This window comes from Panthera tigris, chromosome B4, assembly GCF_018350195.1.
Source record: "Panthera tigris isolate Pti1 chromosome B4, P.tigris_Pti1_mat1.1, whole genome shotgun sequence".
NCBI classification, from domain to species: domain Eukaryota; kingdom Metazoa; phylum Chordata; class Mammalia; order Carnivora; family Felidae; genus Panthera; species Panthera tigris.
Window position 1 is genome coordinate 79,406,152 of NC_056666.1, and position 68,134 is coordinate 79,474,285.

Sequence of the window (68,134 nt, forward strand, 5' to 3'; positions counted from 1 at the left end):
GGGCAAGGATTGCATCTATTTTGCAACCATTTGTCTGATTTAAGCCCTCAAACTACTATTTACTCCACGGACTTTAAGACAAAGAGCTCCGTGTCACAAACTGGGTCTTGAGGGGCAAGAAATGGAGAGAATTATCTGGATAATACAATGCGGGTGGAAATAATTCTGCTGCTGTGTATTTGTAAGCTTATATCATCCAAATGAGCTGTGTATTTGGCCCTGGCTATCCACCCAGTTCTGCTCCACTCTGACCTGCATAGACACAGCTAGGGTATTTAAGGCAGCTATTGAGCGAGCGGGCGGGAGATGGGCCAGGCAGCCCGGGTCCCGTGGATAGTAATGCAGCCGGAAACCGGGCGCGCGATCGATGGCTCAGACCCAGAGCAGAGCAGGGACCTCCAGCTCGATCTACGAACAAAGCAAACCCCCGGGACCTTGGGTTCCGGACAGGCCGGAGCCCCCGCCCATCCTCCCCGCCATTACCAGGAAAGCAGGAGCGGTTCTTAGGCCCCGGGCCCGCGCGGGAAACGCACCCCGGAGCCCCCAGCCCTCTCCGCGCGGCGGGCACATGGAGGCGCCGAAGGGTCCGGTGTAATTCAGAGCGAGGTGGGCTGCAGGAGGCGGATCCTGCAGCCGCGCGGATGCCGAGCCTTAGACCCCCGCGGCCGCCTTCCGGCTGCTGCCTCCGTCGAGACGGAGTTGCGGGTTTTCCGTGGAGAAGCGTGCTGCCGGCACCCGCCGACCCGAACGCCGCGCACCGCTTGCAGCCCGGCGCCGAGCTCGCGGTCGCGGCTCTCGGGGACGCTCCGAGACAAAGGCGCGGCGGCCGCTGGTGGATGACGCGGGCGCCTGGAGCTCCTAGTGGCCCGGCCCGGTGGAGAGGGCTCTGGGAAGTAGGTCCACTTCGCCGGCCGGCCGGGCCCCGGCGCCGGATCCGCTGCAGGGTCCCGGGGAGAGGGGACCCGGCGCGCCTCTCAGCCCCTGCTGCCCCGCGCAGCTCGCCGCCCAACAGCGCCGGCAGCTCTGGTCGGCGCCCGAGGGCCGCCGGGCCCCCGCAAAGGACGGGATGACCCCTGCTGGCGGGAGCGGTGGAGGCCGCCGAGCCCCGCCCCGCCCGGCTGCCCAGCCCCGAGCACCCTAGGCCTGGGGGCGCCCCGCGAGTTTGTGGGAGACCTGGAAGGACAGCCCGAGTCGAGGCGCTGCCGGGCTGTGGGAACCAGGCCTCTCTGCTAAGTGCCCTCCCTCTGCTGGGCACGCGGCGTCCCCACAGCGGCGGCCCGCCCTCCCGCTGGGCTTCTCACTGCCAGCGGCGGAGATTCCCGAAGCCGGTGGCTCCTAAAGGAGCCGGGGAACTGGGCTTGGATGAGACCAAACACAGCCGGACCTTTAGTCAGGGTGACCCAGCCGGCCGCCGGTAGGTGATCCCTCCTCTCTGAGCCAGAGCCACTTCCTGGAGACTAAGAGACAAGCCCTCACTTTGTCAGTTTCCATATCCCAGAGTGGAGGACTTCCTTCCAAGGACAGGTCTGCGCGGACGGAACTCGCCGGTAGTTCCTGCTAGGAGAGCTCCCTGTGAAAGATGCAGAGTCCGTATACGGGGCGCGAGAGAGATGTTTCTGCCAACATAACCGATATATTGAAACAGTCTCGAACGCACAGATATCCATGTTATATGTACACCCTGGGCATGGAAAATATATTTCTGTAGAAAATGTACATACAGAGGCACTTTTATTTACATGGGAAAGCAACCTTCTGGGAAAAGGTTACACATAGCATGGATAAACACCACATGTAAAGATTCATTTACATAAACAGTACACTCGCATATCCATCCCACACCGGGAATACACAGTCCCGCATCTCTTGAGCTACATAGATGTATACACTCCGTAGGACGTATAAAATCATGCATGGAAAATGCATCCCGATATTAATGTATCCACATAAAAAGTACATGGAAAAGGCATCATTATATATACAAATTGAATATCTACCCAATGTATGAAAAATATGTCCTGTAAATTAGTTTGTTTACATGGTGTGCAGGTACCAAATCCAGGGAAGTAAATTCTTTGAGCTCGCATATTATTGTATTTATAATACGCGTTTATTTGGCTGTTTTGCAAACAGTAGCTGGAGGAAGCTCGCGCTTTGGCAATGACAGTCTCCATCAACGGAGCCTCTTTTCTGTTTTTCTGTTTTTCTGTTTTTCTATTATTTCCATCTTTTGAAAACCCCTTCTATGTCTACATGGACTATTTATACAATAATCGCTGGTCGCTGATCTCTATTTCCCTGTTACATCTCTTGAAGTCAGGGTCTATATTTAGAATCCTAAGTCCTGTTTGCAGCAGAGTCTGACTGAATAATCACAGCCTGGTAAAGAATTAACATTATCTAATTAGGTTACTTCCCTTCCCTCCGTGTCTCAGGACTTGTTCTTTTAGACCTAAGGTAAATATATTACAGTTACTCCAGGCTGCCAGTTGGAAAGGGGGGGGGGCGGCGGGAGGGAAATGCAATGGCCTGACAAGGTGTGTAACAGGCAGGTTGGGGTAACAGGCAAGTTTCAGGTGTGCACTGGGCACGCACCGCTCCTGAAAGCCAAAGTCTGTTTACATTTTTTTTTAATTTATTTTTAAAATCTGGAGTCTAGAGAGACAGCCTAAAGCAAAGGCTGGACCTGGTCTTCTACTCTTCTACGACTCTCTCAAACCACAGAGCAGCTCCACTCCCTCTCAGCCAACCAGGGAGAAGATTCTGGCCCACCTAGCCCCTCAGCTCTGACTCCCATCCCTAAGGTTGGCCAGGTCTACACCAGCAGCAGGGAAAAGTTATCGCATGACCCAAGTTTTTCTCAACAAAATCCACTCCTAAACACTTTCGGGGAGGCAGTAACAGCTTAAAGCATTTTCTGACACTGAGCTAACTCTGTCTCGCCCCGGAGAAATGAGTCCCACTTGGGTCTTTCTTTAGTGGCGAAAAATCCGCTACTTGACACACGCCTATGGAAAAATTCTTTGAGAGACAATGCACTCACACCCCGCAGAGATATTGTTTATGGGTTCCGTGTAGACGCTGCCATATTTTACTGTCCAAAGGAATCAATTAATTAGTGCCTCGCTAGTCCCCGCGCCGGCCGATGCTTGGCTGAGCGTGAGCGCTGAGATAGATGTGCGTGGCCAGCTCGCTGGTCTTGTTAACAAGCCTCGTCATAAAGATGGAGATGATAAGGAGAGCGAGGAAGCCCTGGCGGCCGCGAGGGGGGGCTTGGAGGACCCAGCCCTCAGCGTGTGGGGCAGCGGCGAGCGGGAATCCAGGGCCAGGGCCCGGTGCTGTCCCGGCATCCGCGCGCGGTTATTCCGTCTTCTCCCCTTCTGGGGCGTTCATGCTGTGATCTCGGATAATTCCCTCTCCACTCCCCCGAACCTTCCCTTTTCTTCATCGAGCCCCGAATTAAAAAAAAAAAAAAGTTAATACAAATACGTAAACCTCTGTCTGTGAGTGCCTGTCTCGCTCTCGGCCACGTTTGTTCCGAGACCTGCCGCCTCCTCCTCCCCCCCCTTCCCCCCCCCCCCCCCCCGCATTACTTAACCGCGTGGTTCTTTTTCATCGCTGTCTGGAGCTCTCTTCCCTCTCTGGCTTCGTGGTTGCTTTTTCTACCAGGTTGGTGCTGGCTCAGGCCCCAGTGAGCTTGTAAAAAAATAATAATAATACAAATAACCCCTGGTTATCTCGCGGCAGAGTGAACACCCCCAGATAAGCCAGACCCCATGGAAGAAAAAAAAAAAAAAAACCTCTTGGATGTAATTGCTGGTTTGGGTTGCAACACTTAATTCTGTTTATTCTCACCAATGTGCATATTTAACGAAGAGATATTGATATTAAAGGGCAGGGGGAATTAATTTTACTTTTATAGTCATCTATTAAGAGCACAAGATGATCTGAGTCTCCTTTAAAGGGACCAAAACGGGGGGGGGGGAGGGAGAGAGAAAGAAAGGGAGGGGGAAGGGAGAAATATGACTGAAGGAGAACAAAGATCTTTGCCTGAAGAAACAATGTAACACTAGACAGAACTATAAAGTCTGGGAATGTAACAACGCAAGACCCTCTCAACTTCCCCCCTTTGGAATCCTGTCCCCTGCGCTAGGGAGGGAGAGAAGGCATTTCCCTTTTATTGTCTGATCCTCTCTGGTGTCAGCTCAGAGGAGGGGGGTTGGCTAGATGGCATATAGAGGAAAAGGAGGTAGTAGGGTCTCCCAGTGTCACCCTATCACCCACATCATGGTGACTCCTAGACCAAGGAGGTCCTAAGCAGGAGCTTATAGACTCTTAGAGATTTCAAAGGCCCCAGTGATCCAGGTTCATTTTTCCAAGATACTTGTCTGGCTTTACTTTGTCTGTATAGACCTGCCTCATCTAGTATTGTAATTATCACAAGTAAGCGAATAATAGATAATTATAGGGGTGTTGATAATATCATTTATTTTATAGCCACACAAGATATGATTAGAGTTAATGTCAGAAGCTCTGTTGGAGCCTGGTAGGCAGCAAGAGGCAAGGTAGAGAGGCCTGATAGCATTTCTCTTTCTGATTTTTACATGAGTGTGAATCTCCAGAAATCCCTAATTCTCTCAGTTCCCTGTCCAGATGTCTTAAGGGAAATCTCTAAAATTTTAGGGGCTGGGAGCTCAGAGAAGGGCTGAGTACTTAACAATTGGTACTTAAATCTCCCCTTTAGTCTCAGGAGCAGTGGTCTCTGCTCTCCCCATATTTCCCCACAATGAAGGGCTTCGCCCTCAGTTCAAGACTACTAGGGTCACAGAGACTTAGGTTAGGCCAGTGGGAGGAAGACAGGGTCTTACCAAAACCAAGTTCATTGTCATCCCCAAGTGGGCACTGGGTCCAGAGTGAAGCCTCCTTTGATCCCAAATTGCCTTCTTTTCTGCACCTCTTCCCCAGGGACACCTGGGTGGGGGCAGAAGCCAGGCTAGGACTGTGGAGGTTGGTGGGGATGGGGATGGAGAAAAAACTGAAAACATGCTTTATTGTTTCTGGTATGCAGAAAACCAGAAGGCTGGGGTGGGGGGGGGAGTGAGCGAGAGAGAGAGAGAGAGAGAGAGAGAGAGAGAGAGGTTATGATAGAGAGCCAGGCAAGAGGGAGTCAAGGGAAACCATGAAATTGCAAGGCAAGAATAAAAGGAACGAGTGAAAAAAAGAGCAGGAGAAACCTGGGGGGGGGGGGAAGAAAGGAAATAAAAAGGAAAAGGTAAAAAAAGGAAATAAAAAGATGGGAAAGGAGGGACGTTTAAAAAGGAAAGAGAAATTTGGAAGAAAAGGAGAGGAAACAGGGAGGCAGAGGCCAGGGTCTGCAGGGCGCTCGCTGCCTCAGGCTGCCTGCAGCAGTCTGGGTGGGCGGGGGGCGCCATGACAAAGTGAAGGTCAAGTTAGCATCGTACCTTATAAGGAAGGCGTCGGTCCTCCATTTCAGCCTTTCTTTCTGCCGGGACATGGCTGTAGCATTTCTAGTCTTGTAAACACCGGACTCTTTGGGGCCTTAGAAAAAAAAATAAAGACCCCCTTCCTTCCTTTATTGGGGGTGAGCCCTGCTGGCTGGGGGAAGCCGCGGACAGAGAAGTCAACTAATGAAGACTCCAGGAAACTTTTCTCTCCTTTTCTCTCTCTCTCTGGCTCTGCTCCCGCCAGCTGGGGCTCCCTCCCTCCCACCCTTCCTCCCTCCCTTCCTCTCTCTCTCCCTCCCTCTCTCCCTCCTCTCCCCAACCAAACGTCTCTTTTGCTCTCTGTATCTCTCGGTCTTCTGTATCTCTCGCCACAGTCTGTAACTCTGGGCTCCGTCTCCCCACACCCCCGTCCTCTACTGCAGACTTCTAAATCCTTTCCATTCCACCGTGAAAAGCAGCAGGACGTAAGAATTGGAAAGCGAATTAGCCATCTCAGAGAAAAGTTCATTTACAGCCTCTGTTCTATTAAGATTTCCTTCTGAAAACAAGGCGGTTCGCTCGGTAAGGAGGAGGAGAAGTGAGGCAGCGCCAGTGGGGAGGGCTGATGAGGTAGGAGACTTGGATTTATTTATTTCTCAGATCCAGAGGCGGAAAGAAAGGGGGAGAAGCAGGAAAGGAGGGAGAAGCGTTTTACCCCGCTGAATGAAGGAGAGACTGCGGCGGATGGGGTTGGGAGCAAAGCCGCCGGCCAAGGACCCGGTCCTCCCGCAGCGATCATCCAGCATAAGCCGGCTGAGCCTAGGCCTGGGGTGCAGAGAAACAAGTATATCAAATATTTGTTAGCCTGAGAAGGGGGCGGGGGGGGGGCGTAGCAGCAAGGCCGCAGGGAGGCAGGGAGAGACCGAGGCAGGCGGCGGCGCAGCCGGCCAGGGCCAGCCGGAGGAAAGTGAGTTCCGGACCCGCAGCAGCAGTGGCGACCCCGGCTGGCTGGCTGCGGGCCGGGGTCAGCGCGCTGCTCAGCCGAAAACGAGGGGCGCGGGAGAAAGGAACCTGAAGTGGAATCCTCCAGCTTTTCCCTGCAGGGTAGCAGTGGGAGAGAGATAGAGAGAGAGAGAGAGAGAGAGAGAGAGAGAGAGAGAGAGAGAGAGAATATAGCATAGGGGTGTCTGTGAAGGGCTCACCTCCTTTTTCCTGAACCTGACAGCTTGTTTCCTCCTGCTTTGCGCCCACAGAGCCCTTTTTAGGGCTAACCAATGCTTTTTAAATGGGAACTCTAGGGCAAAGGTAGGGAGGGATGCTCAGAAAGCAATGCTGGGGGCCTCTGGTTCAATCTGGTGCTCCACAAGGCCCTCATTTTGTCACCTCTGGCCTCTAGGATCAGTCCCCTCCCACTTTACCTACCTGGTTAAGGTGCTCAAGGGCTACTGGCACCGGAAATAGGGCCTGGGACCCCGGCAGGAGCAGCAAGAAGCACTGGGGTGGTCAGTGGAGCTCCAGGCCTAGTGTTTAGAGCCCTCCCACCCTGCGTTCTGATAATGAAAAACAAAGGGGGGATGATTTGATTATTTCTGGCGGTGTTAAAGGAGCCAGGCTTTCAAAAACAGTCTCTGACCCTGAGATCTAAGGTGATAGGCATCTCTCCCACAGACATTTAATCTGGGCAAATGTCCTACTGGCTGAGCTCAAGAGGAGGTGGCCAGGGTGAGGACATTTGCTGCCAGAAAGCCCCAGGAAGGGAGAAGCAGGCCCACTTTGGTATTATTCAGTGTTGTGTGGAGACTATTTTAAAAGGTCAGAATGAAATGGGGGAGGCCTCTCTGATGTCCCTCTCAGCCCTGGGAAGGGGAACCCCAGGAAGTGAGGGAGTTTATGAGCTGGGATGTTTCCCCCTAGTTTGGGAAAGACAGAGATAGCCAGACCTCATCCTGCAAAAATGTGTTTCTTCCCTGTCCCTGTGACAGAAAATTGGTAGCTGCCTCTGGACTTTCAGGGAGTAGAGCAAAGCCAGAGGCTCTGGGGAAGGCAGAGGCTGAGGTGTGATTTAGGGGAGGTGGGAATCTGAGGGAGCCAGACTAGAAAGGTACCACCTAAATCCATTCCCTTAAGAAAAGCCAAACACGTACACAATGGACCCCAATATTGAAAAACACCAGATGATCTGCTTCGAAGGGACATAAACAGGCCAAGCGGATGCAGGTTCATAAAACCTGCAAAAACCCAGACAGGAACACTTAAAATGCCCCAGAAACAAAGCGCACCGTGACAAATTCTCACCCAACACAAAAGTACATGCACCAGAATGTTCCCAGGCACAGCGAGACCCTCCCCACCCTGAGCCTCCCCACTTGGACACCCAGGTGTACCTGCCCAGCCCCAGGAGCACACACAAATTTGTGCACTTTCCTAAACCTACCCCCCCCCCAAAACCCTTGGGGGCAAAGGGCAAGCGCTCAGCCGCGCACACACACCCCACAGAGCCAGACCCGTGTCTCCTGAGCCTCAATAATGCACGATCCATACCCGGAGATAAAAGTCTAGACAATAGATGGCTGTTTATGACAACGGGGCTCTCCAAGTTTGGAGCCAGGCGATAAATCTCTGGTGAATCTTCCTGTAACTCAACTTCTGGCCGCAGTGACGAGAGAACCACGAAGACCGCAGAGAGGAAAGCAGCAAAATGGGAGAGACTTTTAAATCCTGAGCCGAAGGCGACTTCCCCGCCGGGGCAAGAGAGTGCAGGCGGCCACACTCGCCCCACATGGCGCGTCCACACTGTGGAAGCTTTCGGATCAAGCTTCAGAACACAGGCGAGTCAGGTTTCCTGGCCCCCCGGAAATCGGAGCGAAGCGTGCAGGCAGATGGCGGGGCCAGGAGGCTGGGAGAGACCCACAAACCATTTCTGCTGCAAGCAAGGGGTCTTTTTTTGTTGGTGACCACGATCTTCCTGCTATGTGTCACCTGAATTTTTTCACCCCAGTCCCCTCTTCTCCCTCTCCCTCTCTCTCTCTCTCTCTGTCTCTCCTCTCTTCTCACTCTCCCCTCTCTCTCTCTTTCTCTCTCTCTCTCTCTCTCTTCCTTTTCCTTTTTGGATTGATGGGCTGTTCCCTTTTGCATTTTCGACCCAGGCATCTGATTACAAGTAAAGAGCCACTGAAGTTCATCTCATAAAAATGCCGCGAGCTCACTTTGATCTGTGCGGACTGGGTCCGAGCCTAAGTAGGCGCTAAAGCCAGGGAATGGCGGCTCCGGCCAAGCTGGGCTCAGCGGCGGCCAGGCCAGGGATCCGGGTGGCCCAACAGGGCAAATCCCGCCCAGAAGGGGCATTTCTGTGCTGCTGCGACTGGGTTTGGACACCAAGGTCCAATGGCAGTGGCTCCATTTCAGACTGCTTTTAAGGCATTTCCCTCATTTTAGAGCATTTGGTGAGGGGCCCAGTGAAACTGGCTCGTAAAATGGGACTTTTATGGGGAGAAATGGGGTCGCGTTGCTAGCCTCCTGGGACAATCCCTCAGCAGAGGAAGGTGGGTGGGGCTGCGGGGGCAGAGGAGCTGCCCTTGTCCTGCCCCTATCCCCTCCAGGAGCCCGAGGAACCTCGGAGCAGCAGCGGCAGCCGGCTTGGGTGACCTGTCTTGGGCCCCTGGCCTTGGGGCGATGGCCAAGGCTGAGAAGAGGTGGGGGCCAAGAACCAGCAATCCCACCCCTTTCTAATTCTCTGGCTGGGATTATGAAAGGGATTATGAAATGCCTCAGTATTGCTCTAAGGGAGAAAAATTCGCGCAGAAAGTGCATGCCGATTTCTAACGGGGGCTCACCCTGGCCGGCCAAGCCTCTGGCCCGCTGAGGTTGTTCACCCTCCCGTTGCTTATCTTTTACTGACTCCACGTGGGACTGAAGTTACGGTCCAAACCCACCGGAGCTCTAACGGCCCCTCTTTTCTCCTTCCTGGCTTTCCCTCCCAGGGCTCGGTCCGTGGGATGGGACCCTTTCCCGGTTACCCCAGTCTGCTCTCTAGAATCGGGAGGTGGGCAAGCCGGAAGGCCAGCCAACACCGTGTGTGGGGTGTCCCAGGCGGGAACTGGGAATTCGGGAGCTACCGCCCCCTTCTGAAGCCGCTTCTGGTATCCGTGTGTGGACTGGAACATCCCTGGAGTCTGTCACGGCCCTGGTCAGGGTACCGCATCAGCTGCCCAGACTGAAGCAGCTGCCTGCTAGGGGCCGGGCAGGCAGGCAGGCTGGAGGTGGTGACTGAGGCCCCCAAGAGCTGGTGAGGTAGGCAGGATGGATGGTTCTGCCTTGGAGGATTTCGGGTGAAAGATGGGACTCCAGGATTGTGGAAGGGCCACAGGCACCCGCGAGGTGGGGGAGGGGAAGCCACCTTCGCACCGAGGAGTGAGGCTTGCCAGGGCTCTTAGGGACTGATTTGGGGCCACAACTGAGTCTCATGTTGGGGGAAGCACTCCTGGGGTGCAACCTGGGGCGAACAACTCAGTGTACGCTTTGGAGGGGGCCTGGACCTACGGTTGGGCAGGGAAGGGGCCAGCCCACACCATGGGCATTCTTGCCAATCAATGCCTTGCTGACCCCAGCAACTAGGGCCTTCTTTCCTTGACCCCAGCAGCAACCTCCAGTTGCTAGGATCTTTAAAAAGTCGTTGAAAAATTAAAAGTCAGACCAAAACTGGAAACAAAAAATTGATCTTCATGCCTGACTTTTAGGGGGAAGAATATTAATTCTCAGAAGCCTCTGTGGGGAGACCCTAAGAGTTTCCTGGACATCAACCTCTTTGACATTCTTTCTTGCCTTCGTTTTTGTTTCAAGGAAATAAAGCTGCCTGTGGCTCTTTGCAGCCGCCTTGCTCACTTTTATGGTGGCCCTGGAATAAACTTTGGTGGTCAAATTCAAGTGCTCAGGCCCACAGCTGGCTCCTCACAGGAAGCATACCCCCTCCCTACTGTCGGCCCTGGCAGTACAGAATTTGCCTTGGGGGCTTAGGCCCCACAACACCCCGGAGACCAGGATGGAGAGGGAAGCAGGGCCCTGGGGGGGGGGGGCGGGGAACTGGGGAAAAGCTGAAGCTGAGACTCTGATTCCTTATCCACACCTCTGCAAGGGATAGGGGTACCTCTCACTTCCCTCTTGCTGGTTCCTATCACTGTTTGGGGAACATTTTGCCTCCAATAAACTTGAGTTTAATGAGGTCAGCACGAACCCCATAAAAGCCATAGTCCATAGTTCCCCATCATTATAATTAAAAACGCTAGCCTCAGGTCACCCTATAAAAAGGGGTAGAGGAAGCAGGAAAAGCAACAGGATTTTCTTCTTGCAGCCCCTCCCTGACAGAGAAGTCCTACACTTTAGCAAAGCCCCAGTCCCGGTCCTCTTTGCCCTCATTTAAGATCTGGCCGGGACTAAAGAAGGGCTCAGGAAGAATGGCCCAGCAAATAATGGGTAGAGGGGTGCTGGAGGCCTACCCTTGGGTATCCCAGAGCTAGCTCAACAATGGGACCCACGGCCAAGGTAACTCCACCCTGGGTGATGCTCTAAAGGCTGGTCAAATTTGGGGAGGCAAGAGGGCTGAGAAAGAATGGATTTGGGGAATTATATCTGGGAACAGGATGCAATTTTTTGTGTCTTGTCCATCTTGTTTGGGGGTCGCAGTACCTCACCAAGATCAGAAAGGAAAATAAAATCCAAATAATATTTTTAAAGTGGAAATCAATTTTAGCCAAGGGTTAGGAGTAAAAAAAAAAAGAGAGAGAGAGAGAGAGAGGCGTTGGGCCATTTCTGGCTTTTCTGAGTCCTTGGGGACGGTGATCCTCCCCTCTTACCTGAATGGATCATGCCCTGGCAGCTTCTCCTGGGATCCAAGGGTGCTTTCTGCTTGTAGCGATTGCTCAGGCCCCTTGGATCCAGTCCAGAACCTTTCAATAAAGTGATTCACAGCTGCCTAACTGTGTCCATGGTGCCCAGAGGGATGAGAGGCAGAGGGGGAAAGAACCACTGAGTTCACCTCTTGGGCCACAGCTATCTAGGAGGCTGGCAAATGTGGATGAGGGCAAGGAAAGGCTGAGAAATGGGATAGAGGCACCAAGGCCTGCCTATAGCCCCCTTGGGAGCAGGGCCTGGGGGCCTCCACTAGGGAGTGGCCCCGGCCCTGCCCTGCCCACCCAGGTTCCTCAGCTCCTTTCCACTGCCCTGCTAGTCTGTCCAGTGGACCCACGGCTGGCCCCACTGGCCACCCCCAGCCCCCCAATCACTCAAGGACAGGAGCCCCAAACCCAGTCCCCCATCATGTCCTTCCTGGACCCTGACCCTGGGCTTCTTTTCAGCCCCCAAGCTGAGGCTGAGCCCCAGACCCAAAGGACCTGGGACAGAGAAAATACACAGATCTCATTTCAATCTTTGTCTTTGGGGTTGGAGATTTAAAAAATCCACAGTGGATGTAGCTTTCTGCACATTGATTGACAATAAAGGCAGGCATGAAATATTCACCCAGGGCCACTCTCTCATACTAAATATTTAACACAACATTAGAGAAGGTTTTTCCCAGACTTCGCCAGGCACCGGCTGGGCGGCTGGCGCACTGCTTACCACTCGTTTATGACTAATCTGAGTCCCTAGCCGCCGGCAGCACAGCAAGCCAGACAAAGTTGGGACACTGGCTTGCTGCTGGGCTGCCTCACCTTTGGAAAACTTCATATACTCTTCTGGGGAGTCTCTCCAAAGGGGAAAGGGAGTCTTAACATATAGCCCTGGCCAAGAAAAGAATGGACTTCTTCAAACTCTTGTAAACAGGCAATAGTCCTCTGCGGGTTGGCAGGGTAAGAGTCCCTGAGAGTTGGGGGGAAGGATTCACATCTCTTGTGGGACCAGGCAGTGGGGAAAGAGGTCTTCATTCCCCTCCTCAATCTTGGGCTCATCACCGGGAGGAGGCAAGACCCCCAAACGTGGGAGCCCTCCTCCTTTCCCCAATCCTGGGTGGGGGGGAAGAGCAGCCGCTAGAAAAAAAAAATACAATTACCCCCTCCCAGCCACCGCCCCCGCCCATCCCACCGCCCACCCCACCCCAACCCTCTCTCTCCTCCTTTGCTCGCTCTGTGGAATGGAGAGGAGGGGAGTGACGAGAGAAAAACGAATACAAATCTGCAATTGATTTTCATAATGTTTCTGCGGTGTTTGCAAACCAATCGCCTGAACGTCCCCATCTTACCTAAGAGAGAACCCCTCCTACGTCTGCGAAGTGCTCCGAACTGATATATGACAATATCTACTTTGGATCACGTGCTCGGGGAGAGAGACTAAGACGGATAACGCGTCATCTCGCCTTCCCAAATTTTCCCCCCTCGCTAGATCGGGTCCAAAACCTCCATCTGGAGCCGGCAGGAGAAGAGAACGATGTTTAACTCGGTCAACCTGGGCAACTTCTGCTCGCCGTCGCGCAAGGAGAGGGGCGCTGATTTCGGCGAGCGAGGGAGCTGCGCCTCCAACCTCTATCTGCCCAGTTGCACTTACTACGTGCCCGAGTTCTCCACGGTCTCCTCCTTCCTGCCCCAGGCCCCTCTCGACAGATCTCCTACCCCTACTCAGCCCAAGTGCCCCCGGTCCGGGAGGTCTCCTACGGCCTGGAGCCATCCGGCAAGTGGCACCACCGGAACAGCTACTCCTCCTGCTATGCGGCGGCCGACGAGCTCATGCACCGGGAGTGCCTGCCTCCTTCCACGGTCACCGAGATCCTCATGAAAAACGAAGGCTCCTACGGCGGCCACCACCACCCCAGCGCCCCGCACGCAGCCCCCGCCGGCTTCTACTCCTCAGTCAACAAGAACAGCGTCCTGCCTCAAGCCTTCGACCGTTTCTTCGACAACGCCTACTGCGGCGGCGGCGACGCGCCGGCCGAGCCCCCCTGCCCGGGCAAGGGCGAGGCCAAGGGGGAGCCTGAGGCGCCCCCGGCCTCGGGACTGGCGTCCCGGGCTGAGGCGGGTGCCGAGGCCGAGGCCGAGGAGGAAAACACGAATCCCAGCTCGTCCGGTTCAGCCCACTCGGCGGCCAAGGAGCCGGCCAAGGGAGCCGCCCCCAGTAGGTAGCAGCGGCCGGGATACAGGCGGGCAGCGCGGGAGGGAGCGGGAGAGGGAGGGCGAAAGCAGGGGGGAGGCGAGGGGAGCGGGGACGGCCTCGTGTTTTGGGTCAGTCCGATTTTATGTGGAGTTTTATAAGCATTCAAAGGATTTTATTATAACCTACAAAGCCCTCTCTCCCAACGACTCGACTTTTTACGATGGAGAAGGGGTGGGGAGGGAGGGAAAAGGGCTCTTTGGAAAAGCCGGGTGAACCCCCCTCCCCGTTATCTCCCTCGGTCTGTGAAATTTTTAAAAGCGCCACCATCGCGAGCGATATTAACTTTGATCGTGAACTTAGAAGAGCATTTAAGGAAGGATGGGGAGCCGGGCTGCCGGGGGGTGGGACGGAGGGGAGGGGTGGAGGGGGAGAAAGGGGAGGGCGAGGGAAAGACAGGGAGAAACTCAGAGAGGGGGAGTGGTGGGGGAGAGGCAATGGAGCAGAACCTGAGACCGGAGAGGCCAGCCGGGACTCCTCTGCTTCTTTTAAAAACTATTTTTGAAATGTTCAAACTATGTGTTCTCGGGTCCTTGAGCAGAACCCCAGCCAGCCAGCCGGGGAGCCTGGCGACAGGGGGTGGGGAGAGGCGGCTCAGGGGGCTCCCTAGGCTCCAGGCCTGGGTCTCCGTGTTTCACTGCGGTCCTCGGCCTCAGAGCCGGCCTAGCCCGGTAGCTGGGCAGGCGCGGCCCCGCCGGGCGTCCTGGGGCGCCAGGGCCCCCGGAAGCGGCTCTCGGGTGGCTTTGGTGCCTGCTCGCTCGCTTCCTCCCCGCCTCCCCACTGCTCCCGCCCGATCTCACTTCTTCGCGCCTGTTCTCCGCGGTCCCCCTAGATTTGGGGGGGGGAGGGGTGGTGGGTTCTCAGAGCCACTAGGAGGGCAGCGCAGGAAGGGGCAGAGGACAGCGGCTGGGCAGGCGCCCCCCCCCCCCCACTCCCGGGACGCACTTGGCCCGGCTGGCTTCCTTCTCCCCCAGACTCCGTCAGCCAAGGCTCTCGCCCGAGGGGAGGGGCGCCGACCCTGCGGTGGCCGGGATCGGACGAGCCGGACCTGGCAGGGGGTCCGGGGCTTGCCCCAGCACCGCGGCCCGGGCGAGGAGAGCAGGCCGGCCCGGCGGGAGGGCTGCCTGGCGGTGGGCTGGGAGAAGGGCCGCTGAGCGCTCAGCGGGCTGGGGTCGCCCGGGTCTCACGTGTCTCTCTCCCCTCTCCTCGCACTTGCCCCCTCCCCTCCCCTCCAGACGCCCCCCGCACCCGCAAGAAGCGCTGCCCTTATTCGAAATTCCAGATCCGGGAACTCGAGCGAGAGTTTTTCTTCAACGTGTATATCAACAAAGAGAAGCGGCTGCAGCTGTCCCGGATGCTGAACCTGACGGACCGACAAGTGAAAATTTGGTTTCAGAACAGAAGAATGAAAGAAAAAAAACTAAGCAGAGACCGGCTGCAGTATTTCTCGGGAAACCCTCTGCTGTAACCGCAGACCGGGCCCTTTTGGGGGAGGGGGAGAAAAGGGGGAAATTATTTTATTTTATTTTTATTTTTTATTTTCTAACTCGCCTTCTTTCCGCGGGTGGAAAACTGGACTGTGGCCAGGGCTGGCCCCCACTGCCGTCGCCCGCACTTCTTTCTGGAACCTCCTCCACCTTCCGTCTGACTCTTGCTGTGGGACAGGGACCGAGCCTGGAAAGAGGGTGGAAGGGAAGTGTCCGACCCAAGGCGAGTGGACATAGCTGGCTCCGAGGCCAAGACTCTTTATTTAAAAGAAAACACACCTCGCGACAATGTCTTGCTGCTTGGATTGGGTGGGGGAGGGGCGAGAGTCGTGGGCGCCTGAGAGAACAATCCTTGAACCAAAAGCCTTCCCTTGCCCAAGTGAAAAGATCTGCTAAGACACCGTGTCTGCGAGGGGAGACATCTCGGGCTCCCCGCCCCTATCCCACCTAGCCCCACTGCTAGGGGGCAGCTAAATGTGATCCTGCCTTGCTGTGAAATTTCTGTACCTTCGACCTGGTGTTAGGTGTGCAAAGTCCTTGTCCTACCTCCGTCTGCGCCCAGGCCCCGCCTGAGCCTAGTTGTTCTCCCCGTGAACGTGTAGAGTCCTTTTTTGAAATTTCTTAACTGGTGCATTGAGGTTTCCTAACCTATTTCCAAACGTGCCCCACTCCATGGATTTATAGCTATATAGTCTATGCAGTTGTTACTTCCCTTTTTTTTTTTTTAAGGAAAAAAAAAGATTGGGGTGGAGGAAGCCGTAGGGAGGTGGGATTGGGCGCCTCCCCCATGCTGGGGCCTGAATTTTTGTAAATAAATTTCACAAGCGTTGCTTTCTACCCAGAGGGGACGGGGTGGGGGGGGGGAGGACTCGCCTGGAATGAGATTCCAATCATCTATCTCTCTCCATGTGCGTGAGTGCGCGTGTACGTGTGCAATCCCCACCCTACTCCCGTCCCAGAGGGATTGCTGTGAATTTTTTTTTTTTGGTGGCAAATAAAGATATTTCATTCTGTTCAATATTATGATTTTATTTGACCCTTTTATTAGCCCCTCTCCTCTTAAAATCCTCAGTGCTCCCAAGGCGGAGGAGGAGGAAGGCGGGGAGAGCCCAGCTGGTGAGGACAGGCTGGTGAAGTTGAGGTAGGCCGGAGCTGGTGAGCCTGCACCCTCACTCTGCTGGCTGGGGCAGAGCCTGGCGGTAGCTTCCTCCTGCTCTCAAGCTGAGGACATTACGGTGCTACTCTTAAAGCTCTCCTTTCTCACGTGCAGCCCGAGCCGCGTCCAAACTCCCAGCAACGCTTTCTGTTTAAGTACACGTTTGTTGTGGAGTTAATTGTAACCATCATCGAATTTAAATTTATAGGAATTTTCTTGGCTCCACCGCCCTCCCGCCAGATGTCTCCGTCTGTCGCAGTTAAATGTGCAGGGTTGAGGGTAGGGCTTTCATTTTTTTTTTTTTTCTCCATGAGAAGACTGTATTGGAATTTTTATATACAGTTTTGAAGGAGGGAGGGAAGAGGAGGAGAAACCAGCCCCCTCCCTTTCTTCACCAAGACTGGCCCCTGAGGGTGGAAAGGTAGGGCCGGGCCCCCCTCCCCTCAGGCACAAATGGCCAGGGTCCGTCCTCCAGACACAACTAGATGCTAGATTGGGGCCACCCTGATGTTTATACATTGGGTCTCCCAGAGTAGAAAGCCCCAGAGATTTGTTTTGTAAAGGGTTGGCATGAGGTGGGGTACTGGATATGGAGGTGACCCATGGGGAGATTCACCACACCCATCTATATTTGCTGCTTTTTTTTTTTTTTTTTTGGTATAAAGATAACCACAGTCCTTTCAAGTGCTTTCAGTGGGGGCACTCTGTCAGTCTCTGCTCCAAATTCGTTATTTAGGGGCAAAGATTTGGAACTAATTCTCTCATCTTTTCCCTCTCTTTGGAAACTGTTCTTATATAAGTCAAAGAAAATGTTTTGGTCAGTACACCTCTGTGGAATGAAAGGCAAAACACCTTGAGGGTGGACAATCACATCCAGGCTCCGTCGTTGTTTTTGATGACAGGGATCCATGCAGCTTAAGTATCTGAATCTGTAATGTGTACATGTGAGTCTTCAGATGGAATTTGCAAGCTAAGGTATATAGGCAGCCCCACAATTCCCTTATGTGCCCACACACAAATATTTTAAGTCAGTGTACCTATGGGTGCACATGAGAAGGGATATTATATGTATACTTTTTGCTGTAGGATGGAGTAAACCTGACCACATGCACATTAAGGGCTTGTGTCCTCTGTGGTGTGTAACTGCTGGCAGTGTTTATGAGCATCAGCAATAATGCAACTGAGGGTCCTCTGTGTGTGTATGTATGTGTATGCGCAAGACCCCTCTAGCCATGATATTTATCCCCTAGTCATATGAAGGAATACTGTTGGCCTGCTGGCCATGTTGCCTATAAAATAAGATGGAGATAACTCTATAGAGCAAACCTGTTTATAAGGCAAAATATTAATCTCTGAATGGATAGTGATTTTGGAGAAAAAGATTTAAAACCTACAACTACCACTTTCCTTGCAAGATGCATCCCAGGAAAGATCCCTGGCCCCAGAAGGGATTTCGGAAGGCTGGGGGTGTGGGTGTATGTGTGGGGGGTCATAGCAAAAGAAAAACAAAAGCTTCTGTGACCCGGACCCAGGAACCTGCCAGTCCCTGGCAACCCTCTAAAAAGAGAAAAAAGGGGTCTCTGTCCCCCAAACAAACCCACCTTCTGGCCCCTGGGACGTCCAACCCCCCTCGCCGGTCAGGGGCATTCTGGGCTCAGCCTCTCTGGGTAATCCCCTCCAGCCGAGGCGCTGGCCGGGAACAAAAGATCTTCGTCTAGACGCCGCCATAAAGCACCCCCCCGCGCCTCTAAACCCAGTTTCATTTCGCCCTTAACGACCCAGTCTGGCCTGTGTTAGAAAATGCTTCCGCTCTAAATAGTAAACAAACCCACAGCGGATGGTCTTGGCTCCCCCAACACACCCCAGACCCCCACGCCATTACCCTCTTGCCCCGCATTTTCCCCCTCTTCTCTTCCAGCTTTTCTCAGCTCCCAGCTCCCCACCCCCCCCCCACCCCCCAGTAAATAAACCCGAGGCCGAGTTCAAAGTTTCTCGGAGCTAAGGAGGAATGTTGGTTGTAAAAATCCAAGTTTATAGCGCACGTGGGAGTTTACAAGGGTATTAAGTGGTGTGGGCTGAGAGAGAGCACTCTGGGCCCCTCCCCCTCTCGCTACGGGCTTTAGGGGTGCAGGGGGAACTTTGGGAATTTGCAGGGAGAAATAGGTTGGGGCCAGCCTTGCGCTGGGGTTTCTTTGTCCCTCAGACCCCTGGGTTGCTGAGGAATTGGGATGCCAGGGCCCCTTGAAAGGCAGCTCACACAACCCCACCAAGCACCCCTGAGAGAAAGCCCACACGTTCTAGGTGTCCCGGATGGAGAGGACAGGCAGTTCTGCTTTGGGGAAGCAAGAAAGATGCATACCAGCTGTCTGAAAGGTAAACCGACATGGGCATACCTAGAGCCACTTCTCCACCAGAGGGAGAAAAACTACTTGGGGCTTTTTTCTCGAGTGGACTGAGGGCAGAGAGGGATTTTCTCACCAGAGCAAAGAAGAACTTTGAACTTCAAGGAAGTCAAGGGCGCCACCACCCTTCCCTCTCCCCGCCCCTCTCAGGAATCTGTAGGGCAATTCGTTTCTGGGCCAATATTCCCTCAAGGGGGCAGTCCCAGGGGTTTCCTGGTGCCCCAGGGCGGAATAATGCTGTTTGCTGAACCCTCCCTGCTCCGAGCCCGCCAGAACCGTGTGCACGCGACTACACTCTTTATTATTCATATAAACCTTTGGAAAAGGCAACGCCCGGGAAGTTTTTATAACTTTGTTTGGCATAAAAGTTTTACAAGATTCCTCCTCCCTTTTTAAAAAACTTAAAGTTTTGGTTTCGCCATGGAATGAAATTTCAGGATCTTTGGGAGGTTGTGGGGAGAGAGGTTCTGGGACCCGGGTGGGGGAGGCAGTGGTGTCTGAAGCTGCCCCGCTCTGCCTAAGGCAAAACAAGGCTTAAAGGTTGGAGTCCGCTTTTTCCTGAGGCCCACCTTGAGCCCAGCTTTGGGGGCTACCGGCTAACAGAGGCTGTGGGCCTGCAAGAGTCCCCGCCACTCAGCTCTTGAGACATACCCTCACAGACCCCCAAAGTTTGGACAATGTCAGCAGGCCCAGACATTCCCCATCACACCCTCTTGTTCTCTTGCAGACATCATTTCCCCGCCCCCCCCCCACACACACAGCCCCAAACATTCCCTCAACCCACTGCACAAAGTAGAGACCCATAACCTTGACTCAGACCGCTGATTTGGGAGAGTCTACACACATAGTTTTGCCTCCCTGTTTCTTGCAAGGTCCACACTGGGTTTTGAAGAAAGACAGGATTCAAAACGCCAAGAAATTCCTGCCCAGAGGTTCCAGGGCTTGAGTGGTTGCAAGACTGAAGGAGAAGGAGGGCCAGCAGGCTGCAGTCCGGAAGCTCAGAGAACAAAGGTGCTCATGTGGGAACATGGCTTTGGGCTGCTAAGCCCACCAGTGACCCCTTGGATCTGTCCCCCCCCCACTCGTCTGGGACTGACAGAACCCCACTCCTTCATTTCCCCAGCCTTGGGGATGCCAGTTGGGCTCAAGTCAAGGCTATTTTACTGTTCAGCTCTGGAGATCAGGACAAAGATGGAGCGACTTCTCCAAAGACAGACCTGGTGGACGAGCCTCCTTTGCGGTGATGGAATTGAAGACACCTGAGCCCTCGAACCGGGCCCTTCAGGGAGCCATCGGAGTCAGTAGGAACCGGCCCCAGCGCCCGCTTTTCTTTTCCTCTAATGGCGACTGCTGAGGCCTGGCCGCCGGCCGCTGGCAGCCATACACTTCGCCTTGTAAGGAGCCGAGTTATTAAGGCTGAAGGCAGGAGAAGGTCAACTCCAAGCCTGAGCAGTGAGGCTGGGGAGAGATGCGACCGAGCCTGGTGCCTTCCCCTCCCTGAACCCTGCACAACAGAGAAAAACAAGAAAGGTTGGCAGGGGGGGGGAGGGTATGGAGAAAGTCACGGGGGAAGGAAAACATTGAGGAGGAAAGAAAAGAGCAAAGAACAAATTGTGTAATAAAGGAAGAAAAAGGGAAGAAGGAAATGAAGAAAACGATGAATTAAGAAAGAGGAGAGATCAGAAAAAATGAAGGAAAAAATAAATTGCAGGGGGAAAAGAAGGAAAGAAAAAGAGAAAGAGAAAGAAGCAAATAAAGAGAAAGAGGGATGAACAAAAAGGAAGGAAGGAAGGAAGGAAGGAAGGAAGGAAGGAAGGAAGGAAGGGGAAAAAAAGATGGAAAACGGATCTCCGAAAAGGAATTTAGTCGGTAAGGGAGGAATGGGGTTTTTCTCCAGAGCAAGCCGCCCGACCACAGCCCTGACTTCCCGCTGGAAACCCAATCTACTGGGGCAACTTGGGAGCAAATCGCTAAAGTGGGGGGCAAGGCTCCCCCTGACAAAGACACACTCCCATCTGTCTCCTTCTCTCCAAGCTTCTTTCCAAAGTCTTTTCTGTCTGGTTTCGATTCAAGAGGCAAAGCAAAATTATTGGCCGGCTTCGGCAGGGCAAGAATGCAGTTGTGCTGGCTTAGGTTATCAGACTTCAGGATATGGGGAGTGCAGGGAGCGTGTTTTTTAGGTAAAGGTGACTGTTTGTGGCTGTGTGCACACAACTAAGCACAATTTCGACCAGTACGTGAACGGGTAAATTCCATAGCATCTGGGTGCAAATGTGCACAACGTCCAGATGTGAGAGGAACTCTGACGGCCAGGTTGCCAGGGTGGCTGTGAGATCCGGAGTGGACTAGAGGTCCCTCCAAGTGTCCCGGGTCTCCCATGTCTCTCTCATACCTGTTTGAAAATCGCCTTCCTGGGCTTCTGAGCATTCTTCAGTTTGCCCAGGATTTCCCTGCTCCCAGCTCAGCCTGGCCAGAGCCTTGTGTTAGTGAAGTCAAAAGCAAATTTTTCCTTCAAGTTTTGGGAGGAAAATGATTTGTCTGGGCCTTCAAAACAAGAGGAAAACCTCCTGCAACTTTCACCACTGGTGTGATTTTGTTTTCCATTTCACTTGAAGAGATTTCAACACACAAACTTCATTATGATTTTATTTTATTATTTTACCCCAAAGGGAGAGACGCTCTTCCTTTTTTCACTTCACCTTTGGCATTTCCCAGATGATTTCCTGAACCTCTTTGGGAAACTCTAATTTTTCCTTGGAAAAATCGGGGTGTTTCCGGGGGGCACTTGGAGGGCTAGAGCCCGGAAAACAGTCGCGGTCCCTTTCTGTTCGTTGAGCACTACATTTTCCTTCTTCTGTTTTCACATGGGGACCCCTAGTGCCCCAGCCCTCAGCCTGCCCTCTGGAACCACCGATCTTCCTGGAATATGCAAGGAGCTAGCAAGGAGCACCCTTGTCCGCTCTCTTACTCCCCGTCCCACAGGCCCAGCCCCCCATCCCTGCTGCCCTTCCAGGTTCTGCTGTCCTACCGGGAAGAGGCGCACACAATGCCAGGGTTCTCCGGGTGGGTGGGATTGGTCGACAAGTAGGCACAGCCTGAGCACTGGTCTGGCCGGCAGCCCTTGGATTTTCACATCCCCAAATTGAGGCAAGAAGGGGAGCCCCGGCGTCAGACATAGGCACAGGTCTCTCAGCCCTCCCGGAAAGTTGGGAAAATGGTTTAACAGGGTGAATGCAGCAGCGCAGACTTCTCTGGACCCCAATCCAGTTCCCCAGGGGTGCAGGCCTGAGGGTCTTGGCTCTGCGGGGTAGGGCCGGTGGGTGCCGGCAGCGGCTTGGCCGTGGCAGCCCGAGTGCCTTTGAACGCCAGGCCCGGACAATAGGACGGAAACGGCCTTTGCTCGTGGCCTCGGAAAAGACGGAGCCCAAGGGGGCAGGGCTGGGACCCACATCCGACTGTACTTCCTTGGACCCGCTCAAATGCCCCCCCTCGCCCCCATCCTCACCCTCACGCTTTCCTTTCTTTTGCCTCCACTGGGGCAGAATCCCAAAGTCTGCAAAAACCCAACAAGTTATTTAAGTCTGCGTCCGCTCGGGGTCTCGTTTAACAGCTCCGGGTTTGCGTTTATCCTGCGTAATTAGAGGCAAACGTTTGTCCCACCGGGGGTCCCACTTAGGCTGATGAATTTGATTTCTTTTTTCATTAATGGGCCGTGTTTATCATACTTTTAATTATTTCAACTTTAAACACTATTCGTTCTTGTGAGGAGGTGAGAGCCGAGGCGGGAGGCTCCTTCTCCCGGGGGGGATAATTTCCATTAATAATGGCGAGAATTCTGAAGCGACTCCAACCCCTCCCATGGCTGAGGTAAGGAGTGAGTTTGGGGTGGGTGTCGGGCTGGTAGGGAGAGCCGGTCCGGAGGCGGAGTGACTCCGCTCCTCGCTCCTCTCCCGTTAGTTCCCCAGGTTAAGTCTTGGGGCTTGCTGTTTTTGAGAGGTAATCTGGAGTTTGTCCTCTTCACCCCCCACCCCCTTCCTTGCCCCCTCCCAGGCTGGGCTCCCATTCTTCCCCTGCGAAGCTCTTGGCAACCCTCTACCACCCCAGCCAGATCCCAGCGTGGCCGGGGCAGAGGCTCCGGGAGGCCCCCAGCTACGGACACCGAGAGAAAAACTAGGAAAAGCTAAGGTTGGCCAAGCGGTACCTGGGTGTGAAGGAGAGGGCCCAGCAGACCCCCAAACAGGGGGCAAGGGCAGGAGACTGGGACGCCAAACTCCAGGGACAGGCACACCAGGCGGGAAAATAAAGGAGATGTGAAAGAGGGGGGGAGGGAACCCCCCCAAAGCCATATAATTCTCAATTGCTTTGGTCTTTAATTTCATCGCCCCATAAATGAGGAAATATCAGTTCCCATACTAAATTTTTATCCCCGGCTGATAAATATGACGGGGAATTTTCGTTGGGTCCTCGTAAAAGCGAACAGTTTCGATCAAACTGGTGGGGAAAGACTTATGCAGATAATACAAACAGAGTGGCCATAAAGTCTCCGCCGTTTCCCGCGGGGTGGGCGGTGGGACAAATGGCTCCCTGGATTAAGTGCCGCCCGGGCTGTCCCAAGTCTCGTCTGGGGCCTAAACAGCCTAACCTTGCCCCGGCCAACCCCTGCGCCGAGCCCACGGCGACCCCTGCAAATGAAAACACAAAACCCTTTCTACTCTCCCCCTGGCTGGCCCTGCAAACAAGTCACACATTACACATTTTCTTCCAGGATTCCCGGGGGTCCAGGGACCCCTGTGCCTCCTCTCTTGCCCCCTGGATGAGAGAGTTCGGCTGATTTCTTTCCGAAGTCCTTTTCTAGCAGCCGCTGGCTTGGGCCTCTCCAGGAGCGATCCAGCCTCCACACTCCACGCCAGGGCGCCCTGAGCACCGGTCCTTGCCCGGCCAGACTCCAGCCCTTTGGAAAATCGAAACCCCGGGCTTCGTCCGGGGTGGGGGGAAATGCGGGGCGACCGGAAAGACAAGTTATTCTCCAGATTCCGTTTCCTGAGGAAGGGGTGGAGAGTTTAGTTCGCTTTGGGAGAAAGGCCATGGAGAAACGGAAAGAACTATTTAAAATATACCCTGTCCCTTATTTCTCCTTTCCCTTTATTAAAAAATAAAACCCACAAAAACAGGCTGGTTCCTCTCCCCCATTTAAAAACGCCCTCCCCCTCCCAGCCCATTCGCTCTGCAAAGGACACGTCTCTGGGTAGGATTTTGTCGCATCTGGTGTCCTAGTTTCCCCGTGTGATACGTGACTCCCCACAAACCAGCGGAGGCCCCGCAGGCTCCCTCTTTCTCTCTGGGAATATGCCCTGTTTTAGTGGGGGCAAGGTCAATTGGAAAGCGAGGGCCGCCAAGGCCTGCAGCAAAGCAGCCGAACCGACTCCAAGGCCAAAGCCTTCCAGCCCCTGAGATGGTGACCCAGGAGTCGCCCACCCTGCAAAGGCCGGGCTGCGCTCCCGGGGTCGGGGAGCCGGTGCCTCTGGTCTTCGGCTTCCTCCTCCCCCGACCCCTAGATCCACTGGAAACCTCCTTTACCCTCCTGGAGCAGTCCTGAAGTGATGGTGACCCCCTCCTTGGTCCACTCCAGACACTGGAGGTTCCTCCGTCAAGCCCCACGGGGCACTTAGAACTCAACCAGCTTCCATGAGCGGAGAGGTCCGGGAACTGAGCTCCCGGGCCAAGCCCGGCGAACCGGGACGCGGGAGAGCAGGAAGTTTAGTTCTGTTTGGGATTCCTTAACTTTTTCTCCCTTTCTCTGCCCACTGGAGCCCTTCCCACCAAGTTCACCCCACACCCATCCCAAGGGAAGAAGCGGGGCCCAGAGGCCAGGAGAGGAAAAGAAGAGGTGAAGCGAAGGGAAGAAGTACCTGAATCGTGTCTTGACCTTTTAATTTGAATTTGACTGTTTTGAGCCCCTAGATGCCTTGATCTCTCCCTCTCTCCTGCATTTCCCCCCTCTCCGCCCCACTTTCCCCAAGAGTTACAAGCTTGTTCCCGGGTAAACAAACCCCATTCTTCCTAGAACCCCCCCTCCCACCTTCCTCCACCCCTCTCCTGCCCCTGCCGCCCCGGGGGCGCTTCCTTTGTTCGCGGGGAAGGGCTCCGGCGCCCCTACCCCGAAGCGGCTGCTAGGTGGCGCTGTTACTCCACGCTGCGCGCTCCGCCTGCCGACAACTTGACCCCGCTGACGTCACGGCCGTCTGAATCATCAAGGCCATTTTCAAATCCCATTGGTCTAGCCGTCACATGGTGAGGACTGAATGCGCGGATAATTATGGAGCTGATATTTCCCCCCCCTCCCCTTCTTTTCCCTCCCGCCCCTCCAACCACCCCCCCTCCCGGATGGGGAAAAAAAAAGATGTCAGCTCCTCCGCTGTAGTATTGCTCCTTAAAAACCCCTCTCTCTGAAAATGACATGCCCTCGCAATGTAACTCCGAACTCGTACGCTGAGCCCTTGGCTGCGCCCGGCGGAGGAGAGCGCTATAGCCGGAGCGCAGGCATGTATATGCAATCTGGGAGTGACTTCAACTGCGGGGTGATGAGGGGCTGCGGGCTCGCGCCCTCGCTCTCCAAGAGGGACGAGGGCAGCAGCCCCAACCTCGCCCTCAACACCTACCCGTCCTACCTCTCGCAGCTGGACTCCTGGGGCGACCCCAAAGCCACCTACCGCCTGGAACAACCTGTTGGCAGGCCGCTGTCCTCCTGCTCCTACCCACCTAGTGTCAAGGAGGAGAATGTCTGCTGCATGTACAGCGCAGAGAAGCGGGCGAAAAGTGGCCCCGAGGCAGCTCTCTACTCCCACCCCCTGCAGGAGTCCTGCCTCGGGGAGCACGAGGTACCCGTGCCCAGCTACTACCGCGCCAGCCCGAGCTACTCCGCGCTGGACAAGCCGCCCCACTGTGCCGGGGCCAACGACTTCGAAGCCCCTTTTGAGCAGCGGGCCAGTCTCAACCCGCGCGCCGAACATCTGGAGTCGCCCCAGCTCGGGGGCAAAGTGAGTTTCCCTGAGACCCCCAAGTCCGACAGCCAGACCCCTAGCCCCAATGAGATCAAGACCGAGCAGAGCCTGGCGGGCCCAAAAGGCAGCCCCTTGGAGAGCGAAAAGGAGCGGGCCAAAACCGCGGACTCCAGCCCAGACACCTCGGATAACGAAGCGAAAGGTAAGGCCGCCTGGGCCGCGGCCCGGCTGGGACGCTCGGGCACTTGGTCTTCGTGGCTGGGGCGGGGGCAAGGGGAGGGTTGGGCCGAGGAGGCCCTGGACGGTCCCGGGAATGCGATCCCGGCTTGCGACTCGTGTCTGCTGAGCGCCAGGCTGGTGGCGCGTCATTTGGCTAAGGAAGGTAAGCGGCAGAGTGGAGGGGCCGGGCCGGCAGCGGCCGTGGGCGCCGAGACCCGGGAGTGGTGCGCACCGCGGGCAGCCTGCAGGCGCCTTGTGCTGCCCAGGGCTGATGACGGCTCCCGGGCGCGTGCTGGCTTCGGTTTGCTTGCTTTGCGGTGGTGACTGGGGGGGCTGATGTCCCCCATTCGGGTCAGAAGCTCGCAAAAAGCTTAAAATGGCGATCTTGGGCCAGCAACTAGGGAAGGCTTGGGAGAAGGGGGATTTCGCTTTCCTGCGTTTTCCCAGTTGAAAATTGTTTCCTTCGAAGCGCGATTTGTTGTTTGTGAGTCTGATTTGTGCTTGTGGTTTGGGCTCCTGCGGTTTGGGCTCAGCTGGGGGGGCCTCAGGCAGCGGGGCTGGGGCAGAAAGAGGTGGAGGTGAAGGGCTGACCGCCACGTCCTCCCTCCTTCCCCCAAACGCCTGGCTTGGGGATGGCGTTGGAACAGGGCATTTGGGATGTTGTAAGTTCTTTTTTGTCTCCCCTGTTAATTTTTTTTCCTTTTTCTTTCTCTACTTAAATTTCAAAAAAAAAATTTTTTTTTCGTTGTCTTCCAAAAGCAGCTTACAAATGAGTGGTTGGAAAATTTCTGTGTGCGTGGCAAGCGGTCTTCTCCTGAAAGGGAATGTTGCTTTAGTTGGATTTCATCGTGATTTGGGTTGGAGAGAGAAAGCCTATCCAGAGTTCAAGCTCAGGGTTCAAGATTCATTTCTGCTGCAGGAACTGGGGGCCTCCAGGACCTTTCTCTGACACCTGGAGAAAGAATGTGGGGGAAATGGGAGCTGCGGAGGGAGCCTGAGGGGACCGACTTTCCCTGAAAAGTTGAAACAAAAAACATCAGAAAAGGCCCAACTGGGAGGAGAGGAATAAACCTGTTTCCCATGGCACTGGCTACTGGAGGCTGTATATAAATGGGGCTCTTTGGGTGTAGAGGGAGATGGAATACTGAGAGAGAGCTGAGCAGACTGGGGGCGGCCTGGATCTTGTGGCGCTTTGTATATGGATGCGGCGCACACGCATGCCTGGCGGCGACCTGTGTCACACTCACACACACGCCTCTCGCAGGCTTAGCGCACACTCACGCATGCCCGCTCCCTCTCAAACACGCACACACGCACACACACTGTTTTGGCGGGCAAGGGTAGAGCTTTGCCCTCTTGGGTGTCTCCTCAGCCAGAAGATGAGCACGGGTGTGCTCATGAGGCTGCAGGAGTGAGGTACACACACCCACGGAGGCTTCCCTGTGGCACATGTGCAGCGTGAAAGTTTAATTTTGTGCCCCCTCCCCAGGCTCTGAGCTTTGTTGGGACACGATTTTAGGATGGGAAAACCTGCCTCCTAACCCCCCACCAAAAGCAAAGTCAAGGTTAACAAGTCTACCTCCTAACTGGGACTGCCCCCGTTGGGGTAGGCAACCCTTCCTCTCCTCCCCTGTCCACAACAACCTAAGCCCCTCCACCCCAACTAATCCCTCTAACTCTGCACTTTGCCTCTGCCTTTCTTGCTCTCACCACCCTCCCCCATATGGTGTCTCAACCAGGCCACAGCCAAGAGGGCTTTTGGCCAGACTTCCTCATTTGTAATTTCTCCCTTCCCCCCCAAACCCAACAACCCCAATAAGAAAATAAATAGGACAGAGTTAGATGCGGAGAGCCTCTAAACAATTTGGCAAGAAGCTGCAGGTGCAGAGGCTGGAGCGGAATTAAGGACATTCAAATGTCTAAAACTATAGCCTCAAGTTTGCTTTTGTGTGTGTGTGTGTGTGTGTGCCTCTTGATTCCCCCAGGGCCCCGTCCCGCTCCCCAGGAAGATAAGAGCGAGGAATCTGGCAGTTACATTTGGCAAAGCGGGGAGATAGAGCACAGAGCCATCAGCAGAATCCTTTGCTGGGTGCCCTTCTTGAGTGTCTGGACTCTGGGGTTTTTTTCCCTAGAAAAGATGGCCAAGGTCTCTTCTGCTGCTTGAGGACCAAGGCTGGTCCATTCCAGCCAACATGTGTACCAAGGAGAGAAGTTGTCAATAAGATAATGAGAAACACACACTATGTCTATAGCATCTCCTTATATAAATAGACACGTGTGTGCCTATGTGTGTACATATGTGTGACACTGTGCATCTCTACAGGAATACACATGTATGTACAGGCATACATATCTCTGTAGACTAGGTGGAGATTTCCAGGAGGCTGCATTTCCTCAGGATATCTCTCTCCCTTGACCTTAGGTCCCATGGCTAGGGCAGTTGTCTGAGGACCCCTCAGCACGCCCCAGAGCTGTTGCCCCTGACCTCTGCTGCCTGCACCAGCAACCCTGCTTCAGCTACTCACACCTGGGGGAAATGGCCAGGAGAGGAAGAGCTGGCAACGGGAGATTGAAAGGGGCAGAGTTGCTCTGTGGCACTTCAGGTGGGAACAAGGGCTGGGGGTCTGGTGCAGGGACAGCTGCGGTGGCCTCTGGCCACAGAGCCTAAGGCGACAACATCCCTCCACTGAGTTGAAAGGGGTCAAAGCTCTCTGGGAATTGCTCTAGGCAGCAGGGGGGACTCTGCAACCCCGTATGAGGCCTGGGAGGCGCTTTTCCTTCTAGTTGGATTTTTCCAGAACTGGAATGAAACACAGAGGAGGGAGGGCCTGGTGAGGTTGAGAGCGCGTGCCAGGGTCAGGAAGCTGAGGGAGAGTGGGAGTACTCAGAATCTGCTAGGTCAAGGTGGATTGGGGTAATTTAATTAATAAATGCTTTGGAGGCGAGAACTGTCTGTCTTTCCCCCCACGTAAGTCAGGACCCCAAAGAAATTCTAAGAGCCCTGAGCCCAAGAGGACCCCACCAGTCAGGCCTGTGGGGTGAAAGCAGCCCCCTGTGCTCCCTCAGCCGCCCCCACAGCTGGCTGGCAGCAGCTAGGGTTTGCCTCTTCAAGGGATACTTATGTAAATAATGTTATTTTTAACAGAGGAGATAAAGGCAGAAAACACCACAGGAAATTGGCTGACAGCAAAGAGCGGAAGGAAGAAGAGGTGCCCCTATACTAAACACCAGACGCTGGAATTGGAGAAAGAATTTCTGTTCAATATGTATTTGACGCGAGAGCGCCGCCTGGAGATTAGCAAGACCATTAACCTTACAGACAGACAAGTCAAAATCTGGTTTCAAAATCGCAGAATGAAACTCAAGAAAATGAACCGAGAGAATCGGATCCGGGAACTGACCTCCAATTTTAATTTCACCTGAGCGCGCGGCCTCCCCTCCCCCTCCCCCCTCTCCCCGATCCTTCCTTTCCCCGCCCCTCCTCCCTTTGTGCCTGGTGGTATATTTTTTTTTCCCTCCCTGAGTATAAATGCAACGCGCCTGCAAAAAAAGGCAAAGACCTCAGACTCTCCTTCCAAGGGACCTATGGTTCGTGCTGCGAAGATGCATCCACCTAAAGCATGAGAAATGGGGTGCCGGGGTGTGGGGTGTGGTGTGCCCGCATAGACAAGGGTGGGAGTGTGGCTGGTGTGTGTGTCAACCCCTCACTCACCCACGCACTCACACTAACCATCCTGTCCTCCATGCAAAGTTAAGGTCGAATCCACCCGATCATAGGGGGGAAAAGAGGGAAGAAAAAATCAACCAGAGAAGGTCTGTAATCTCGCAGAGCACAGTCAGAATCGCTCCTTCCTTGCTGCATTTCCTCCTTAGGATAATAGACGTTTTGGAAAGTTCGGCTAGTGTTTTGTGTGTTTGTCGTAGCGCCCAGCGCCTCCAGCAAACCCTCTCCGTGTCTTTACCTCCTGGTTGCTCTGAGAATCTGCTTGAAGTCTCGTATTTGTACTGCTTTCTGCTTTTCTCCCAATCCTCCCAGCACCCCCACATCCCCCCGCCACTGACACCTCAGAAATTCCATCCAGAGGAATACAAAAAAATTTTAAAAATTTAAAATAGAACATAGTGAAGCAAAGACAGAAATCCCCCCCCCTCCCAAATATCGCCCTGTCCCTGTCTGGGAGTTGTGTTATTTAAAGATATTCTGTATGTTGTATCTTTTGCATGTAGCTTCCTTAATGGAGAAGAAAATCCTAATAAATTTCCAGAATCGTAATCCTCAAATGGGTGGTTTTTTGTTTTTAAATGTTTTTTTTAGCAACACCCCCCCCCCAACGAGGCTGAGTGTGTGGATGTGTGTGTTTTGTGTTTGACTCATCTCCTAGAGCCTTTCTAGAATGTCTCTTGGCGGGTTTAATGTAAGTGAGAGACCATAACGTTGATTTAAATATTATCCAGGTGACCACAATAAGTCAAGGTCATAAAACAGTAATGTCAGGACGGTCTTGGTGCGCGCGAGAGGTGGATTTTATGATCTGCAAATATAATGTGGTGCTGCAGTAAAAGATGCATTTAAAGGTGACTGGAGGAGGGAAAGAGGCAGAGAGCAAACTGCAATCTTGAGGAGCAGACGGATCTGATTGCCTGGGGTGCTGGGCCAGGCACACCCCACCGCCGCTGGGGGAACCCCAAGAGCCCCCCACCTATCCAAGGAGAGGAATAAACTTAACCGCCGGAGGGGGACGAGGAGCTCAGCCACCCCCCCCCCTCGACAGCAGCAGCAGAAGCTCGGGCAGAGGCAGGAGGAGGAGGCGGCGACAAGGTAAGAGAAGCGGTTTCTTGTTCTTCTCTTGGCGGCGGAGTGGGGACTAGCGGCGTCCCCAGGTGCCCGGCCGTGCCGCGGGCACAACAGGGAGGAAGGTGTTTCGGGCATCTGAGCTTGCTGAGAACCCAGGCTTGCCTTGTGGCCGCTCGCAGTGGAGGGCAGTGGCCGGGAGCTCCCTCTCCTCCCCTCCCCGACCCCGCTGCCTTGGGGTTCGGCTGTTAAAGGGGTGAATTGGTGGTTTTTGGCTTCTTTCGCTACACGGGCACTTAGGGTCGCCTTGAGGTCGACACATGGGTCTAGATGTTGCTCAGTCTGGTCGTCTGCTGGGGGAAACAGGGGGAGGGTGGGCTAGAAAGGGCTGGAGCTTGAAGCTTGGGTTTCCTGCTTTCTGCTGGTTTGGATGTGAGCCTTATTCAGGCTCTCGGTCCCCACGCTCCCTGGCCGTGGGGCTTTGCCAGGCAAGTGGCCTGATTGGAAGAGGCTCTGGAGCACAGGCGCCTTGGTTCGGCCACCCATAGATGCAGGGAAGCAAAGCAGAGCTGAGAGAGGGAGAGGATCGGAGGGAATCCAGGAGGAGAGCACAGGAGAGCCAGATGGACAAGACAGGGGACCCAGCTCAAGAGTGGAAGGACCCTCCAGCCTCCCCCAGGGCCAGAGCCAGAGGCAGGGGAATAGCTCCACTGCGGTGCTGGGGGCGGGGCGGGGGGTTTGGCGGCTGGAGGTCCCATTTCACCAGAGTTTCCCTGAGCAATTTGCTTAGACCAGAGGCTGATGAGGGCAGTCAGACCCCCTACCCACCCAGCCACCCAAAGTCTACTCTCTAGTCCTTAGAGAGGTTGTGGGGGCGGAAAGGGGGACGGGGCTGAATTTCTTCCTTCCCCAACCCCCTTCCCTTCTCCTCCCGATAGATGCAAAGCCGAATCTCCCGCCCTGCTCGCTCAGCTGATCTGTGGCTTAGGTAGTTTCATGTTGTTGGGATTGAGTTTTGAACTCGGCAACAAGAAACTGCCTGAGTTACATCAGTCGGTTTTCGTCGAGGGCCCCAACCCACCTACCCGGCTCCTTCCCTCCCCAGTGGGACTGCCCCACAGCCCCCTCCCAGATAGGGCAAATGGGCACAGACTGATGAGGGCAAGCTGTGAGTGGGGCCGCAGGACAAGTCTGGAGAGCCCTGTTTTATACTGTCCACTCCTCAGCCTGTCCCAATCCCTGTGAGTGAGGGAGAGGAGTTTTTTCCTGCAGCTATTGTTTCCTGGGCCCAGCTGATGGAGACAGACAAAGAAAGTCTAGCCAATTCCAAGGAAATTCAGGAATTTGAGTAAGAGGTGGCCTGGTGGGCCAGCTCAGTTGGGTAGCTGGGTGGGGCAGGATCAGTAGAAGAGAGGAGAAGCACAGAAAGAGAAGGGAGTCTCTGGAAGGGCCAGTTTCTCTCACCTGCCACCTCCAAAGACAAAAATCTGCCTCCAGTTGGCTGGGGCTGGAGCTTCCCCTTAGAAAAGTGGGGTGACTGGGGTGGGGGGTGTCCCAAGAGTTGGGGAACTCTGAGCGCCAGCTCAGCCACCTCCCCTTCCCCTTCTATAGTTCCATCCCCAATGAGAAAGGGCATATTTAGGGTATTAGTAGGTTAGAGGGAAGCCATCAAGTCCAAGTAGAAACCCCCCCCCCCACACGCCCTACTGGGAAACATCAGGACAGGAACCTGGCTGTAGTCTCTGTCTCGCTGTCTGTGGCCCACAGGCCTGGGTCTGTTGTGTCTGTGGCTGTCAGGCAGCTGCTTGTCTTTGCGCTGTGTGGAAATGTCTGGGTGAACGGAGGCTGCCAGCGCCCACCATTACCATATTGTTGGGAAGGTTGTTGGCTGATGCCAGGGGGAGGAGGGGAGGTTAATGGAGTAAAGGAGAATCTGAGCAATGTGAAACTTTGCAAAGCTTCTTCCCCTCCTTTCTCCACCTGGTTCCTCAATCCTGGCCCTGGTGGCTAGAGAGAAGGCTCCCCAAAAAGGCTTCTCTGCCTGCAGAGAAAAAATGAGGGGGGGGTGTCAGGAAGAATGGGGAGATACACCCCTGCTCTCAGAGAGACTGGGAAAGAGAAAGCCAAAAGGAGGAGGACAGGCTGTTGGTTCTCTTACTTTGGAAATAGTATGGTTATTAACACATTCTCAACTTGGAGAGGGGAACACAATTGTGTCCCTGTAACAAAATATATACCTGGAGTTCTATATTCTCACAGTGGTCTGCTGGGGGGATATTTCTAACCCTGTATGAGTGTGAGTCTCTGTTTCTGTATCTCTGGCTCCTCCAGGCTCTCTCAAATCCCACGTCTATTTTTTACGTGAATACTTCACGTATTTTTCTGTCTTTCTTATACAAAGAGATTTCCTTTGACCCCAGGGAGGCTAGAGGAGAAAATGGGATAGAGCCTTTCTTCTCCCTAGCTGAATTTGTTAGTCTGTCTTTCCGTCTGTCCCCCAGCCCTTTGTGGGGGAAAAGAATCTCTTCCCTTGAAGGAAAACGCTCAATCTCTCTATGGCTCCCGGGGAAATAGGGAGGTTTTCAGAGAGGAAGGCCAGCTGGTGCGAGGCAGGCAGGGGCTCCCCTGGTTTGGGAGCCCTTAGCAGTCTCTGAGTTTTCAAGCTGTCAGAATCACAGGGCCAGTTGGAGTGAAGGGAGTCCCAGGCAGGGGCGGGGTGCTCAGGAGTGCCTGGCTTGGGGAGAGCGTCCCTCATGGGCCGAAATTCACCAATGAACGACTTTTGCTCTTTGAGTCTCTCTCTGCCCCCATTTCCGTTTCAGAGCTGGTGGGCTTGATGGGGGGTGGCCACAGAGCCAGGAGTCTGGGGTGTCCCCCTCCCCAAATCCTGGGAAATGGGGTGAGTTCTCATCCCGCCAAGGTGAGGGCCAGGCTGGTGGCCAGAGTCCACCCCGGGGCCCTGGGACTGTAGATTATGGCTAAGGCGATGGTGATTATTTATTCGCTTCGCTGGAAGGGAGTCTTCAGAAGAAACAGCGTGAAGAGGAGGGAAAAAATTATCTCTCTCGTCTGCGGATATTAAGATGGATTTTTATTTCTTAAAGGACCCTCCCCGCCGAGAGCGCATAAGCGTAAACTTAATATATGCTCCGCAGCCCAACTCCAGAAATCGCAATAAAAGTTAAAACCTCCCCTACTGGTTTTTTTTAATTATGATATGGGAAAGAGGAGCAGGATTTATAGAGCTGAACTCTCGGCGTGTGAGTGTTTAAGACTTGCGGGAGACGGAGGAAAAGGCAAGAGCTCGCCAAGGAGAGCTTTGGTCTCTGAGATAATCTCGCGGGCTGCGGGGGCTCCGGCTTAGCCCGGCGGATCTTCTGTAACCTCCCTGGGACCTCGGCTCCCCGGTTCCCCCGGCACCCTCCGCCCAGGCCCACGGCTTTGCCCCGGCTCGGAGACGCAGCCTTTCTCGGGAACAGGTGAAGGGCAGCAGCGGCTGGGGACTGGGGGCTGCGGGTGGGAGCGTCAGGGCACTGGGCTTTGTGTGGGTCCCGTGCAGGGGACGAGGTTTGCAGTCCCGGGCAGGACCGTGGGCCGAGTGTGGCCCGGCGGGCGCCTCGGCCAGGAGGGGCGTCCGGGCCCGGCGCGAGAGCACGGGCAAGGTGGATTGTGTGTGGACTTTGGCCGCAGACGGAGCAGAGCGGGCTCCGGGGCGGGCGGAGGCCAGCCTCGAGGCGGGCGACCGGATGTTGAGTCTGTAGGAAGGACCTTGAGGTCTGTTTGGTGTTTGGGCTGCCGGGGGGCGGCGGCCCAGAGTGTGGAGCGCGCTGTGCGAGGGGCGCGGCGGTCAGCGTGGGCGAGGCAGCAGGCCCCGCACACCTCTGCTGCTACAGGGCCGCGTCCAGGGCGTCTGAACAGAGGCCGGCCAGTGGTCAGAGCTTGGAAAATAAACGCGGTTAAGGGTCTTTCTTTTTTTCTTTTCCACGTAAGAGGTCCTTCTGTCTCTCTCTCTCTCTCTCTCTCTCTCTTTCGGAGATACCTGGATTTGGTCCAGAACAGGTTGCCCGCGGGAGGGCCCCGCGAGCGGCAGCGCGCGAGGGAGGGAGAGAGGGAGGGAGGGCGAGAAAGAGGGAGGGAGGGAAGGAGGGCGGGCAGCGGCGGCGGCTGCGGTGGCCGGGGCTTCCCTCCCCCGGCGGGAGGCGGCTGCCCTGCATCTGTGGCCGTGGGGAGCCGAGGAGCAGGTAACGAAGGCGCTTCCCGAGGCGGGATTGGACCAAGCCAGAGGGACCGAGTCTTCCGGGTCTCTGCCCAACGCCCTGGAGGGGAGAGAAGGTAGGGAGATCGGCGCCTGCCCGGCCTGGCAGAGAGGCCTCGGGAATGTTGAACCTGCATTTGATTTTAGGCTCACACTCATGTTGTGAGTCTGTCTGCCTCCGGAGACGCGGTTTGCCTGTCTGTCTGTCTGTCTGTCTGAGATGTCCCAGACCCTAGGCTCTCCTTCCAAAAGCTGAAAAAACAGGGAATTTTCGTCGGAATGTGCACTTTCATTCATTGGATTCGCCGCAACACAGCGGGGCTGGTTGCTGCGCCCCCAAGTTGGAAGGGAGCTCTCCTCCAGCGTTCTGGATGCCGGATCCTCTGGTTCCCTCCGGCACGGGCTGAGTTTCCGGCTCCAGGTTCGCGGGTTGCCCTGAGGTTTGAGGCCAGACAGCTCCTAGTCTGGCAGGGAGGGCGGGGGAGAGACTAGCGGCTCTGGCCCCTTAATTGTACTTCGGGCCCGTATTGTCTCTCCTTTCGCCACCTCCGCTTCCTCAGTCTGGGCTCCAAAGTCACTGCAAATTTCCTTGCGACACACACATCACACAAAGATCAGGTAACAAGGCGCCCAGAGCCATGGGGGCTTCGGGCAGAGAGCACCCCTGGTTCTGGGGCTGCTCCTCCTTCAGCCACTCCCCAGGCTGGGAAACCAGACCGGGTTGGGGGAGCCGGAAACAGCCCCGTTTGCTGCGGGGCGGCAGGGCGGGCGGGGGGCCGGCGGGAATGCAGGCCGTGGCGTTGAGAGGGCCACGTTCACAGGCCCTAGGGGTTTCGCTCCTGCTGGGCTTAGGGGCCTGACTCCTGGCATGTAGGGATCCCAGATACCCACCTGGGATGGGGGCAGGACGAGGTCTCCTCGCGGCGGGCCAGGAGAATTCAGTTTCTGCTTCCAGCGCAGGCCTTAGCCAGGAGGAGTTGTGTGTGGGTGTGTTTTTCCCAACAAAGAGGGACCAGGAACGAGAAGGGGGGAAAGAAGAGGGGAACCGGGGAGGGGGCGGGGAGGGGGAGAGGGCAGCGGAGAGGTGAAACGAGCCCATTTCAGGGGGAGAAGGAAAATGAAAGCAAATGGAGCACGGCCTCCTCCGCGCGGGCGGGTGCTGACGAGCCGGGGAGCGGGCTCCCTGCCTGCGGCGGCTGCGGACCAGGAGAAAAGCCTGTTTTAAATTTAATCCGAACTTGACGGTGTGGATTGAACCGGAGGGAATTTAAATCACTGAGAGGGAGGCGCAGAGCAAGGGGAGGGGATGACGCTAACCTGTCCGTCTGTCTGTCTGTCTGTCCTTCCCACGGTGGTGCTAGCTTGGTTGTGGTCGCAGCTGTGCAGGTCTGAGGTGATGGAGTAAAGGTGCCCCTCCCCCTTAGGGGGCTCTCCTGTGCCTAGTGTAATCTTTTGGGGTCGGAGGCAAGCTCTAAGCACCAGAGCGGATGCAGAAGTGCCAGCTAAAGCTGGGGTTTCCCCCCCTCCCCAACAGGGACTCCCAGTGTCCTCCAGTCCCTCGGGTTTGCCCCATCGGTGCTGAGGAAAATTGAAGGGAGTGGTGGGGGTAAGAGGGAGTCTGGGAATCTGGCAGGAGATTCAGAAGGAGTAGGTGAACCTGGAAAGAGGAGCGATTCCTTACTGGTGCCCCCACATCCTTTGTGCCCCCACATCTATAGGCCTGGCTTTGGGGGGGGTGTGGGGGGAGCCTGAAGTTCTGCTTCAGGACCCTGACCTGCCTGCTATCCCACCTCCAAACGCAGAGACTAGGGGGTACAGCCCACATGCAGCTGTGGAGCCCGAGGGGCCTCGGCCTGGTGAACTCAGGGACTCCCAGGCTCTTTCAGCCCCCTCCTCATGGCTGCTGCTCTCTGCAAGGCCTAGGCAAAGCGGGGCATTGGTGGGGAGGGGGCTGTGGGCGAGGCCTGCTTCCTGATCCACAGCTGTGTCTGTGCCTGAGTGGGGAGGGTCTGAGTTCACGCTCTCAAACGAAGGCGACAATCTCCCCTCAGTTTCACGGGGAATTTGACGGCAGCAGGGAGCCTGGGCCTTGGGATCCCGGCTGCCCCGATGCTGTCGCCTCTGCTGGGTGGGCAAGCCGGGTGGGCAGGCAGCTCAAGAGTTGAAAAGAAGGCAGTGGCCAAAGGGGGTAGGAGAGAAAGGGGCATCTGCTTACAGCCACTCTGTCTGAAGGGCTCTCCCAAATAGTAGAGGCCCATGGAAGACGGTCTTTCGGGGCGCCTTTCTTCTAGGAGACCTGAGGTTGGGGCAGATGGGCCCTGTCGCCTGGCGAAGACGAAAAAGGAGGAGCAGGGCTTGAGACCTCCTTCATCATGTCTTCTTAGCTCCTTGGCTAGAGCGTGGCTCAGCCCCCAGCCGCCTGGGTGGCTGCCTGGGCTGAGACGGGGTTCCACATCCCCCGGAGGCCTAGTGTACCCACCCCAGCAGGTCGCCCGGGAGGGGCCAGAGAGGAGGCCTCTTTCTCCTTTGTGTCCGGACAGAAGTGGCCGCCGCGCCCTGAGCCGGGTCCCGCGGCAAAGGCCCGGCAAGCAAGCGGACTGCACAATGCCACGGCTGCTCCCAGCTCGCGCCCTGCCCCGTCCTGCCTGCCTATCGCCGCCCTTCCTCCCTCACACTCCCCGCATGCCTTCCTCTCCCTGCTCTCCCATCTCTTTTCATCTTGTCCCCCCTCTTTCCTTTAATTCTCCCCTCTCCTTTTCTTTTTATCCCAGCCCTCCGTTTTCTTCTCTTTCCCTCCTTCCTTCCTCTCCATGGGCCTGGCGCCGCGTTTCAGTTGTTATGTCTCAGGCTCAGTCTCTCTCAGGCTCTGTCCCCTGATGTCCTCTAGGTCTCTGTCTGGCCCCCGGGCCCGCTGAAGGCTACGCGTCTCTGCTCATTGCTGCCAGCAGCCGCCCAAGAGCCAGGCAGGGTCCCCAGCCGCCAGGGCTGGGGGAGGTGCTGACGGTGCTGGGGATTTGGAGAAAGCCTAGGCAGGGGGACGGGAGGGAACCTCCTGTCTTTTCCTTGAACTAGTGAGGGAGAAATTTTGATTGACAGCTAACCTGACTCCATCAAGGCCAAAGAGATATTCTGTTTCTTGCTGTAATTTGGATTTCCCACACCAGTCCAGTCCGGGGGAGGGGAAGACAATCAGAGCTGAGGGCGAAGAGGCTGAGGCCCCGGGTTGTCTATCCCCAGCCAGGCACTTCTCACACACCCCCCGTGAGTCGAAATCTCAGCCCCGCTAGACCGAAAAGGAAAGAACCGGAGAGGGGGAGGAGCAGGGACTGGGGAGGGGGCCTGTAAAGCTGGGGTCAGTGCTGCAGGCTGTAGATCTCCCCTTCCCCCCTCAACTTTCCTCTCCCCCCCCCCCAACATGCATGCTACACTCTCTGGGACACCTCTCCCTAGCCCTGCTCCACCCTAGAGGAGACAGGTCGACAGAGATGCAGGAGAAAACCATCCTCCACCCCCACCCCTGGCGTTTGGTCCCCTCCTGGGGACAGGAGTGGGAAAGAAGGGCAGGCGTCTCATGTCTGGGAATCCTTGTCCTTCTGCTGCCTCAGAACCTGCGTCTGAGCCTCAGCTCCTGCCTATCTCCCATAGCACAAACTGGGACCCTTCTTTTCTGACCCTGAAATTGCACCCCTCCTTCAAACTCCCTCTGCCATACCTAGGGTGCATTGTGTCCCTGGGGACATCACCTGCCCTTCTCCCTACCCCCAGCCAACCTCCCTGCCCCCTCTCTTGCACCCACACTGAGAATTCCCTGCCAGCTTAAAGCCCACCTTTACTAAACCACCATGGGGCAGTCTGATGGAAAGCAGAGGGCTGGGCAACAGACCCCAAATTCAAGGAGGAAGGTAGCAACCAACTTATTGGGGGGAGGAATCCAAGTTGTCTGATCTTCCCTACAATCACACTGCCCCCTCCGGAATCCCTGCGTCCGACCCCAAAGAAACTGCTCTCTCCCATCCCTCCGTTGCTTTTTTCCCGTTCCAAAAACAGCCTACAATTTTATTTAATGAAAGACACATTTATGAACAATCAAATGATCCTCATAAAAATTTTATTGAAGGACGTAAAAACAAGCTACTTGCCCACGACCGAGGTCGCTCTCTCTCTCGCCTTGCCCGCACTCACCCTGGCTCTCTGCAGACAGAGCCCTGGAGTGACTTCTTTTGGGGGGCAGGGTGTCGCAGAGATGGAGTTGGGGGCAAAGGAGGGTGAGCAGGAAGACGGGATGGGGACGCCCCACTTAACTTGTGCTGATCTCTCCTCCACTTCTTCAAGCTGGCAAAGAAAGATAAATAGATAGAGACAATAAATTTAAAATAAAGGAGCTTGCATATCTGTGCCAAAGCAAAGAGAGGACTTCTGAGGATAAAGGTGTATGAGGTCCCGAGGTCCTACCCCTCCCACAGGCGGACCACCTTCCCCAAGCTGCCCTACCCCAGATTTGGGGGGCTGAGTTGGCCAGTGGCAGAAGGACGCTCCCCTTTCCCTCCTTCCCTCCCTCCACCCCAGCCTCCCCAGTCCCCTCCCACCCTCCCTCCCTCGCTGCTGCTGCTCCTGAAAGAAATACATACATACACACTATTTAAAAACGCATTTTTAAAAGCCACGTTCCGAACTGACAATCGCTGATCTCGGCTCGCGCAGAGACTGCGGGAGCGTCGGGGCGACAGAGACGGATTACGTCAAGAAATAGTTCCTCCACCTACCTCAGCCGGCCTCTCCGCCCCTGCGGGGCTCCCGCGCCCAGCTCGGCCCTGGGGGTCCGGGAGCCCTGGCTTCGGGGACTGGCATTTTCACCCCATTAAGAAATCCTCCAGGGTGGGGAGGGGGGTGCGGGAGGCCATCTGCTTATGGGTGGACATGGGCAAGGGAGTGCTCTGATGAGATACGAGTAGTCCTGAGGGGGTGGCCGACGCTTTGGGTCCAGAGTTCCGGACCCCCAGGAAAACGCAGGTCGCGGGGATCAGCAGAGAGAAGGGGGTGGGAGAAGGGAAGGGAAAAAAAAAAAAAAAAAAGCAAGGAAAAAAAAAGCCCCTGCGCATTGATCCGCGCCGTATTTTTGGGTAAATACGATCACGTGGGGGCCGGGGAACCAATGAGCTGCGGGGAAAAGGCTGGAAAAATAATTACCTGCCTTGATTGTTCTGTGAGCAGATAAAAAGTACATATACAGTTCATACAATAATCTTATGTATGTAAAACCCTGTTACGATGTCGGCGACGGGGCCCATCAGTAACTATTACGTGGACTCGCTCATCTCTCACGACAATGAAGACCTCCTAGCGTCCAGGTTTCCGGCCACGGGGGCTCACCCCGCCGCCGCCAGACCCAGCGGTTTGGTGCCGGACTGTAGCGATTTTCCGTCCTGTAGCTTCGCGCCCAAGCCGGCAGTGTTCAGCACGTCGTGGGCGCCCGTGCCCTCGCAGTCGTCCGTGGTATACCACCCGTACGGCCCCCAGCCCCACCTCGGCGCCGACACGCGCTACATGCGGACTTGGCTCGAGCCGCTGTCCGGCGCCGTCTCCTTCCCCAGCTTCCCGGCCGGGGGCCGTCACTACGCCCTCAAGCCGGACGCCTACCCCGGACGCCGCGCCGACTGCGGCCCGGGCGACGGCCGCAGCTACCCGGACTACATGTACGGCTCGCCCGGGGAGCTGCGCGACCGCGCCCCGCAGACACTGCCCTCGCCCGAGGCGGACGCACTCGCCGGCAGCAAGCACAAAGAGGAGAAGGCCGACCTGGACCCCAGTAAGTTGGGAGCAATTTTCCTTTACAACCAGCGCGGGAGGGGAGGGGAGGCCGGGCGGGGGGGAGCCGGATTACAGCCCCTCGTAGCGGCGCAGGGAGCGCGGGAGAGGGGCGAGGGGGCGAGGACTCAATAAAAGCGAATTACCTTGGGGAGCTTTCAGGGGCAGGAAGGTCTGAGAAGGGAGCCCAGGGAGCCAGGTTGGGAGAGGGCTGAGGGGGGCTCCTCTCCCTGGAGCTGGCTTTGATGAGAGACCCCCCCCCCACACACACACACCCCCAGCCCAGGCTTTTTGGCTCAGTTGCTACTTTCGAAGAAATGCAGACAGGGCCAGGGGATAGGGTAGGGTTGAGGTTCATTTCATGGTTTGAGGTGGGACTGGAGTGGGGGGAGATGAGGAGGACACTGGGGACAGAGAGGAAATACCCCAGGGAGAAAAATCACCCCTACCTCCCAGCCAGCATGGGGAGTCTCACCCCAGGAGGAATTCCTTAAAGAGAAGGTGCATGGACTTCTTATATACCCAGGAGCACTAGGTGAGGGGTCTGGGGGATTTCACAGCCTGGGAACTTGGAGAAATCAGGACTTACAGAGTTGGGGAAGAGAAGTGGGGTCCCAGTCTCCTTAAACTTGAGAGCCCTCTTCTGAGGGTCTGCAGGAAAGAGGGTTGAAAACCGGGCTCAGGGATGAGGAATGGGGGGGGAGCATCTCCCCAGATTAGAGAATTATAACACACACACTCACACACACACACACTCCCCATCAAGGAGACTGGAGCCTTCTGAGTATTGCAGAGAAGGGCAGGGGTAGGTGTGTGGGGGCGGGGGGGGGGGTGCGCAGGTGGGAGCTGCTGGGCCAGAAAAAGGGGAAAGAAGGGGAAACAGCAGGGGAGGGGGTGCAGCCCCTGGGTGTGAGGAAGTGTCTGGGGGAGTCCCAGGAGGGGGCTGCAGGAAATCCTTTCCTCCAGCCCCATAAGGGGCCAGGGCCTAATTATACCCCTCTGAAGGCTTCCCTCCTTGCCCTCAGCTACTCCCATAAACCTGAAATTGGAGGCTTGGCTCCTGCAGAGCCTGTCCTGGGGCTGGCAGGAGGGGGGCACTGGAAGCCAAACAGGGAAGCTAAGATATAGGGGAGCCTGTCCCAAGGCCAGCAGCTCTCTGGGGAGAGGAGAAAGGCTCTCCCCATTCCAGCATCACTCTGAGAATTCGCCTCAGCAGGGTTGAACTCCGAGAGCAGAGACGGGCGCTGAAGAGGGTGGTGAGGGGCTTAGGGACTCTCAGGGTCAGGAAACAGAACTGCTGAAATTTCAGGACTTGGTCGTGGGCTGGGAGGGTGGGAGGGGGCAGAGGAGGAGGGAAGTGGGGAGGAGAGAGACCTCGCTATAAAAATAAAAAACAAGAGAGAGAAGCGTTTATGGGCCTATGAAACAGTTGGGAATTTGGACTTTTTATGAGCATATTCTCGAATTACTACTCTTGAAGCTGAGGACCAGACTGTAGGGGCTTTGATAGCTTTGATTTCCTATAGTTTTAGGTGCTAGAAACCGAAGAGGGGGAAGATGGGGAGAGGGCAGAACGCAAAAGGAGTCAGGGAGAAAATTCCAAAAACCAAACGTGTCCAAATTCAGGTTCAATCATTGCGTTTGGGGAGCCTGGCTAAGCCTAGGGGTAGGGTGGCAGGGGTCCTGGGCTAGAAAGGGGCTCCGCTGACCCCTGCCTGTGTTTGGCCCTCCAGGCAACCCCGTGGCCAACTGGATCCACGCCCGCTCCACAAGGAAGAAGCGCTGCCCCTACACCAAGTACCAGACGCTGGAACTGGAGAAGGAGTTTCTCTTCAATATGTATTTAACCAGGGACCGTCGGTACGAGGTGGCCCGGGTTCTCAACCTCACCGAGCGGCAGGTCAAAATCTGGTTTCAGAACCGGAGGATGAAGATGAAAAAGATGAATAAAGAGAAAACCGACAAGGAGCAATCCTAAACCCTGCCCCAGCCTGCTGCCTCGGCACAGCCAAGGGAAAAACAAAAAACCCCACAAAAATACCCCAACCCAGGCGGGAGAGAGCACGAAAAGAAAAGGAAAGAGCAAGATAGAGAAAAGCCCATCAGCTTAAAAAGAGACAAAAAAAAAAAAGGAAGGGGAAAAGGAAAACTCTTGCGATTTGGGAGGGTTCAGTGTTGAGAAATTGGTGTTTTAGAGTTAGTTCTACCCAGCGAGGAGGAGGAGGCGGGGAGAGAAACCGCGTTCTCTTCTCCCAGCGCAACTGAAATAAATGACACACACAAATGTGATTTTTTTCCCCTCCTTTCTTCAGAGAAGCCAGTACTTGAATCGCTATATTTCTATTTTTTTTTTCTGTATCATATGTGGTCCGGGCCATCCCTCCCCAGGCCTGGAGTGCTCTGCGTGCAGATTTTGTACAAAAAAAAAAAAAAAGACACACACACATACACAATAACAATTCCCAGCCCAGGAGCTGAGGGGCGAGGGCCCGGACCGTGCCGCAGGCTGGGTCCGGCGGCGCAGGCCGGCGCCTCGGGTGTGTACATAGCAGTGTTTCTTCTGATCCCCAGCGTCCGTCCTGTAACGTGCTTCTGTTTGTTATGGTAGAACAGCTCTGTGTTAATATATCGAAGTCACTTAAAAAACCAGAAACCCAACCGCATCCAGTTCTCGTTATTTCTCCTCCCTGTGGCTCCCAGGCTGCTGTCGTGGAGGAGGCAAGTGCTCAGATCCTTTGGGGGAAGCCGGAGCCAGGGAAGGGGCTCCCTCTACCTCGGAAGGGCAAGTGCCTGCCATTGCTCTCCAGGCAGGGTGGGGTGGGCGTGAAGACTCCTGGGGTGGAGTGGGGGCTGCTGAGGCCCGGGCCCAGCTCGTGCCTGCCCCGGCTGGCTGCCTTGTGAGTTTCCTGGTAGCTCGTCGGAGTCCAGGGGTGGGGGGTGGGGGCATGGCATGAATGGTTTTCCCTGGCTGTAATTAATTGTAATAATTTATGAGTACACGAGATCGGAGGGAAGAGATAGGTGAAGATGAAAGTTGGGTGCTGGGTGAGGGCCCGGGCTGGATTCTTGCCTGTCTGCATTGGTGCTTCGAGGGATGGCTGGGAGGGAGGGAGGGTGTGCGGTGAGCGGTGAGGAAGAAGGCTGAGCAGGCCTCAGGGAGCAGAAGAGGCACTGGGGAATGCGTTGCGAGTGAAAAAAGGGAAAGAGAGAGAGAGAGAGAAACAGAAGAGGGAGGGAGGGAGGGAGGAAGTAGGGAGGAAAAAGAAGGAAGAAAGGAAGGGAGGGAGGAAGGAGAAAGATGGCAAAACCAATACAATCAGAATTAGATCCACTTTCAACTTGTCAGTGCATTCTCAGCTTCTCTCTCTCTCCCTCTCCTAGTTCTCTTTTCTTCTCAATCTCTCTCTGGTGTTTAGTTTGAATGTTGGTTTGGGGGTAACGGGCTTATGCTGAGTGGCTGCAGCATTTCTGGGAGATGACGTGGCCAAGGCCCAAGGAAGTTGGTCAGGGATTAGCCAGGAGTGGGGTGTTCCCTGGTGGTGGTGGGACCGCAGGCGCAAGGGTAGGCGGCCATACGTGTGCAACAGCCCGAAGGGGCTGGTCAGTTGCACTGCACCCCAGAGCGCCTTCCCCAGAACCGGCAGTTTTCATCTGCTAATCAGAAGCAGACACAAGCTGCTGGGTATGCTTCGGCTCGGCGCCCCCTTTCTCGGAAATCCCCCAATCTGGAAACTATTAAACTCAGACTGCTTGAAATATAGCCCTTTAATATCTCAGGCTGCCCATTCTGGTGAGGGTGCAGGGTGTTGTTCTGAATACTTGGGGAATACCACCGTAAAAGAAAATAATTGGGGATCCCAGTCCTTCCGTAGCTTCCTCCATCGCATCGCCTAACAGGATTGGTGAGGCACTTGTAGGGACCAGCCCCTTCCCCATCATTTGAATCTCCTACCCCCTCCTTCCGTCCAGCACGCCAGTTTGGGGGGCTGGAGGAAGGTGGGAAGGCACAAACATTTTGTTTGGGTGATATTTTGAGGGGAGCCATCAAAAGTCGCAAACGCTGGTTTTCCCAGTGGCTGAAGCACCCTCTCCTTTTTCCCACTTAAGAGACCTCCTCCCCAATTCCAGAAGCAGTTGTTCTCTTGGTCCTTTTGAATGGTGCTTTGCCCGTAGTTTTGTCTCTTTTCGCAAATCCTCACTCTCCCCTTTGGCCACTGCGCTGTTCTGAGACCCTGGCGTCAGTTTCGCACGGGGCGGAGGCCAGGGCATCCGTGTCCCTGGGTCCTGACTGCGGGGACTGGGGCTTTTCTCCCAGTCCAAGCTCCGCGGCGTTTCCGGGCTTCCACCCCGCCCCTGCTCCAAGGCCCTGTCGCCTCCCCTCCTCCGTCAGCGCGGCCTGCTTCCTGCAGCCCGCCCGAGCCGGCCTTACTCCGGGCAGGAAGGAGGGCCGCCGGGCTCCGAGGGCCCTGGTGAGACCGTGGGATCCAGAGCAGGCCCACCCGGCCCAGCCCACTGTTCAGTTCCAGCTCATCCTCCAGCCTGCAGGTCAGGATTCGATTCAATTTTTATTTATTACAATTCGTGAATTTAAACCACAACACAACGCAAACCCACATCTAGGGAAAGAAACGAAAGCTGGGGGATAGAGGGGCTGGCAAACGCCCTCCTGCCCTAATCTTCCCCTCCCACCTCTCCTCTGCTCCTTTGTCAGAATCACAAAACCCTAAAGGTTGTTCCACTTGGGAAGGCAGCGGATAGGTACATTTCCGCAGCCCCGAAATGCCACTTTTATGGCGCTGTTTGTCTCCCTGCGCTGGATTCTGAATGGGGCCGAACAAAACAGCAGCGCGGAGCTGGCTAGACGTCTGGGCTTAATTGTTTTATGGTTTAAATAAGGTGGACACTCTTTCCTTTGAAATCGGATTATAGGAATGTTTTGTCTATGGCCCACGGAGAACGGGACCTCACTGGCTGGGAGGGAGAGGTGGAGAAAGAGCGCGCGTGAGAGACAGAGAGAGGGATGGGCTACAAACCAGGGGGCAAACAGTCGGGAGAAGTCACAGTCCCACCCCAAAGTCCTGCAGGCGGCGGCGGAATAGGCAGTGCGGAACCAGCGGCAGGGTAAGAGGAGCGAGGAGTTTAGGGTGTGCGCCGCGGGCAGGAGGTCGCGGGAGCCTCGGAGCGTGCATCTGCGTGAGCGGAGGTGTTCTGAGCCCAGAAATGCGCCTGAATAGGGGGGAGATCGCGGCAGTTCCTTTGCACAGTGTCTCTTAATGCGGGAAGGGAGGGTGACAAAAAGAGAAAATTGTGTGAAACCTTTGACAAGGTTTATTTGGAGAACTTGGAAAACAAAAGGACAGAGGTCCCGAGGAAACTCCCTTCTGGGGAACCCCCCCCGCATATCTCTCTCTCCCTCTCTCTGTCTCTCTCTCTCTTTCTCGCATCCATTTGGAAACTCCTTCCTCTCATTTCCCACCTTTGGGCCAAGGCTGGGACCTGCCTGCTCTGTTGGCTTTTTCCTGGCCCGACTGCATTGGAGAAAGTGGACGCGAGGTGGCGCTGTTGCTCAATGTTAGAGGCGGCGGCAGTGCCCTGGCCGGCCTGGCCGCACTGACATTTGAGGCCCGGCCCCGAGGAGCAACCGGGAGAAGGCCCCGCGCCCCGGCCCAGCCCGGCCCCACTGGCTCTGAGCAAATCAATCCTCTCACCTGCGAGGTGTAAATAAATCGCGAGTGGCGGCGGGAGATGGGCCCTAGCTCTGGCAGCCGGCTCGAGAGGCTCAGGAGGGCGGGCGTCGAAAATAATCGCTTTGCGAAGGAGATAAGCACCAAGCAGGCAGCGCGTAATTAACACAAAAAGGCAGAATGACCCGGACAAACGAACATAAATCCGTGGTACCTAGGAGGGCGGAGCAGGCCTCGGGGCGAGGGGCAGAGACGCCCCAGCGAGGATGGCTGCTTGCGGTTCCTTTATATCCGAGCTCCGGGAGCGAAATCAAGCAGATACGTGTAAAAGAAAAAAAAAAAAGAAAAAAGAAAAAAGAAAAAAAAAAAGACAATCAAATGAAAAAAGAAAAGGCGAGGGACCCCCCCCCCAAAAGGGGAAATCGAGTCCAGCCAGGGGGTTCAGGACTGGTGGGCTCTCAGAGCAGACGGTGGTGGCGGCACACTCGGGACAGTTGCATTCCAAGACACAAAGGCCTGGAAGAATAGCTCTGTGGCAGGGTTTTCGCTGGACCATAAAATGTCGAGATATCCCCCCACCCTCTAAAAGATAAGGCGCAGGCCCCAGAGCGGATCTGGCCTGCGGAGCCTCCTCTTTCCAGGCGGAGAAGGGAAAATATTTATGACAGTCCCCAATGACCCAGATGCTGGGAACCCAGAGCCCATCTCCTTCAGCTTGGTACTCTGAGCAGAGTAGGCTCAGAGACCGCAGGGCTGGGACCAAGGCTAGAGCTGGCTCTGGTAGTGAAGGAGACCCCTGTCATGCCCCACACTGTCCTGGACCCTAGGGAGGCCTGCAGCCCTGGCACAGCCCTCCTCTGACCCTCCCCTCCTGCTGCTCCAGGGCCAGAGTTCCCAGATGTTGCAGAGTTTGGGCAGTCCCTAATTCAGGTGGAGGTGGGTTCCTCCAAATTCAAGGGATCCTGGAAGTGTCCTTTGCTGGGGCACCAGGGAATCTCCTTTGGGAATTGGGCTGAGAGTGGCCATCTTCCCAGCAATTATTTAGATAATAGAAGGACTGGGGGAGGGGTCATTCTATACCGTCCTTTCCTGCACTGCCATTCCTTATCCATCCCCAGAGCTGGGCTCCAGATGGGGAAGGCAGAGACCTGGATTCCTAACAGCCTCCTTCCTCATCCAACCTGGAAACCCCAGGATGTGGAAAGAAAATAGGTAGCAAATTTTTTCATGATGCAAAAAGCTAAAGATGCCTGTGTGTCTGTCAGGTCTTATTTTCCTGTGTGCCTGAGTGCACAGGGTCTGCGAGGTGACAGGGGCGCTTCTAGGCATGCATGATAGTTTAGGGAGCATGCACTCGATGTGTCTCAGGGTGGAAGGTGGCACATACAGGATGTGTGTATCCTGAGTGTGCCCCAGTATTGCCCTGTGTGTGACATCCCCGCACAGCCTTGGAAGGGGAAGACCGGAAAAATCGTTCTTGTTCCTCTTCCTCATTCGTATGCACACAGCACACATATCCACAGCTCTCCCTCTTCTCCCTTTTCTCTGTCTGTGTTAAGCCCCACATAACTGTACACGCTTATGGCCAGAAAAGGGTCCTGATGGACTAGGGTTCTTTTATCCGTTAGAATTACCTTGAATTTCCCTAGTCTTGGAGATGGGGGAGGAACCCCCTAGAGAAACTGTGGGTAAATATTTAAAGAGTGTCTGTTGACAGTTCCCATCCACATCCCGGCCTGGGCAGCTGGCTTGGGGAAGTAGGGGGTGCAGTGAAGCCAGGGGGCCCCTCGGGCTGAGCTGGCATTTCCTATAGGGTTAGAGTATGTGGAGACAAGTAAGAGGCCTGCTCCAGTCCCTTCCAACCCAGATACAAATAGTCTCCTGAGAAGAAACATCCTGGATCGGCCCCGCCAGAGGGCCAGGGACCCTCCAGCAGCCCTCTCCTCTGTCCCCATAAACTGCTTTGCTCTCAGAGCCCCCAGCCAAGCCTCAGGCAGGAGCTGGTGTCTGAAGGGGCAGTGCCGCCCTGACTGGGTATATGGAGAGCGCCCCACCTCCGGCCCCTCTCCTCTACCCATAGCGGACAGGCCAGGGAATCTTAGGGATGGTGGAAGACAGGGCGGCCTCCCACCCTGAGGAGGGGCAGGAGACATGCAGGGTTCGGATGCCTGAAGTATTGGGGGATACGAGGTACTCATGCGCTAGCTCCTTCTGAGTGCCAGGCTTAAGGACCCCCTGGGGAGCCCATCGTTTGGGTTAGGGGACCTGCTCTCTCTTCGAGGCATCCGACCCCCTGGGGTGGGGTGGGGGGAGAGTCTCATACCTGTTGAGGTAACCTGAGTTGACCTGCTGGCTCAGGTATCTCTGAGAGGAAGGAAACGGGAAGGGGGGAGAGGCACCTTCAAATCCGAACGCGCACCTTGGAGAAGCTGGCCCCAGCCATTAGCTGGGGCTGGCTCACCACCCCCCGCAACACACACACACAGACACCACACCCCCCTCCCTCCCCCTTCCTCCCCTCCCCTTCCTCCAGGTCCCCCCAGCCCTGAACCCCTCAACCCCCCGCCACCATCCCTCCTTCTCTCTCTCTCTCTCTCTCTCTCTCTCTCTCTCTCTCGCCTGTCTTCATGTCGTGGATTGATGAACGCGAATCGCGTGTAAGCGCCGCCACCGCCGGGAGTCTGAGGAATTCGCCTGGGCTGTTAAAGGAAAGAGCTAAGTGCGAGAGCGCGAGCTCTACCTACCGACAGTGAAGAGAGCCGCCGCCGCCGCCGCCGCCGCCGCCCGCCCGCCGCCCGCCGCCGCCGCCCGCGCCCAGCCCCGGGAGCCGCGCGCGCCGAGCCGGCCGGGCCCGGCACCCAGGCGCCCCCCACCTGCCCAGCCCAGCCCCGGGGAGCCGGCCGGCCCGGGGTTCGCTCCCGGGGGGAGGGGACTTTCGGGGGTACCGGGCGGGGGGGAGTCGCGAGCCAGAGGGGAGGGGGCGGCGGGTTTTCATGTGCCCAGCATGAGCTCCTACTTCGTCAACCCCCTGTTCTCCAAATACAAAGGCGGCGAGTCCCTGGAACCGGCCTATTACGACTGCCGGTTCCCTCAGAGCGTGGGCAGGAGCCATGCGCTGGTGTACGGGCCCGGCGGCTCGGCGCCCGGCTTCCAGCACGCCTCGCACCACGTCCAAGACTTCTTCCACCACGGCACCTCGGGCATCTCCAACTCGGGCTACCAGCAGAACCCGTGCTCGCTGAGCTGCCACGGAGACGCCTCCAAATTCTATGGCTACGAGGCGCTCCCCAGACAGTCCCTTTATGGGGCTCAGCAAGAGGCGAGCGTGGTGCAATATCCCGACTGTAAATCCTCCGCCAACACTAACAGTAGCGAAGGACAAGGCCACTTAAATCAAAACTCGTCTCCCAGCCTCATGTTTCCATGGATGAGACCCCACGGTGAGAAGCCTTTTCTCTTTCCCCCTTGGTCTCCCGCGCTCCGGGGTCTTTCCCCCCTCCCTCGCCTCCTTTTTGTCTGCCCTCGCCTTCCCTCCTGGCTTTGGGGTCTCTCCGGCCCCACCCCCGGGGGCCTGAGTGGGTTTCTCGAGGTTGGGAGGTTCGGCTGGGGGTGGGGCGCGGGGCTCGCCTGGGGTATTGGGGGGACGGGGGGCGAAGGTGGTGTCCGGGTGCAAAGGGTTAAAAATCGTTTTCTCCACCACTGTCTGTCTGTCTGCTCGTCTCCCCCTCTGTCTCCCTCCCTTGCCATCTCTACAGTCAAAGTTGGGGAGGTGGCTGGGCAGGGGCCCCGAGGACCCTGAGGTTATCAGCCTTTGGAGCAAACCAGTCTTTCCATAAGGCAGAGAGCCTCAGTCCAGAACAGTGGCCAGGCTTTCTTGGGGGCAAAGGGAGACTCCTGTTTCCTTCCCCTAGCGGGATCAGAGGGTGACAAGACCCCAAGGACAGGTGCCCTGGCTCTCTGGGGGTACCCACTGCCTCCTCACAGAGAACTAGCCTTAGGGCCACCACCCCAACTTTGCTTTACTTCCCTCAGTTGGAGAGAAGAGAGGGAGCCAGAGAGGAGAGAAAAAGAGTGCACGGAAGGAGAGGGGCCATGCAGATTAGAGGGCTCTGGGCTCCAGAGGACCCAAGCCCAGCTGCCCCCAATCAAAGGTTTGTGGGCTTTCCCTGAGACCTTCAGAGTGGCTCAGGCCATGAGCCCCTCCAAGGGTGGCCCCTCATGGCCCAATTTCGAAGTAAAAGGGGAAGCGAGAAAGCGACAAGTTCCAGCGGGGATGGCCCGTGATTTATTTGCTGGTCTCCAGTTAGCAATCAGGCCAAGCAGTGATACATTCCAGGAGATCAATTATTTTTCTTCCTGGCAAGGCATTAGGCAGAGAGATTCAAGGAGGGGGCAGTGAGCAGAGTCCCTCTTCCTCACCCCCAGACCTTTTTCCTTTCTTTTGGAAACAAGACTGTCCCCAGCTCTGCTCACCAAATGCCACTCTGCACTTGTAAACAAAGCTGCAAGGGCCAGTTTCCTGAGCCTGCAGGCCTGGGGGGCACTCTGCAGTGCTCCCTTGGCCCCTGCCATCCCCCAGTTTCCTGACAGACCCCAGTCCCTGCCCCCACCCCTACCCCACCTCCCAAGGTGAAACCAAACAAAACAAGCCCCCAAACTTTCCTGCCCTTGCCTGCTCCCTGATCTCTCGCCTGGTATTCAGGAGGGAGGGAACTGGGGAGATCAGAGGGGGGACTTCAGGGGAGGAAGAGTGGCAGGGGAAAGCCGAGCCCCCACCCAAACATAACCAGACTGGGGTTCTATTCTGTCCAGCTCCGGGGCGGCGCAGCGGAAGGCAAACTTACAGCCGGTATCAGACCTTGGAACTAGAAAAGGAGTTTCTCTTTAATCCTTATTTGACACGAAAGCGCCGGATTGAAGTCTCTCACGCCCTGGGACTGACTGAGAGACAAGTGAAGATCTGGTTCCAGAACCGAAGGATGAAGTGGAAAAAGGAAAACAACAAGGATAAACTGCCCGGAGCCCGAGATGAAGAGAAGGTGGAGGAAGAAGGAAACGAGGAAGAGGAGAAAGAAGAGGAGGAAAAGGAAGAAAACAAGGACTAAGCAAAAAAGAGAGACCCCCCCCCCCTTAGCAACTCCCTTGAAGTTTCGTTTTATGGTAGCGGATAAATTGAGAAGTTTACGACTGTCATTTGCTTTTATAGAGAATAGAATGACACTCACAACTCTAACTACCTGTCAGATACTTGCAGCTCTGGTTTTATTACCTTTGGACTTCCCCCGATCTTTATTTGTTTGGGGGCTGGAGGGGGGGGAGACGGAGACACAGCGAAAAGTTCGGACTCTGTCTCAGTCGTTGCCCCAACACACACACTTGTCCCTACCCCCACCCTTCGGAGTCCTGCCTGGATTTTGAGGTCTGAGACCTGGCCTCTTTGCCCCTCTCTCACCCCTTCCTGCCACTCTCCCACCTCCCTGCTTCTCTGGTATTTATTTTAGAGGGGAGCCCTCTCAAAATACAGAAGAAGACTTGTGGCTTTGTTTTTATGCTAGGGTTAGTGTATTAGATTTACTTTTAATTTCTTCCAAAAGAAAGGAAAGAAAAGGGAAGGAAGGAAGGGAAGGGCAATGTTTAAAGAAACGTTTAAAAATGATAGCAAGGAATGTCCCTTCCTCCTCCCTGGGGCTCCCCCACTTAGAAAGACCCCCCCCCTTGACTTTCTCTAGAAACCTGATGGAAACCTGAAGGAGATGCGGGTCTCTCCCCTCCCCCCTCCCCTCGGGGTAGATAGGAGCCTGCAGTCGCCGTTAAAATCCTACCTAGCCATCCCATGGTCACTCGGGCCCATGCCTTCCTCCCCTTTGCTGTCTGATTTCTGTTGTTGGGCCCAGCTTCCTCTGAGCTGTACTAGTCTTAGCGCTCAGAAATCACCATAATCATGAAAATAATAAGAATGATAATAATAATAATAATAATAATAATAATACTGATAATAAATCTTTAACATACTACCTAAAGGGAACCTGCAATAATCTTGAAGAAAGAAAAAAGACATTTTTGAAAATCCTAATATGCAAGAAAAAAAGAGAAAAATTTTAAAATTAAAAAAAAAGAAAGAAACCTCCAACGTATTTTATCACTACCTATAGAGAGAAATCCTGCTTTGAGAGTATTCGTAATGCGGTTTTGTTGTCGTTTGTTGCTGCTTAATTTCACTAAGAAAACCCCAACAACTGAGACTGCCTAGCCCACCGGTCCCGTGCGCTTTTATTGTGCTTCTAACCCCAGTAGAGTAGAGCTAAATTGCACTGAATGTATAGTTAACTCTGTCTTGAATTCTCTGTTTATGCAATGTGCTCGAAAGAAAAAAAAACGTTAAAATATATCTATAATAATAATTTTTGGTCATTTGTCTTTATGTCCAGCTATGAATGTAGATTTTGTGTCCCGGCAGCAGCCCTGTTCCTGGTCCAAGTACTTTGTATTGTATACGTGAGTCATAATAAAAAAAAAAAAAGGAGAAAAACATATTTGAAGCTGGAATGACTTGCTTTTTTCCCAACGCCCCCTCCTCCCCCGCCCCCCCCCCCATTCTCTACTCCTCCTTCCCTCCTTATCCTCCTCTCCCAAGACTGTGGAAAAGGTGTCCGCCACTGGTCTGACTGGGCTGGGGGAGCTCACGTGGAGAGGCGCCTAGGAGTGGAGAGGGCAGGCTGGGCAGGGAGGGCAGGTGAAAGGTGGGGGAGGTGTAGAGGAGGAGGAAGAAAAGCAGTTTGCTGCAAGTGTGCTTTTGGGAGAAACTTGGCTCCAAACAAAGTGGGGTTCTGGATCCCAGTGGGAAGAAAGCATCTCCCCCACTGAGTCACCTTCCTCTTCCTCAGCCTTGGGCTGGGCCCAGACAAAGAATATGCCCCCCCTGGGCCCCTCCCACAGCTAGGCTCTTTTCTTCCAGGGGCTAAGGATGAGGCACTGGGGTCCTTTCTGATCTCCACATGCCCCTCGTGACCAACCCTGGGCACCCAGCACCCAGCACTAGGACAGGGAGCAGGGTGGGAAGAATATGAGGCTGAAGGCCGCCTGGAGGACTTGGCTGGAGGAAGGTGGCTAAGGGTGGGGAGGAGGAAGCTGAAGCCTGGGGGGGGGGGTGGGAGGAAAGAAGGGGAAGGTGAGGGAGTTGGTACACCAAGCAGCCTGGGTCCATATTCTGATATTCAGATTCTGCCAGCAGACTCATCACTGTCCCCCAGGCCGCTAGCATCTACTCAAGCCTCTGTTCTGGCTGTTTCACGCTGGCCCCTGGCTTCACCTTGGCAATTGGGCAGCCAGCCCTGCCCTCATAGTGTGGGCCACTGGCCTGGGAGGTGGGTAGGATGGACCTGCTGAGTGGACAGTCCTCCATCCCAGCCACAGCAGGGGAAGGGGGGTCTTCATGGGACCCCTCATTCCCCAAAATAAGGGGTTGAAAGCTAAGGGACTCAGGGGGTAAAGGGGTCTCTCACTCCTCCCTGGAGCATCCTAGACAGAGAAATCTGTTTATGCCAATAAGATTCTGGTCAAATAGTACCAAATTCCAGAGATAACAAGTCTTCTGACTCAGGAGAAGGGGGAAAGGGAAGGCGATGGGATCTTCTGGTCCTTAAAACCAGATCCCCCCAAAGACTGAAATATTTTTGACAGCCGATATCTCTCTGTCTCTGTCTCTGTCTCTCTCTCCTGGTCAGTTATTTTCCCTTAGGCCAAGCTGACTCTTATTTTTGTGTAATTTCACCCGCATCTGGGTCCCTGGCACCCACGCAAAGTGGTCGTGAATACAGGATTGGGTCAGGCATCCTTGATAGGGGATGCCTGCCGTGGGAGAGAGGCTGCCGACTGCAAGCACAGGCTGCAAGCAGCCGGGAACAGCTTTGCACAGCTCTGGGGGAAATCTTTGGAAACTTGGGGTCCCTGCTGCGAGCCGCTGCGCCATCCAGGTAACCCCGCTTGCTGCGGGAGGCCCAGGCTACCCACCGGGGAGGCCCCAATAAACAGCATTTCGCTCCGACCTCAGGCCTTCCCACGGGCGCCCCTTCCAGACTCCGAGGGCCGGCCGCGGGCTGTTTCATTTTTTAATGTGTCATTATGATTTCTTCTAATAAACATCGCCAGCCCCGTAGCCAAGTTGCTTGAACCCTACACTAAGTGGCTCCGGAGGACCTCGCCGAATTTTCCCCACACCCAATGCCCCCATTCATCCCTGGCCTTCTCAGCAATGCCCGTGGCCCCAAGCCGGGCGTCGGAGGGCGGGGTGCGTCTGGCGCCCGGCATCGCTTGAGACGCAAAGCCTCGGGTGGGCCAGACCAAGAGAGCTCCAGCCGCCCGTTCTTGCAGCACCCGCTCCCCCACCCCTTCTGCCCACCGCCTCTTTTTTTCTCGTTTGGAGAGAAAAGGAGGTAAAACCCGTTTTATGGGGGAACTTAATTGCGAGCGGGATGCGCTCTCTTTAGAAACGCGTCCTCCCAAATGCTCCCGCCGTCCCATTACCGGAATGGGGACCATTCGGCTGCAGCAGATAGGACTTTCTCCCATTCTTTACTTTTTTATTAGCCAATCAAAGTGGCTTCCGAAAGCTATTTGTGATTTGTGAAAAATAGTATCTTTCAAAATGCTGAGTTGAAGCATCTCGCTCATTTCGCCTTGAATTTATTATTCTAATCTCAACCGTAGAGACGGGATAATGCAGCTATTAAGTTGGGGGGTAAATTCGTTTCTCTGGATTTTTTTTTTTTTTAATTCTCGGCATTCTATCTCCCCTCCCATTTCATTGCAGAGGCCAAGGGAGGTGTGGGCCTGCAGGGGACCTGGGTGGGGGGGTGAGGGAGGTAGTGAGTGCTCTAAAGGGCTTTGGGGGGGGACCCTAGGGTGAAAGAGTTGACTGGCCTTCCCCAGGCTCATCTTCCTCAAATGAGACGCCCCACTGGCTGCCTGACGGCTGCAGAAAGTTACGTGGCCCCAATTAGAGTGAACTCGGGACAGGTTGTGCCACAGACTAGAAGTAAAATTTCCCGTGAGCAGGCCGCAGTGCCGTCCCATTCTTCCAGTGGCCCATTGTGAAAAGCTGGGCCAGAGCTTCCTTGTCGTAATTTTTAACTACCTGTTATAAAATTTATGGGTGGGTTTGTAAAAGAAACTAGGTCTCTGCATCCGGCTGAGGGAACTGCTTCCCTCACTGAGGGAGGAAGTTTGGGGAGGGGATGAGGGACCCCCTATTGGTTGGGGTGGGGCACCCAGCCCTGGAAGTCCCTGTGCCAGCTCCAAGCGGGATCAAGGGGAGAGCTTTGGGCTTTCAAATCTCCAGCTGGTGCAGAGTCTTGGGCTGTTGGCTCCGCTGGGTTGCGAATGGTTGGCAAATGATCTCTATGGGGGAATTTATTCTGGGTTCCCCCACATTGGACTCATCGCCAAAATTAGGGGTCTGGAGAAAGTGGGGGGACACCTTGGGTGCTTGGAAACTAGCACAGAAGGTGGAATTTGGAGAAGGATAAGTTTCTTTTTTTTCCAGGCCTCCAAGGTGTATCCCAGCTGCTGGGGCACCAGAATTTTTCTGAAAAAAGGCAGGTGGGTGTGGGTCACTTGACAAGGCAGAAAAGGCTTCAAACTGCCTTACACTCAAGGAAAAAAAAAAGCGGGAACCAAGATCTTGGACCTTCATTTTATTTTCAATTCTAAAAAGATTGGGAATAAGCTGCCCTCTGAACCTAGGAATTGAGGAGACGACACCAGGGATAGTCTTGGAGAAGGAAAAATGTCATTTTCTCTGAGAAAGGAGCCTGAGGATGACGGGCTCTTTGGGGGTTCTGGAGGCCGCCCCCAACTCTCACCCCTCCTGCTGCCTCCGCAGGGCTGCCCAGTATGGGTCTAAACCCTCTCCGCTCGTCAGAACACGGCCAGGTCAGGCTTGGCTAGGAGGTTTCCAGCGGCGTGTGTCTCCTGTTCCCGTTTAGGGTGGAGTGGTGGGCTGCCTGGGCTCCCCACTGGGAAGGATGTAGTTCTCTTCCTAGAAAAAAAAAAAAAAACGGTCGGAGTAGGAAGCGCATCCCTGCTCAGTCCCTTCACCCCTTCAGCAGTCACTGCTCCACCAATGGCACAAACCTTTGCAAAGCTTCGGTTCCCCCAGATCCGACCTTAATACCCCATTTATTAAGAAAAAGATTTAAAATTCGGTGTGGCAAAGGGAGGCGGCCGACTCAGCGCCAGAATCCTTCCTTTCCTCCTGTCGCGTCCCTCCTTTGCCCTTTCGGCGCTAGCCTGGAGCTGCCTGGCCCGTGGGGAGTGGGCGGTGGGTGGGGGTGGGGTGGGGGTCGGGGGATGCTCCCTCTCCGAGAGAATTGGGTAAACATGGCGACCGCGGCGCCCATTTGCACACGCTACACAAATGCATCGCATTCCCGGTTGTTTGCAGAAAATTTACAGCTGAGTAATAAAAGTTTACGATCGACTCACAAGTTGGATTGGCCACAAGAAGTCATGTGGATTCCATCCATGAACGTGAACTTTTTATTGTGGTTTGTCCGTTCGGAGCGCTCCGCAGAACAGTCCTCCCTGTAAGAGCCTAACCATTGCCAGGGAAACCTGCGCTGGGCGCTCCTTTCATTACCAGTATTTTTTTTTTTAATCTGATTAATAATTATTTTCTCCCCCCCATTTAATTTTTTTTCTCCCAGGTGGAGTTGCCGGAAGCTGGGGGCACCTGGGGAGGGAAGATGGGGGGGAAGGGCAGGAGTTGAGGGCACCTCTCTCTCCCTTCCCGATCTTCTAGCCCCCCAAGGGGCAGGAGGAATGCGGGAGCAGGAGTTGAGATAGGGAGCTGCAGATGCCTCCGCCCCTCCCCTCCCAACCTTTCCCTCTTGCCCCCTTCTTGCAACTCTCCTTAATTTTATTTGGCTTTTTGATCATTGGGACTATTCTTTTTTATTTTTAAATTTATATAAAGTATATATGTGTGTGTGGAGCTGAGACAGGCTCGGCAGCGGCACAGAATAAGGGAAGACGAGAAAGAGAGAGTGGGAGAGAGAGAGAGGCAGAGAGAGAGAGGGAGAGGGAGAGTGACAGCAGCGCCCGGTAAGTGTTTCCTTATTGGTTCAAATATGTAACTAATGGTCCGTAGCTGGGTGGCGGTTTCAAGATAAGGACAGCAGCGGCTTGTCTTGGTTAGAGAGGAGAGGGGGGCTGGCGAGAGGGTGGGCGTGCGGGCAATTATGGGGAGGAGAAGTGGGGGGGCGGTTAAGCTGTAATATGGTAGTGTGGGAAGTCTGTTGTCCTGATGTCACTGTGCGCCGAAGTTGGGGGTTGGGGGGCAAGAGGACTGCGCCTGTGGGGCTCAAGGCCGGGGTCTAGTGCGCTGACCCGCTGCCTTATGCCCACCCTGTCCTTACCTATTATAGATCCGCGGCCTCTTGGCTAATAGGACTGGGATGGAGGGGGCCCGGAAGCTCAAACTCCAGGGCAAGAGAGAGAACCTGTAGGCTGTAACCATTGCCCCCTAAGCAAAGTCAGCCCCCCAACCCCCAAACAAACTTTCCGGCGCCCCCTCCTTGCCCGCAGCCCCCTCCCTCCCGGAGAGCGCTGCCGCTAGAGCTCACACATGCGCAGTGCGGGCCCAGGGCCGGGCTGCGGAGCAGGAAGAGAGCGCAGCTAGGCTGACGGCGGGGCCTGTTAATTGGCAATTAGGGGGGAGGCTGTTGGCTGGTGCGCGTCAGCAGAGGGGAGTGCGTCTGCCCACCCCCAGCTCCCGCCCCCACTCGAGCGGACCGAAAGATGGGAGGTGCCCTGCACTGCGGGTGGATGGGTGGATGGGTGGGGGTGGGGGACGCGGTACTCAAAAGCCATCTTGTGCTTGGAGAAAAGGGGCCAATCTGCCTTCTCTCACCCGGCCCAGCGTCCCCCACCCTCCACCGCGGCCACCGCACCAGGGATACCCACTGGGCTGCTTCACCCGCCTCGCCTGGCTGCCCTGGGCTAGGATCTGCCTAGTCTGGGGCGGAGGTGGGAATTGGGGAGGCCCCAGGCTGGGTGGGGACAGGCCTAGGTCTCGCTGGCGGGGCTTCTTGGGTGAGTGGAGGCAGTGAGGACTCCAGGCGCGGCTGGCTCATGGGGTAGGGACGTCAGAATTGGGCGGCCCGGAGGGTCCTGGGCGCTCGGGATCTTCCTAATAATTGGTGCTAATGGCGTGTTGTATGGTCTTAACCCGACACATATGGTTTCATAACACAGTGGCTTAATTTCTTCCAAATGTACGTGGCCCTGAATGTGTTGCAGTTTGATATATGACCCCGCCCTGCTGCCTGGCCTGGGTCCGAGGCGGCCCCTATATGTGTGAGCTTCTGTTTATAAAGGGCGATGCACACACAAACGCTTACACACCCAGGCAGACACACCCCAGAGCTGGGGGAGGGGAAGCGCTTTTTCCTTGGAGAGGTTTGAGAGTCTGGGGGCCAGACTCACCTTCAATCCGAGCTAAGAGCTGCCCCCCCACCTCCAGTCCTCTCTCTCGTGGCTCGACTGGGCTTCTCCGCCAAGCCCCAGTGGGGGAGGGGAACGCTCCTCGATTTCCTGTTTAAACCCTGACCCGTCGCCTGGGGGTCGGGGGGGGGGGGGGTGGGAGGGAGAACCTGTTTTTATCAAATTCTTAAAAAACATAATTCGCCTGCATTCAAATCAAACCCCTTGGGTCCGAGTTGATGGTGAATCTTCTCTTCCCTCCCCCCACAATCCCCTTCCCTTCCTCTGCTGCCCCCCCAAAATTCCCGTTTCATATCCGACATAAAGGCCTCTGAGGTATTCTCCCGGGGGAAGAAATGGCATTTTCTCTCCCCCTTTCACTCCCCCCCCTCAATAGGACTTGTGTGTCGGCAGAGGCGTCTGCCGAGGGGCTAATTTCGCGTTCCTTGTTTACGATCGAGAAAAGCGCTTGGCTCTCCCCAAATGGGCCCAGCCCGCCGCCTGCTCAGGCTGCCGCGCGCTCTCCCGCCGCTCCAGCGCGGCCCCGGGGCTGACGCCCCGGGTACCAGGCCGCGGCCGCGAGACCCCGTGTCTGTGGGACCTGAGAAGGGCAAGGGGAGTGCGGTGGGCCATTGGAGGGGCCCTGGAGGCCTGAAAATGGGAGCCTTTCTCCTGGCGTAATGTGGGAACCGCCGACCGGTGAGGCCTCTATTTCTCTCTTTCGCCTGTATTTTGTCTGCCCCCGCTGTCTGCCCCCCCCCCCGCCCCGCCGCCGATGGCCGCACTGACTGGGGGGGGGGCGCGAGTCTCCTTTGTTTGCCCCCCGAGGAAAACAGTTTCCGGGGAAGGCCACTCAGGACAGTGGGGATTCACCTGGGATATTAGAGGGGCCCCCTCCCTTCGGAGGGTTGGGCCTGGGTAAGGCTGGGGTATTTATCTCGGCCTACAGGGATCTAAACAGATGTGCTGCTGGCGAAATTTCAGGGTGCTGGGTTCATGGGTGACGGGTTAGCGGCTGCATCCGAGGTGTCCTTATATAATATTTTTATCAATTGATTTTCTGTCCCTTCCTGGCTAGGGTCCTGCAGGCCCCCACGTCCTTCACCCCCTAGATCCTCCTCATGAGACAGAGGGATGCAGAGAAAGCATAGCAGCAGTGACTGATCCTGGTTTTCCAGTTTTCTAGTCTGGCCAGGGGATAAATCCAGCCCCAAACGCCAGCCCCTTCCTTCCCTCCTTACTTTCGATTTTCTTTCCCTTCTTTCTCTCCCTCCTGGTGCTCAAACAGAAGCACAAGAGGGGCCACCAGTGGCAACCACCAGCCTCCTTGCAGGCCAGATTCCCTGTAAATGTGGTCCTTAGTGCAGGAAAGCACTGGTGTGATTATCTAATAATAGCCAGGGCGGCTGAGACTAGAATCTGGCTCAAGGACTCTGCACACGCCCAGGATGCCCAGGACGAAGGCTGGGCAGAGGCACTGAATCTGTGGGTCAGGTTCTGGCAACACTCCCCGGAGCCCAGGGCCCCTAGCGTTCCCCTCTTTGGGCACCTCAGGCCTGCCCCTTCTAGGCTTTGTCAGCCCTGCCATGGACTGTATTTCATGCACCAGTTCCTAGCTAAGGAGAAATGGGCAGAGCAAACCCTTTCTCCCCCTGGGTCTGACAGTTGTGATCCCCACGAAGAATGCACCCTTGTTTGGAGAAGGCGGCCTTGTTGGGTTGGCTGTTGTGTTGCAAAAACCAGGCTTGGTAGCTTTATACACTTATTATATACAGGCTCAAATGTACAGACTCTGACTTATGCGTGAATATATACAGACTCATGTTTCCTCGGTGGTTAATTGTATATTACCATGCTTATACTCGCTCAAACACCGTTTTATGTGCATGCAAAATTTTGTTAGATGGGATTGGGCTCAAGGAGGCACTGGGTGCACCAAGAAGGCTCTCTGGGCATGCTCTCCTGCAAATGTGTGCACGCTGGAATCGGAGTATGCGGGTTCCAGTAACCAACGGATGCCACAAAGGCTCTCTCAGACCTTATTGCCTTCACAGTCCAAGCAGCTGGGCCAGGGAAATATTGAATCCCTTCGGCTTTCTCTCCACACTTCCCCCCCAAACTTCCCCAACTCAGAGGCTGTTTACCAGGGGAACACTGTTGTGTTGAAAGTGAGAGTTTTGTGGGAAGCTCTTTTCGTGTTTTCGTGGGTAAGGTGGACGTTTGAGCAGTTCTGAGCACTCGGCTAGGCCCTGGTGCCTGAAGCATTGCTGGGACAGCAAAGGAGATCTGAGTGGCTAGTTAATAAGGTGGCCTCTGGGAAGTAGTCTGGGGAAGCTGTTTGAAAAGGCTGGTGGAGAAGGCGAGACAGAATGGGTTAGGGGTGCGGTGAACATCTATCCCTGCTCTTGCCCCTGCTCACCGGACCCCAGATTTGCCTGCGTTGTCTGGGGGGCAGATTAGGGGCTCTCTACGCTTCCCAAATAGGCAGATCCGGTTACGGGTGAGATTTCGTTTTAATTCTCTCAGCTACCTACCGAAGCGGGGCGAAGACTGACCGGCAGAGCCGGAGAAGAAACTGGGTCTAGCTGCCTGTGGGCCTGGGGCACTGAGTGTGGCCCGGGGCTGGGAATTAACAGCCTCCTTTCTTAGCCTTCCTCCCTTTTGGGGCCCCGAAAAGACAGAGCAGGGGAGAATATAAATGTCCGTGAAAAGCTCTTGAAAGAAAGTAAGAACAGGAAAGGGGCTAGTGGGGCTTTCCTCCACTCCCTAGGCAATCAGGTTCCTCCCAAGACTCCTGTCCAGACACGCTGCGGGTGCCGGGTGCCGAGACATGCAGCCTTCTTCCACCTTCTCCTGCCAGCGCTGGGGGCAGCCTTGGGCTTTTGGACCTCGGCCACCCGTGGGTGCTGGAGTGACATGACCCCCAAATTGTGCCCCTTACGCAGCCCCCCGGCCTCTGCCGCTGTGGCTGCAGCCGCCCCTGTTTATTGTGTCTGTGAGTTGTTTACTTGTTTTGTCTGCTGCCACCCTGCGTCAGAAACCCGCCAAACCAGCAAACTCACCCAGGAGAACAAAGTGCGGCGCTATCCTCTGCTCCCTCCCCTTTCCGGCACCCTGCTCCGGCCATTACCTCCTCCCTCACTCTCTCTTTCCCAGGGGACGAAGCAGAAATCGGCCTAAAATAGGGCAGCTGTTTATAGGGTTGGGGGAATTATGGGGACACCATAAACCTCCGGGTGTCCTGGTGGTGGAGAGACTTAGAGCTGCCCTCCCCTCGCCTCCGGCTTTTCTTCTTTCCCCTTGGCAACTGCTTGGTTAAGGGGGCCACAGTCATTGAGGAAGCCGAGCCCCCCTTACCCCACTCCTCCACTCCTTTCTGCAGGAGTTTTCCCTGAGACACAGGTTGTTGGGTTTTAAATCAGGGTAATGTTGGCGGATGCATAAAACTAGATAAAGTGTTGTCACTCTCCCCTCACCCTCCCTTCTCCTCAGCCCCCCAAAATAGCAGTGAATTTAAGCAAATCCTACAAAATTAAATTGCCCCTTCGCTAAAGATCCTATAAATCTCCAATCCCGCCAGGTATAGAGTCGGAGAGGCCGCTGTTTGCCTCTAATCTTGCTCCTGGCTATCAAATCTAAAAGAGTATCATCGAAGTAAGTAATATTCTCGTTTCTGAAATTAATTCCCCCCTCCCCATCTCTCTCTCTCTTTTCGCCAGTGCAGATTAAATGGTTCTCTCAGATCTGCAAACAATAAAGGATAAAATTATTTATAGGGAAATGAGGACGATGTTTCATTGTTGGCTTATTGTTCCAGAACATAATAACATTTTATTTTCAACTGGGAGAACTTACGCCAGGGGAAAAGGGAAAAGGAAAAAAAAAAAAGGCAGGGCACACCCCCCACACACAAAACTCCTACTGTATATAACTTATATGACATTTACAATTTCCTCATGACAACTCACTGTGACGTCATAAATGCCATGCTCCTGAATTTTACAATGCTCATAAACCAACAAAGTGGGTCCAAGCAGTGCTTAGTGGGGAGGGGATATGAGAAGCCAGGAATTTGAGGATCCTTTGGCCTCATTCTGGGGGCCAAAAATATTCTTAATATTCTAGATTCTCATTCTTCCTCCTGGGCCAACCAGGGCCACTTGCTTTTCCGCCCTGAAATGTCACTCAGCATCTGAGTTCCCTCCCTATGCCCAGCCGGGATGAGATACTGTGTCCAAAGGCCCTCTCCTCAGCTGGTATTCAGCTGCTTGGGACAGAGGTGGGATGCTTGGGGGCCAGGCCCCCAAAAGCCAGAAATGATTTCTTCCAAAGGGAGCCCAAAGGGGCTCAGGGCTGAGTGGGATGGGACAGAGATGCTTGGGATCTATTTTCCTTTTTAACCTTCAGTTAGTGAAGTGAATTGAGAAGCTAAACAAATGGCATTGTGGGAGCTTGTGTTGGCCTAGTGGAGTGGTGGTAAAGAAAGGTCAGTAAGAAATCTGGAAAGAGAGAGGGAGGAGAGAAAATAGGACGTGAGTTAGCAGAGCCTCTGCATGTACCTTTCTTCTCTGCTTAATTGCAAATAAAGCAAAAGCAGCTTGGGCAGCCTCTCAGCCTCTTAGCTCAAAAGAGGAATTGCCAGCCCAGGCCTCAGAGGTGTTTGGGGCAGTTCTCAGGCACTTGACATGCCCCATCTGGCCTCTTCCTCCTTCTCCCCTCCCTGCTGACCCCCAACTCCATTCAGCTGGCCAGCCTGGGCCCTGTCCCCAGAATATCAGCACCCCCAAATGGGATCCATTTCCGGGTTGGATGTGTCAAATTTCGCTTTTCTCCAAGTGTCTCCATGCCTGAACTTTGAAAGGAGGAGGAACGTTCTGTTTTGGAATGCAGTGTGTGCATGGGGAGGCATGCGCTCAGACAACTTCCCCGGAGCATATCTGGCAGAAACTGGAGGCTCCTTGAGTGAGCTATGCTTTGGTGTCCCCAAGCCGACCCAGTTTGCCGCGTTCAGGTTCTCTGGCAGACTTGGAGACTCTCTTTTTGCAATCCTTTTACTCCGGATTCTGTGGAGATCAAAGGAACTTATACGCAAAACACTAGACATTTGGAGTAGGATTTATTTTTCAATTTTTCAATTGAAAGAATTCTAATCATAAGCCAGTCGGGCCAACTGAGCAACCACTCTAGAACAGCAAAGCCTTAACCAAACAGTGCAATTGTAAGGTGAGCTGAACAATTATTGAAACTGGGGTTTCTCTGCAAGAGGGATTTCGGCCCTTGCCCAGTGGCACAGAAGGGGCTGGTGGGGCAACCGCTCTTCCCCTGCTCTCAGAATTGAGAATTGGCAGGGGTGGGTCCGGCAGCTGCAGAGGCTTCCAGGCAGCCAAGCGCCCAGGCCGAGCGCTGAGTCCTGGCGGCCCCGGTGTCCAGGTCGTTGAGCAGCCTCCGGAGGCGCGAGCTATAGTTGTGGCGCGCGGGCAGCCCGAAAGGGAGTGTGTGTATCTGTGTGCGAGGCTGGGTGAGTCACAGACATCTGCGCAGAAGTGGGGGATCTAGGGAGAGAGAGAAGACTGGCAGAACACAAACTAACCGGGACCTCTGGAAAAGACCGTCCAGCAAAAATTCCAGACCTCATCCCTCTCACTTCAGATCCCCTTCCCCAAGAAATTAATATATTTCCCAGAGCAGAGTGGAAAGCAAAGGCAGGCAAGATGAGGCCTGCCCACGAACCCCTTCCCAGCCAGAGTCCAGTCACACCTATCCTCTCCCCAGTTCAGAGCTGCCCCGGGCCTCCAGCCCCTGGCCTGGAGCAGGTTCAGGCTGGGGTAGGAGCGCTTGACTTGTTCTGAGAAACCTTCAAGTGCCCAGCCTCCAGAGCACCCCATAGCCTTGGGGACTCCAGGCCAGTGACTGCCCCCCATGCAGGCCCATGGCGCCTGCAGAAGGTCCCTCTCCTATAATTAGCACTCATGAAAAGCATGTGTTTTGGGCTGGGGAGATAGGGGGACTGGAGCAGCGAGCGGCAACGCTCCCCCTTTATTCCTGTACTGTGTTTTTTGAATTCTGTTTCGAATCCACTAATTACAGCTCCGAAAGTGAAAATCTGTTTTCGCCGCCAAACCCCCTCGGAATGCCTGATTCCGGAGGCCCAAGGGGCAGAGCAACTCGGAGACCTGCGGGCCTGATGGGGGTGTTCTCTGATTGCTCTAGGCTTGTTTTATAGAAACAAAGAACAAGTCCCCCCCCAACCCCTCCCAGGACTTGTGCATATTTACAGAGCTCAACTGCAGTTTTAATAAAACATCTGTTCTTGCTTCTGCTGATGAGTTTCCATAATTGTTTTCAGACAAATTTAACAGGAAAATATAAATATATTTAGAAAAACCCAAGTCCCAGCTATCCCCCCATAGACAGTCATTCTTTTGCCAAAAAAATAAAATTAACGTAAGATGAGAAAAGGAAAATATAATCCAATGGAGGGAAGATCGGGCTCATCTGACCTGCTCTCCCCCCTTGGAGCGAATCCTTCCAGCAAATTTCAGCTGCATAATTAAAGATCCAACTGAAAGAAGGAGGCTTCTTTTCTCAGGAATGGAAGGTGATGGGGGAGAGTATGTTGGAAATTAATTTGGCTGAAAATCTTTAAGCAGTGGGGGAATTTATTTGTATTTCTGCTTCCCCTCCTCTCCCCCTTCTAGCATTTCTGCCTTTTTCCCTCAGCAGCTGGTTTCTGTTCATTATAAATCGGCGAGACCTTTCAGTCTCTGCCCTCTGTTTAGGGACGTAATAAAACACTTAACTTTCCGGGGCTGAGACTTACATTCTGCTCCTCAGGTCGCCCACCCCCGCGCCCACTGCTTTTAGGCCCCAAATGAGACTATCCCCAACTTTGGGGCCCCTTTCCCCTCCAGACTTTGTTTAGGAAGGGCTCAAGGAAAGCCAGGCATCCTTGCTGGGGAGCTGCAGCACATGCTTCCCTAGAAGTCCCTTCTTTCTTCCAAGGTCCTTCCTTCCCCCACTCCCCCACCCACCCACCCATAAAAGAGATTTAAAAATACATAGAAAATCAACACTCATTGAAAACGAAACCTCATTAAGACATCCTATCTTCCATCATTCAATTTGTTGTACATTGCAACAATTTAATATCTTGAAGGAAATATCACTGACATGATTTATCCCTCTAGCAATCTCTCTCTGAAATGGGGGGGGGGCGGGGAGGAGGGAACTTATTCTCTCTTCCGGCCTGTTCTATGTGTTACACTGTTACCCTCAGGGCAGAAATGAGGCTGGGAACTCTGGGAGCGGCTACTTGTGTCCAGGGTGCGCTGACTTGTTTCTTAGCTCAGCCCTCTGGGTCTTCCCCCCACCCCCAGTTCTTTCTCACTCTACCTCTTTGCCCTCCAGGGGGCCTGGAGCCCCAGCCAGCTGTTGAAAACCTCTGTCCAGGCATGCCATGAATTTGAGGACAGCTGGATTCTAGAGCAAAAATCAAGTCACGCTGGTGTCTGTGTTTATGTACCTGCCATGGCACCCCCAAATGAGACAACTCCTCTCAGAATTTCCCTCTTAAATTGGAACCCTCCTCAATCTTTCACTTTTATCTCGCTGGGTAGAAGAAAGTATGGTCCACAAGGGGGAACCTTTATAATATGGGGGTCTTTCCCTTAACCCTTTTAAATATCAGCAAATTTCCCTCCTTTCTGAAGGTTTGGGGCTGTATTTTTAAGAGCCAACACAAACTGTCAGACAGGGAGACTCCTCAATCCCCTAACGAGGTTCATGTATTAACTAACATGTTGTCTCCACCAGCTCCTACACACTGTCTGCTTTGGGGTTCGAAACTTTATTTTTCCCCCCTAGCGACACTCCAGGGAAACCTTAACGTTACAGAAGATGAATAAACGAGTTTTTTCCCAGCGTAGTCCCGTTTATGGCTTTATTGCTACCCATTGATTACTCCGCTTTGTTACACAGAAGGAAAAGATCATAAAATCCGGCGACATCCGGGTTCTTGTTATAGCCACCCCCCCCCCCCAAAATGGTGAAGAGAAAAATATGAGCTTCCACTGCTTCCTTCGCTAGCCCCACCGCCCCCTCTTTGTCAACTCAAAGCATTTTCAGTCTATGTCACGATATCAAATTAAGTTTGGATTAATCAGGAGAAAACCCACATCTGCACACCTTCCGCTGTTTCAGTTCGCCCACTGCGGCTCCCTCAGAAGCCTCGTACTCAGCTGCCTTTTTCCTAACCTTCCCTTCCTTTTTCTCGGCCCCAAGGTGGAAAGAAAATGGGGGTGGGGGCTGCTGAGAGGCCCGGCTCTACCAGGTGTGGCTGGCCCCTGAGGGAGCTCCCCAGGAGCCCTTTGCTGGAATCTCCCAAGCCCCCAGGGCTCAGGTCCAGGGGTGCCTCCCTTGGCAGGGGCAAGGGGCTTCTGACCTGTGTAGGGGCTCGAGCCTGCCAGACGCTAACTGTCCTTCAGAGCCCCACCAGCCTTGTCTCTCTGCCTGGATCTTATGTGAATTACCCCACCGGCCCTCCCTGGCTCCAAATCATAAATTCTCACCAACATAAACAGGAGTTGATGTGTCTAGAAAGATTCTCAGAGTTCTTTCTTCTTCCTTATTTTCCTTTCTCTCTCCCACCTTTTACTCCTTTCTCTCTTTTTCTATTGTATTTTCATACATTTTTCCCTTTTCTACCAAAATGCTGCAGCAGCTTCCCCCCAAAAAGGGGGTTCTGAGAGGCAGAAGGAGGCTAAAAGGAAGAGGAAGTGGATGCATGGCCCTTTTGCCTACTTTAGCTCGCCACTGTACCCTGAAGTCTCATCCTTACCCCCTTTAGACTTACTTACTCCCTACATCCCCCTTACACCTAAGCCTACCAGCCACACTCTCCTTCCTCTGAGCGCCACGTTTTATGCAGTTTCTTTCTACTTTTGATTTTTTTTTTAATTACTGGGGTGGGGGAATCCTGGCTTAGTGATGAGGACTCACTCCATGGAGGGTCAAAGCAGGATTTCCTGCAGGATTTCTGGGGATTCCCCCCCCCCCCCTGAGCTGGGAAGGGGCTCTTCCCATGGAGAAATCGGGGTGTAATTTTAGAAGGGGGAAGATACAAACGATGAAATCGGATCGAAAATAGAGGGATTTCTCCAGCCCTGGCTCTAGCCACAGCACAGTAAAGTTAGCTGGAGCTTAGAGATTTCCTAGCAGTGTAGCCCCTCTTTCCTGGGCCCCAAGGCCCTGCTAATGCATATTCACCCTTCTCTCACC

The 68,134-nt window shown here is 54.8% G+C and overlaps 4 protein-coding genes across 4 annotated transcripts; all 4 read left to right on the plus strand.

The window, feature by feature from the left end:
• The first annotated feature begins 12,860 nt into the window (after positions 1-12,860).
• Positions 12,861-15,045, plus strand: HOXC11 (homeobox C11). Its single transcript, XM_042990837.1, is given in 3 exon segments — positions 12,861-13,017; positions 13,020-13,541; positions 14,813-15,045. Coding segments are annotated over 3 exon segments (912 nt in total).
• Positions 15,046-25,074: 10,029 nt separating this feature from the next.
• HOXC10 (homeobox C10) lies at positions 25,075-29,275 on the plus strand. Its single transcript, XM_007081401.3, has 2 exons — positions 25,075-25,825; positions 28,988-29,275. Exons 1-2 carry the CDS (start codon positions 25,075-25,077, stop codon positions 29,263-29,265), a joined length of 1,029 nt encoding a protein of 342 aa, XP_007081463.1. The 3' UTR covers positions 29,266-29,275.
• A 10,726-nt stretch (positions 29,276-40,001) lies between these two features.
• HOXC9 (homeobox C9) lies at positions 40,002-42,769 on the plus strand. Its single transcript, XM_042990838.1, has 2 exons — positions 40,002-40,695; positions 42,428-42,769. Exons 1-2 carry the CDS (start codon positions 40,158-40,160, stop codon positions 42,670-42,672), a joined length of 783 nt encoding a protein of 260 aa, XP_042846772.1. The 5' UTR covers positions 40,002-40,157; the 3' UTR covers positions 42,673-42,769.
• Positions 42,770-49,382: 6,613 nt separating this feature from the next.
• On the plus strand, positions 49,383-51,835 carry HOXC8 (homeobox C8). Its single transcript, XM_042990839.1, has 2 exons — positions 49,383-49,818; positions 51,191-51,835. The coding sequence occupies exons 1-2, from the start codon at positions 49,383-49,385 to the stop codon at positions 51,481-51,483; spliced, it is 729 nt and encodes a 242-aa protein (XP_042846773.1). The 3' UTR covers positions 51,484-51,835.
• The last annotated feature ends 16,299 nt before the right edge of the window (positions 51,836-68,134 follow it).

Excerpts from the sequence above, each read along its gene's own strand:
- HOXC9 (XM_042990838.1), top strand. The coding sequence starts at position 40,158 with ATGTCGGCGACGGGGCCCATCAGTAACTATTACGTGGACTCGCTCATC. Across the intron at positions 40,696-42,427 it reads GAAGGCCGACCTGGACCCCA|GCAACCCCGTGGCCAACTGG; the intron begins GTAAGTTGGGAG and ends TTGGCCCTCCAG.
- HOXC10 (XM_007081401.3), top strand. The coding sequence starts at position 25,075 with ATGACATGCCCTCGCAATGTAACTCCGAACTCGTACGCTGAGCCCTTG. Across the intron at positions 25,826-28,987 it reads CTCGGATAACGAAGCGAAAG|AGGAGATAAAGGCAGAAAAC; the intron begins GTAAGGCCGCCT and ends TATTTTTAACAG.
- HOXC8 (XM_042990839.1), top strand. The coding sequence starts at position 49,383 with ATGAGCTCCTACTTCGTCAACCCCCTGTTCTCCAAATACAAAGGCGGC. Across the intron at positions 49,819-51,190 it reads TCCATGGATGAGACCCCACG|CTCCGGGGCGGCGCAGCGGA; the intron begins GTGAGAAGCCTT and ends TATTCTGTCCAG.